The sequence below is a fragment of the Lagopus leucura genome, unplaced genomic scaffold (assembly GCF_019238085.1).
Source record: "Lagopus leucura isolate 7727_CA_CO unplaced genomic scaffold, USGS_WTPT01 Super-Scaffold_100002, whole genome shotgun sequence".
NCBI lineage: Eukaryota > Metazoa > Chordata > Aves > Galliformes > Phasianidae > Lagopus > Lagopus leucura.
This window is the reverse complement of record NW_024962263.1, coordinates 46791321-46863409: the sequence shown is the minus strand read 5'-3', so window position 1 is coordinate 46863409 and position 72089 is coordinate 46791321.

Sequence of the window (72089 nt, the reverse complement as noted above, 5' to 3'; positions counted from 1 at the left end):
GGTAGTCAAAAAGAAGATGAACATTTGAAGGTAGTTGAAGAAATATTTTCTGGCAGATCATCTCATGTGAAAGAAGGAAAGCAAAAGGGAAATATGCCTAACAGAGATTTGCGTCTTGGGGCTTCCTGTTCTGTGCGAGGACTTCTAAGTTGCAGGTCTCCACCCTCTTAGCATCCTTTAAATTGCTCCGTACAGGGGATTTCTCACTGTTATTAGAGTGAAGTGAAGACTCTCCCAAGGAAATGTTTGTGCAAACTCTCTCAAAAACTGACAGGCCAGAAAGCCTCGCTGGCTCCTATGCGTGGTGAGCCTTGAGCAATGCTGAATAGAGCCAAGAGCCGAGAAGGAAGGAAATTGAGCCATGCATGCAGGCAGATGAGAAGAAAACAGAACCGCACACAGGCTGTCTTGGTGTCTGCCTCCTGATGCACTGAAGAGGCAGCATACAGCCAGGAACAATCAGGATGCCCTGCAAAAATCAAGGCAGATCCTTTGATGGAAGAGAATTAGGAAAACTGGTGATCAGAAGGAAACCACTGATCATGACATGATAACCCTAAGACATTTTTTCTACTGAAATGACTGAGAATAAAGGGCAAAGTGCTTATTTAGAAACAAAAGTTACTTCATCTCTATTAGCAGGAAGGGTATGTACAATGTGTCAAGAGCTCCTTAGACTTCTTCACTACCGACTATGAGAAAAATAAAAGCAAGTTTTCCAGGTGGGCAAACTAAATATCGAGAGATTAAAGCTTCTGGCTGACATACCATTATATACCAATCATAACAAAGCATGGATCTGTATACATCAAGTAACTAAGTAACTCCCCTGTCAATTTGCACATCAGTTATTAAGAGCATACTTTGATTATAAAGAGAAGATATGCAGTTCACTCAGCAGAAGACGGTTACAAAGCAGCCATGCCATCCTTCTCCAGTCAGTCCATTGCACCATTGGTCCATCCACATGAGGAATTCCAAAGGCTGGAATAGAAAAGCTTCATTCCTAGCCTGTGAGAGAGATTTTTCAAATTCTGATTATATCCCAGAGTTCTCTCATTATGTAGCTCCCTCGTGAACAAAGCAGTGGGTACACCATTTGTTTCCACTTTTCACATCGTGTAGCCACTGAAGTTTGCACAAAGTGGGCAATGGTGTGAATGTCCCTTTCTGGATCTTTCATGGTTTTCTGTGTGTTCTGTGCTCATTCTCACTGTGTTAGTAGGAAGATACAAGGCAGCAGAGATTTCGGCCAGCTGAGTATCTGTTCGTGTACAGGCATCTCTGCATGTTGCTTTTTCTGCCTCTGATTCCTATAAAGTGTGTTTCCCAGTAGGATTATTTTTTTAGTTGTGTTGTGTTATAAAGCTGATGCACGTTTCCCCTATCCCAGGGTTATTTGCACTGGATTGCAGCTGTAGAGAAAGCTCAAAGGATAGATGTGCAACTAAATAACTCGGACGAGATACAGACCGCTATGAAATACATTATTAAGTAAAATGACATTTGATTTGTAGCTGTGAGACCAACCCCTTTTGACATTCAAGGGAGCACAGCTACGGGCTGCCTTGAAAGCCTGCACACATCGATAGTTTTTCTGTTGCTAGGAGGAAGGGTTTTGAAGTGGGAAGAGAAACAGAGACCCTCTAGTCAACAGAAGGATCCTCATGTAAGGGTCAAGAGGGAGCAGAACTCAGAGTGAGAAAGAAATACAGCTGACCATACTGTGCTATTCTCTATTCACTTTAATACCTACACCTAATGATATGATTTAAAGCTAAACCTCGAGAATGTCAGGAATTTTTTCTCCTGGTGACATCCCATGTAGGAGGGTCTCCTGAGCTCTCTCCTGAAAAGCAGAAAGATGAAAAACTTGCCTTGGAGAAATTTCCTCTGGATCTGAGCTTGCTGGTGTATTGTTTACTCAAATGATTTATGGACTGGAGATTAGTGAAGTCATAGCAACACAGAAATTGCCAAGTGAAAATAAAACCAGCCCTGTGTACTCTTATTGAACATAATCAAGGAAGCAGCTGACAAACTGTTTTTTTTTTTTTTCTCCCCCCGTTATGCAGAGACTTTGTATGAGACAAAGCAGGTTCTTGCCTTTCAAAACTCTTTGAGCAGTGCTTGGCATTCTAATCACCAGTGTGATTAATTTGACTTTACCAAATAATGGAGTATTTTGTGTCCTGCTGTAAACTACACAAAGACTTGTTTCCTTCTGGAGAAATGCATGCGTCCTAGGAGGAGAGGGCTGGAAGGCCTGCAGCACTGCTTGTCAGAGAGAGGTCCAGGTCCTCACCTTCCCCCTCTCATTTCTTGCTTTAGTTTTCTAACTACTTACTTGGCACCATCACTTGACTGTGCTGATATGTCAGTGAAACACATCAAAATGACAGTGATACTTCCCAGTAAGGGAAGACAGAGCAGGTAAGTATACACTGGTTAATCTGGGTGTGGGTGTGGACTCAACCTCTGAATAAGACTTCTTTGCTGTATCTCTGTCTGTTAAGTTTTTTTGGTTGGGTTTTTTTTTTTTTTAATCTATATAGCAGTGAATAAGAGGACTCTCTTATGTTATATTTTATATTTTTGCACAGCAATGTACACAATGGGATGATGTTCATGGTGGCTGGAAGCTGATATGCAGTTAGTTTGCTCTATAAAATCCCATTTTGAAATATGGTCTCAGGAGTGCTGTGACAGAGAAGTGGCACCTTTTCCATTTCTTTTGGCTTATTCATGAGTAGCTTTGTGAGCACACACAAAGCTTTGAGATCACTTAGATTAAGGTAAAATTATTTATTTGTTGTATACACTGACAAATGGGTGGTTTCCTCTTTACATAAATCTGATCCAGTCAGGGTAGGTAAGTGAAGAGGAAAGAAGAGTACCTGTAGACCTGAAAACCAGCAGAATACATAGCTGCATCTACAAAACCTGCCAAACCGTAGCCAAGTCCAAGATCAGGAGAGACATATGTCAACAGCAGTGAGAAGAGCAATTTGTTGAGGTGGCAATTTAGGTGCAGAAAGATCAGTCTAAGAACTAAATTGAAAACGTACATCAATACCTTCCTGGTGTTCCTCTATGTAGTGAGTAAAAAGTGCATCGCCTGAAAAGGAGAGATGAAGGACAACGCTCTGACAAGTTGGGGTCTACAAAGATTTTCTGAAATAAGAAAAGCACTATGGTTCTTTGGGTGACGGCCACAGCTTCAAAGTCAAGGGTCCAATTGAAAGGTTGTGTGGAGGCTGTGAAAGACAAAGAGACAAAGTAAAAGTTTGTGTGAGGATGCAGGTAATGGATAATAAAGATGATGGCTGTCTACCAGAGATGTGGTAGGAAACAAAAGCGAATGTTCAAACAGAACTCTGTGAAGAAAGGCCACCTTGTGTGCCTTAGAATCAGCACTGAAGGCAGCAATCAGAAAACCTTTATTCTGCTTTGTAAGCCTCCATATGTGCTAGCAAGTCCTCTGACGCAAGGCTCCTGTGACAGTGGATTATCCAAGATCTAATCACTCAGTGTTGTCTGGGAGATAGCCCTTTCCTCTGCCAGTGGGTATGAGCTGTGTCAGTGCATCTGTCCCAAACAGGTTACTGGGAGTTCACTCCCATCACGTATCATTTCTACGTCTCACACTCTGGTTGTTTTGGTCAAACTGCCTCTCTGCAGATGGAGCTCTGCCAGCATGACTCAGAGAAGTGACATTACCTTTACCCAGTTCTTACTGTAACAAGAAGGAATAACATCTTTTTTACTCAGTGCTGACACAATGGAATACTGCCAAACCCCTGGAAAGCCTCCAAATCAGCACATTTCTTCTGCCCATTAAAAACTAATACAGTAATACCAGAACAAAGTGCTGTTGACAAAAACATATTTTTCCCACCATCTAAGATCCCACTTTACATGCAAAATAAACATTGAATACAGATTTAATTCACTTTTTACGTCTTCTGATGGTGTGCAATAGGAATAACACCTCTTTGAAAGCAAGCTAGAAAAAGACAGACTTTCAGGCACTGAATAAAGATCTCAGCTTACAATTTTGGCTTCCTCGGCACACAGCGCTAGTTTAGTTCCTAATTTCCTCTCGAGTGACTTAATGGTACAGCACTGCTTAATTATAGCAGTTGCAAGCTCCATCCTCAAAGAAATATCACTGGGACCCAAACATCTGCAAGGTTTTGAGGGAGGAAGATACGACATAAAATACTCATTTTTGTATTATTTTGTGTTTATTAGTCTGTCATACATCACATAGCTACTATGGAACAATGCAGCATTTAAATTATAACCAATGGTAATGAAATATAAGGCATTACACAAACTCTCTGCATCCCAGTCCGAGGCTGCAGCAGGGAGCACTTCCATGTCAGGTGAGTTCTTTAAAAGCAAAACACAGGTGAATCAGAGATCCTGAAGGTGGAATGCATCTCCTGGATCATCTCTGCCTATCGCTCCCTTAGCTGCAGAGCATTGTTCTCGGCTGCATAATTATTGCTGTTTCATCACGTCTTCTTCTGAATGTCCCAGGCGATATGGCTCTTAGCCTTTCCCTGTGGGAGACCTTCATGGCCTATTAGAGCTCACTATTGGGAAGCCGTTCCCCTGATTGTTCAGTGCTACTTTTCCTTTCTGTACTTTTATTCCCTTTCCAACCGGTTATATCCCTTTTATTACCTTTAATATTTCGTCTTCACCCCCCCCTCCCCCCCCCTTCTTTAGCACTGTAAGCGAACATTTGCATGTGATAAAATTACTTGTTCCCCATCCTGACATACAAACGAATTTGGGTTCTCAGAGAAGGTGAGTGAAGGCAGTGCAGGATCAGCACGGATAGCACTCTCACACCTGTTCCAGTGTTTTTGGCCATTTGTGGTACAGCCGTGACACGGTGACCACTGAAGGTGCCACCACAGAGAAGCAAGGTGTGAGTAGCAGTCTACACGCAGCCAGCTGTGGAGCCAGCTGTTCTGTGGTGGTGATGCTGTTCATGGGGAGCAGCAGCAAGCAAACTCCACACCTCCTGTGATGCAAAAAAAGCAGCCTTCTCAACACAGTTGGTTTTGATGAGAGCAGCACAGAGATCTCTAGAAAGGAACAAACATTTGTCCATTCAGTCTTCCCCGTCCCCTTTCCCACACATGATCCTTAAGCAGCCCTGTTTCAGAAGGTGGCTTTGTTTTTCCATGCAGCGGGTATGCCACAGCAGAGAGGTCAGTGAGGGGCTGACAATGCCTGTCAGCCAGCAGGTTGGAATATTTCTTTTGTCTTACCTGGAAAGAAAACACTAACATAGCGCTTACCTCTCAGCAATCACATTTCTTGAGGGAAGGGATCAGAATCTGAATGAGGAATGAGGAAAAGAATTTACACATACACATCCTATTAATTGTCTGCTTAGGCTGTAAGGGCATCAAAATTTGCCTAGGCTAGTTTAAAGAAGTGGGTCCTACAGTCAACAGTGAAAGAGTGCAGTTCACCCCCTTCAAAGAGCAAAAAAGAAATAAATAAATTAGCAAATCCCCATAAACAGCTGAAGACATTCTAACCCCAGTGGGGTTCCTGCCTCACCAGAACTGTCAGCCAGACAGAGGGAGCCTGTTGCTGCCAGTACCACTGCTGCTGGTCTTTTTTGCCTTCCTTCTTCTCTCCGAAGGCTTCCTCTGTAACAGCAACTGTTTGCATGAGACATATTGAATAACTGTCTTCTGAAAAACAGTTTCTATTCCTTTCCACTTCTTAATAAAACCCACTATGGTGAGGCACCTATACTCTGCCCTTTGCATTTTTTGAGGGAAGTCACCTAAACGTTCTCATCGTTCTTCAGAATTGTGCTCCTCCTGCAAGGAATTTAAGATTAATCTGCCTCCACAAGAAAATGTTCTTACGTATCAATTATTAATGAACTCTTTAATAGAATTTCCCTAGCTCCCTCTTGTATGCCTGCTTTGGATGTCCCAGCTGTTTTTCCTGGTGGCTCTGAAAAGATTAGGGTAAAACGTTGTTTTATAGACTTCCGCATGAAATATCGAGTACCATAAGAAAAGTTAAGAGAGATTTTTGGTTGAATCCACTTTATTCACTGAAAAATGCTGTTATGGCTTGTCCAGAGCTGAGATTCATTGCATGAATATAGCTGAATAGGACTGGAATTAAAAAAACAAATTTTGCCCAGGTGTTTCTGAAGGCAGGCAGGCTGGCCTCCATGCCATGTGAGAGACAAGGGGAAGTGGTTTTCAACTGAAAGAAGGAAGATTTTAGATAGGATATAAGGAAGAAGTGCTTTACAATAAGGGCAGTGGATCACTGAAACGGGTTGCCCAGAGAGATGGTGGATGCCCCATCCTTGGAGACATGGTCAGATTGGACGGGGCTATAAGCAACGTGATGTAGCTGTAGGCGTTCCTGTTCATTGCAGGGGAGTTGGTCCTGATGGCATTCATGGTCCCTTCCAAGTCAAACGATTCCCAGCTCAGGGAGGACTCCAAGTTTGGGGCTGAGGCTGGCTCAAGAGGCTGTGCTCACTGCATGTCCTCCTGCAGAGATGGAGGCAGTGTTTTTCTCCTCCATCCAGCAGTTCATTTTTATGAAACTCACAGGAACTTAATATCTTTGAGAGTTCTATGGCTCTCTTCATATCTGTCTGAAACTTGCTAATGGGTTGGAGAATTATTAGGGGAGGACTGACTGACAGACAATGTGATTGTGGAAAGCTCACTTCCTCCTGGAACTCCGCTGAAAGCAATGAGGTGGTGGGAAAGCTTCTGTCACCTCTTCTGATACGGACTGCTTGTGTGTCGTTGGGATCCCTGCCCTATTTAATATACACATTTGGAGTACAGACATTTATTACATGGTTAGATTAGTTGCACATAAATCTGCAGCCTGTTCAGCCTATCTTCCAGCTGTTCAGAAAACATCAGGGATAAAAGGTAGAGTTTTTTGAGACTTGTAAGTCAAATTTGCACCAACTTTCAGCAGAGGTTTTTCATGGATCTCTAAAGTGAGTGTGGCTTCCTGTGTTTCCTACACTGGGCATTTCTGCTGGAGTTGTTCTGAATCATTATTGGTATTAATTATTATAATTATTGCTACTATTGAAATGAGGCATTATTTCCCTCCAGTCTTCTTGCAAAAAAATAATGATCTGTTTGATTTCTGTGCGCCCTTCTTCAGAAAGTGCTGCAAATGGCATTCTAGGGAGTGCCCTGGAATATGGGAAAAAAGGGACTGCATGGACTATTGTCATAATGAAATAGTAGGTGTGAATTTCCAGTTTTTCTTAATACCTGTCTTTCATTTCACTTGGCTCCTAAGGACAAGAATAAATAACTTCCTCATTTTGGTTGGAGATCATCTCATCTGTGTAAAGGTGAATGGTTTGCAGCAATCAGATTTATCAGCTTCTAATTTAGATGCGGAATAACAAAGAAATTTTTTTTCTCCCTCCCAGTTTTGGACACTTCAGTTACTGTGAGGGGACAGTAACGGTTTTAAAGCCCTTCACTACAAGGACATTCATTTTTTTTCAGGTTTAGATTTCATGTCACTTTTGACAAACACGCAGGCATTTCAGTCAGCTCCTGGAAATTCTGTCAAGGCACGATTAAACATTCAGAACAAAAAGCAAGAATTTTTTGTAAGAATCACCTTCTGCCTCTACTTGGCACTGGTGAGACCGTTCCTTGAGTACTGTTCTCAGTTTTTGGCCCCTCATTACAGCAAGGCTCCAGTGTGTATCCAGAGAAGGGCAACAAAGCTGTGAAGGGTCTGGAGCACAAGTCTTATGGGGAGCAGCTGAGGGGGCTGGGATTGTTCAGTTTGGAGGAGGCTCAGGGGGGACCTTACCACTCAGTGAGACAGGCTGTGGTGAGACAGGTGCTGGCCTCTTCTCCCAGGTAACAGCGATAAAACGAGAGGGAATGGCTTCACGTTGTGCCAGGGGAGGCTCAGGTTGGATATTAAGAAAAAATTATTCTCCTCAGAAAGAGCAGTGAGGCAGTGGCACAGGCTGCTCAAAGAGCTGGTGGAGTCACCATCCCTGCAGGTGCTCAAGTACTGTGTGGATGTGGCACTGAGGGACATTTTTGGTGAGCATGGTGGGGATGGGCTGATGGTTGGACTGGATGATCTTAGAGGTCTTAATGATTCTATGATAATGGTTAATACAGACAACAGATCTTGTGTAATTAATGTAATATATAATATACTAATATATATATATGTATGTAGTGATTAAAATACCACATGGTTTTCAGGTGCATTTTTGCTTTTCCAATTGCTGGCACCCCAGCTATGACCATCTGCAAAGTGCTCAGCGCACGTGGCCTGTGCCTTTTATTTTCTCCCACTTGGTCTCTCGCAGCTGACTTTGCTTGGCTTCCAGGTTACATTAAGGCTTTGGGCTCTGCTGCAGTGGGGAGAAGTCTCAGCACAGAATGGAGCTTAGCAAGGGAGGGCTGTGAACAGAGTCAGCCAGAAGCACTGACAGTGAGTCGGGGTGGGCAGTGAGGGAGAGAAGGAGTGATGAACTACTAGTGAAATCCAGGATTAAAAAGGTACCACTGGAAAAAAAAAAGAGCTGAATATGAGATTCTCTGAAATACTCTATGACTTAAAATCAGAACCCCAGTAAAAACTGAAATAAAAAAGTTTTTACTTTCTCTTTTTCATATAAAACTCCCTCTTTGCCTTTCAGACACGGATCAGGTACTGGGTGTTTCCTTTCCTTCTGTTCTTTAAAAGCCACATTTAATCCGTGGTTGTTTTATAGAGAAAATTGTAAGCTAGGGGGGTTTATAAAAAGATCTATGGAATGAAAGGTTTAGTCTTCTGACAGGGAGCTAACAGGAGTGCTGCATACACTCAGCCATCGCAGCCTTTCTCCCACAGTAATTTTTCCTGACCTCGGCTCCAATTTTATGCTCATTACTCAGGCAATCGGCTCGTTGTTTTCACTGGCAGCTTTGCTTGAGTATGAAATTCAAGAGGAAGCTTTGAAACTGCAAAGACATTGCAGAAATCTATAACCGCTGACTTGATTCAAAGTGAAAGCCTGAGCAGCGACACTGCAGTGTGTCTGAAAGCCCGAGACAGCCAAGACCTCTGTAGTCAGATGAGTGCATGGCTGAGCATCCTCAGGTCTGATCCAGCGTCCTACCTAAAATGCTAAGGGAAGCCTGTGACATTAAGAGCTACATGTTGAATGAATTTGCAGCATTAACACAGGCAGTGCACAGGTGAAATCTGCAGTAAATGAGTGCCTTTGCATTTCTGAATGTAAAACAATGTGTTGGGGCATAAGTGATTTGCATCAGCTGGGATGTGTCTGGCATAGAAAATTAATGTAGTGAAGGATTTTTCTCTGGAGTTCAAGAAATCATTAGAGTGAAAAAGGACAGGGCTGGGGCTTCTCCAGAGCTGCTATCCTTGGGTGAACAACCTACACCAACCTTTGAAGACTAACCAGTTTTGAAGGGTTTTCAGGAGCAGCTGTTAACAGAGATACATCTCACTCCCCCAGCTGACACTTCTGTTAGCTCCTTTGGAGAAAAAAAACTACCAAAAAAAGAAGCTGAAGGGAGAGAGCTGGAGTAGCAGCAGGAAGCCCAGAAGAGACCACAGAACATCCTCCAGATGGCACAGGCTGGGGGAAAAGTGCTATGTCAGGGGAAAAGCTGGAGGGAAGGAAGGGAAACTCAAAGAACATTTAGAGGACACTGAAGTATGAGAAGGAGAAGAGAAACCAAGAGCAACCACTATTTCCTTTTCTTTTTTTTTTTTGCTAAATCAAAGATCTCATCACTGAGATGGTTATGCATGAAACTGTGAAGTGTATCCCTGCTATCTGGGCTGTATGGGGAATTTAAATGTTTCTGGAAACCATCTCAGTGTCTTCACACACTGAACCAGGACTAACGAAAAGCACAGACAGATGTGGCATGAGGGTGTGAGCTCTTCACATTTGGCATCTTCACGAAGGTGTCTTTGGGCTGACGACAGCCACAAACACAGGAGTTCCTGTCCCCAGGTAGGGGTCCATCTCCATTGAAACACAGAAGAGTCACTTGGGCTGTGTTGGACTGAATTCCACCGGAATACCGGAGCTTCTCCAGCTTGTTTACTACCTGCTTGTCCCACACACCAACATGTTCCTCAAGAAGATGAAGAACCAACTGCTGGGCATTTGAAATCATTGTAGAACCTGAGACCTAGTAAATCTTGTCTCCTCAAGTGCCCTGGCCCAGCTCCTCCACTGAGGCAGCTTCCCCTTTATCTCCAGTGGCTTTCCATGCAATGCCAACAGCAGCATCACCAGTGGACCCCAGGACAATCAATGCTTCTGATTTTACCACATTTTTATTTTCTCTGGCAAGGCAATCTCCATGAACCACCTTCTTCCATCAGGTCCTCTTCCCCAGGATGGGAAGGGATCTTTCAGAGGCAGCAGCATCTGGTGGAAAGTTGCCATGTGGAACCAGTCACCACTTAGTATCATGCATTTTACCCACACAGGATGACGTATTATTCAAGGACTGACATCTGCAGATGATGATTTAAGAAACAATGCTGTAACAACCTTTAAAAGGGAGATCTTTCTCTCTGTGCCAGAAAGGATGTATGTCTGTATGATACACACCTTCAATTGCCCAGGGTTGTGAGAGGGACCTGCTGGGTCCACCTGCTGTCCAGTCCTTCTGACTTCTTTGGCTCTCTGTTCTTCACAAACTGGACATGGGGAATGATCTGCAGTGCTCACACACGCAGAAAATAGGACTGTGTCAGCTATATATAGAGATACCAGCTGCAGGTAGGTACCTGCTTCTGCAGCTGACATGGATGTGCACATCCTGTATTTTTAACTGTTTTAGAGGGAAAAAAAGATGACAGGAGTTACAAGAAAAGGCCACAAATACTGACTCAGATTTGCTTTTATTTCTTTCTATGTGTGCTGAGCTTATCATCAAGGCAAACAAACCTACAAGTGCTGCTGGTTGCAGTAGCAGGTTAAGTGATTTGAGGTATATCATCTCACAAAACCCATCAGTTACCAGACAGGACAGTGATTTCTTCCTTCAGCTTAGGTCTACTGTTTTTGTTACTGTTCATCACTGAAAGGTACTCCATAACAATATTTTTATAAGCTGCTGGGCAACCAAGAAGTACACAAAAGCTTGCAAATTGTGTTTAAGATGGCCAACAACACTGTCTTGTACAGAAGTCTTACTTAGAAGTTTGTGATGTTTGTTTGTTCTTTCTGTCCTTCCTAGACATCAATTTTCTCCCACAAGCTCTCGATCTTATTTTCTGTAAGCTTTGATGTACTTTTGCAAGCTCCTACCACTGCTTCTTAGACCTTCACTTCTTAACTAAAGCCATTTATTGATATACTACGTCTCTCAGCGAAGTAGAGCATCAATAAATTAAAGATTAGTTCAGTGTGTCAGCTCTCCCTGAGCACGCTGGGAACCACTGGCCACTTTGAATGGCTGCAGAGGCCACACAACACCCTCACACAAGAAAGATAATAACTCTGAAAGATTTAAGATTTTTTTTCCACAGCATCTCCTCCTGCTAAATATTATTTGAAAGTCACCTTTTAAACTAATTTGTAGATTCAACTTAATACTAAGCAAACAGGTGGCAGTAAGTTTACTATAAAGAAAGACATCTAAGCCAATTTTTAGCTCTCTCCTATTGCATTTTGCTTTTCTTCCTCTCTGATCTGATTTTATGCAGGTTATTTAAAGTGATAAACAGTTTTGTCTGGAATTTAAATACATTATGTCCCCCTTAAGCTCCTGTTATACTTCAGACCATGTTTCACTGCACCTTGTTTTTTTGCAATGACATGGACTGAGGTGCAGTACTACCAAACAGGATGTACGCAGTCTTAAGCATCCAGAAGGGTTCTTCTGTTCTTTATTACACTTTTTACCTTGGCACTCATTCATTCATAGAATCATAGAATCACAGAGTCTTTAGAGTTGGAAGGGACCTTTAAAGGCCATCTAGTCCAACTCCCCTGTTATGAACAGGGACACCACAGATAGATCAGATTGCCCAGGGCCTGATCCAGTCTTGCCTTGAAAGTCTCCAGGGATGGAGCTTCAACCACTTTCTGTTCAACCTGTTCCAGTGCCTCATCACCCCTCACTGCAGAAGACTTTTTCCTTACATCCAACCTAAATCTAAACTGTTTACTTATTAGATTTTATGCAGTCAATTTCTAGAATACACTTCAAGCAAGATTTGCAAATGGGAGCCAAAAATTAGTCTTGAAAGCCAATATTGATGCTTTATGTACAAATGTTCTGATGGCAGAGCAGATCCTATAAATTTGACTGAGGAGATGCAGAATACTCTTCATTTCTGTGGACAAAATCTTCAGTCTTTGTGCCCTGTTGAAGGCTTGGCTCCAGTCCTTTCATTCTGAAAATATCATTTGAATGCCTTGAACTCAAAGCATGTTCTTCACCATCAGTGTGCATTTTGCCAAGAATGTATCCACTTCCATGGGCTTCCCTCAATGAAGGAGATAGGCATTGACTGGCAAAATAGAAGCCCTGGTTAGAAGCAAAAATGGTGCCAGTTGGTTCTCTCTCATATTTTGAATCAGTTCCTTTCAGAATATCTTTTTTTTTTTTTCTTCTTTTTTTCCTGTTTTCTGCTTAGTCAGGATTTTACTGTGGCTACTGTGGCATTTGGATATGGCCTCAAAGGACCAGGACTTAGTTAAGTGTCATAAAAGAGTGTTGTGATTACAAAGGGTCTTCACAAGTTGTTCCTTCTTACCATTCACTATTTGTGCTGAGTGAGAGGTCACTGAAGTCTCTTGCTTGGAACGGGGAAACATCTGAGATGGAAGAATAATGAATGATACATAGCAGACAGGCCTTGTAATGAATATTTTGTTGTGCACAGACGCCCACGTTAACATATGAATGTGGCCATTTGTATGAAGAGCAGTCGTTCTCCAAACCTTCAAGGGGAACACAATCCTGTTTGCACAAAGGCTCGTGAATAATGAATATAAACAGGGACATGAAGAGGGCACTTAGATACCATGGTGATAGGTATAGAATAATGGTACATACATAGCCAGATGGCTGTATACAGCCAATTGGAATTGAAATGAATGAATGACTGCCGACAAACCCTCCTTGAGTGCCTACCCCAGGCTGTACAAGAGATACCCGTAAAGTCATCTTATGAAAAAAACTCAAACTATCTAAATATTTTGTGGCAAAATCTTTAGCAGATATATCTCATGCTGGTTTGGAATGGTTTGGAATGGTTTGGAGCTGTACGAGCTGGTGAAACTTTGCACTGTAACAGTTATTATGATCTTTATTGCCTCTAAAATGCAGGCTGACAGTAGTTGGCGTGCCCACAGGATGGATGTCGGAGCTCAGCTGATGCAGTTTTCTTGAGACTCAGTCACAGTGACTGAGGTTGTGGTACCAACACTCACCCTGTGTGCGGAGCCAGAGCCTTCAGCTTCCCCAGGGCTGAGGAGCAGCAGTGAAGAAGAAATGACTGGATTAATTGTTTGCATGGCACTCAGCAATGGGAAGGCTGTACTCCTGCAAATGATTTTTCTGTCATCACTGCACAAGTGCTCAATGCTGTCCTACCTGTTCCAGGAGGTAAAGAGTTATTGTGCACTGAACTCTGTTGGTGGGACTAGACACATTCATCTCAGTGCCAGTAGGGGAGCTTGCCATGTGAAATTACCTCTGATGTAGGTAATCTTCATCTGGTTGAAAATTCCACTTGGAGCTAAATTTCTCAGCTAGAATGAGTGTACTCATGTTAAGAGTGTACTGGAGACTTCAGACTAAGTGTCCAGGGACATGTTCTTGGTGTGCCAAACATCATCCCAAGGAATAAGTGAAATCCTTACAGGTGACCCTGGCACGACGTGCTGTACATCCCTTGTATATGCAAGAAAGCTATCTGGGAACTGATAAAATATTGCCTCCCTGAGCACAGCACACATTAGCTATGGTGTTTAGCTGCGATGCTTCCCAAGAAATACTGCAAAGACAGTCCATTGGCCTGTGCTTCAGCAAAACTGAAGTGCAGGAAAAATGAACAGTAATAGCTACAAGAAATGCTGTCTTCTTTACCACTGATTGCTAATCCTTGGTTACAAAATTGGGATTCAGGCGCTCATAGGAAAGGCTTTGGACACTTATTAAAATGAATGCTCCTGCTAGCTAGTTCAGTGTGAGGTAGTTTATGTTATGGTAGCCAGTTACAGTAGCAGTTACCACTGTAGAGGTCATTGGTGAGCTTCTGTTAAAGTGAAGAGTAAAATGTAAAATGTCAAACAACCATCTCTGACTGACACTTGGGAAACTGCGTTGCTGATGATTAGTATCCCATTTACAATTAAAATCTGGACTCCTTTTCTAATTTTTGTTGATGTGCTGTTGGTCTGTGGACTCCTAATAGACATCCTGGATTTTTAAACAGACTTTACTTTGACTTACAATTACCATAAAATTAACAATTCTAAAAATGCTGCCTTTTAATTTTGCTGCTCATATTCATTTTAATGTACGCTCTAAATCTGCTACCCTGGCATGCCTCTGGTAGTTTACTCTATCAGATGTCTGTATTTGTACTCAGATACAGAGGCAGCTAGTCAATATATCTATGTACGATCAATTCTTGCTTCTGAACAAAGGAAAGCTCCACATAGCTCCACAAACTCCATCTCTCCTCAATTCTCAATAATTCACTCAGCAATGCCATGCTGTAACGTAATCATGGTGGTTTCAAGGCAGACGAAGCCTTAGCTGTGGGTATCTGTGCCGAAGGGCTGCAGTGTCCAGCTGGGTGGCACATGCAGCACTGTGCCATGTGCAGGACACGCTCAGGTATTTCAGAATGTGGTGTGCAGCTCTTTGCTTAAGGCTTAAAATTGCTCACAAACCCAGTTGCCTCATGCGGCACTGAATCGGAAGCAATGAGTTCCTACATTTTTGAGGACCTACCCATATACGATGTTGATTCCAGGCATCTGTTCCTCTTCTAACAACTGCAAGGTTTGCAAAGTGGCTGGAATCTGAGGGAAAATGTGGGGACAAAGTGCTCAGTCTCTGCAAGGGAGATGATAGCTCCTCACAAGACTTGCGTGGGGCAAACCAATAGCAGCAGGATTTGAGTACACATGGCTTGTAGATAAAATACAGAACCCTGGAAAGTTTTAACATGGGACTTCTCCATTTTAAGAAGACAATAACATAAATTTGTTGCTTGCCACCACTTGGGTTTGCACTAAATGGCTCCAGAGGTCCCCATAGCCCATGGTTTCTGTAGACTGCAGAACAGTCAGAAAGCACTGTTCCACTCACCATACATTGGGATTTGTTTGTTGCTGTGTTTTCTCCAGTTGATGTTATGTTACTTTTCCTCCTAACACTGCTCTTGTTTCACACAAATACCCAGAGTTTTCAAGAGAAGTATTACCAATTAGTATGCCCAAGAAAGGTATTCAGTAGTACTAGGTGCTTAAAGTGGTAATTTAACTGGTATCTAATGGGGTGGATGCTCAGATTGGAAACATTTGTTTATTTACAAGACTTTCCCAGTAAACCTATCCTTCTTGCTGCTGCTAATCCCTAGCAGAAGGGATATGGAAAGATTAACAGAAGCTGCCAGTAATTTTGAGGACCAATTCAGTCTCCCGGTACCTTCCTGATCTCTTCATTGCTCTGTTGCAACAAAAGGCCCTTGATAGCCAGAAGGACATTGGTTCCTGAAAGGAATTTCAAAAAGTGCACAAAGTTGGTATCTGCTTACAAGTAACACGAAACAGGAGCATCTGCCAGAGACAGGAGCATGTTGCTGGCTTAGTAAAACAGCAGGGGAACCTGCTGTTGACCAGATTTGTCCATATCGGTGCAGGTGTCTCTGCAGTTAATAAGAATTACTATTTACACTTGTTTTCAGAGACTGGGAGACATGGGGATAATATAGATAGCCCGTAAGTCATAAAGAGCAAGTAGATATGACACATGTTCCCATTAATGTATAGTGTTACTCCTTAGAGTTTGTGATATTGAGACATTATGGAGTATGGTACAAAATGCAGATGGCTCTGACTCTTGTCTGTTTTTGTTTAATTAAAGCTGAATGTATTTCAAGATAGATTTTTTATCCTGAATTAAAGGTGGGGGAAAAGGATGAGCAAGGTTATATGTAAACTGAATGCTGTCAGAATTACTAGGACATGGCAGTATGATTTAAGATATTTGCTCTTTATCCTCAGAAAAAAAAAACAAAAAAACATTGTGAATGTTTAAGAATATGTTGTCATAGAATTTTTAAGGCTGGAAAAGACCAAAGGATCATGTAGTCCCATGGTTAACCCATCACCACCATGCCCACTAGCCCATGTCCCTCCGTGCCATTCAGTGCCACCTCACATTGGCAGAGTGTGTTCTTATGAGTCACTGGACGTGCTAAGCCCATTTTTTAGTTAGTATCAGTGTGTTATTTAATTTCACATCCCATGAGACACAGCAGCACAACAGGGCAAATAGTCCTGAATGGGAAGGAAGGCAGAGGGATGCCAGATTTTTCCACACAATCCTTTCTGGCCAGCGTGGAAGCGGAAACAGGATTTGCACGTATTTGCTTCTTTTTGTGCTAGGGGGAAAAACGACAACAACAAAAAACCATTATGAGGTGTGGACAGTTTCTGTGAAGAAATATGCTCCAGTGGATATTTTCTTTTGGCCCTACTCTCAAAAGTAGAATAGGATCACTTCCACCAAATAACACCTTTCTGTGGAAGGCTGACTGCATTCTAGTTCTAAAACATAAAACATTATTATTATTATTGTTATTATTTTGCAATATCAGATGTGAGCACAACAACACCTTCCTTCTGGGAATCTGTGATCTGTGTAACAGTTTCTTTCAAGAAACATGGTTTCTTACCCTGTGGGTTAAATCCCATTCTACTAACTAGATGCTGGGAGGCTGCTTGGCTGTCTGTGCCCCAGCAGGGAAGAAGCTATTCTAGCACCTATGATAACACGGTAAGAAGCTGTCTTTTTTTTTCTGGACTCTCTGTGAATGGTCACCATGGGATCTGTCACCCAATGGCAGGGTGGCAAGAGGGAAGGGGAAGGAGGAAAAGCAGCACTGGGAAAGGTGAGTCATGCAAGGGCAGCTTAAAGAGAAGGGATTCTGAGCGGGATTATGAATGTGAGGGTTTTTTCACTTAATGGTCCTCTGATTTTAGAAACAGCTTAAAAAAAAAATAATCTGTAGAGCATGTGAGAACGTGTGTGTTTGGGGGTTGGGGGGGGGGGAAGGGGAAGGGTCAAGAGAGAAGCCTTGATTCCTGTTGTATATTTACTACTTCAGAACACTGGAAAGGGATGATATCTTTCATACTTGATGTCTGCTGAAGTACAAAGCAAATCCTCTCTGCATTAAGCAGCGAAGAGCATTCTTGAGAGTAAGGACCCTTAAAGACTCTTGTGTTTTGTTTTGTTTTTTTTTTTTTCCTTCTGGGCAATGAATGACTAGTCCCTTGATGCCACTAACTGTTTATGTAGAAGAGCTAATTTCACTTCTGACAATAAAGTTCTCTTGCCAGCCTGAGTTTCTCATTAAAATTAATATTCTTATTGTATGTCCCCGTCTTTTCCCTTGCTGAGAGAGAAGCTAATAATCTTTCATTCAGGGCCAAATTCCCACCTCTTCCCCATCCCAAAGCAGAAGAAGGGAGAAGGTAATTGCATGTGGAAAGATACATTGGCAGGAACACAGTCCTTTGGAGATGTGCTTCATTTCATGGTAGGGAGAAGTATCTCAGCGTCTGTATGGCTGTCAGGCTGCAGGAGACCTTGGTTCACTTCTGCAATGGAAAAACCTACAAGCTTACATCTCATGGGGGAATACTGTAACTAACAGGGCGGGGGCTGCAGGGGATTGTTCCCAATTTCTCTCCAGTGTAGCATCTCCGTTTTATAAGAGAGAGTTAAGTAGCAAGGGAGAGCAAGTACGGAGGCATGGCAGGGGGATTAGGGCATTCAGCTGAGATGTTGCAATTCCTGCGCTGCTTAACATGAAAACTTGCAAGAGTCATGAGATGAGAAGAGGCATCATTTCCTCTGCTCACTCTGCCTGGTGTGATGCTGGGGCTGCTCAGGGCTGCCCACGAGAGCATCCTTCATTAGGGAGGAAACATGTCCTGAGGAGCATGCTGGCACCCACTGTGAGACATGTGGCACTGCCTCAACATTCCACCTGCATGGCACCTGCCTCTGCACAGGGATGTGCTGTGCAAAATGGGAAGAGCTGGGAACTGCACAGCTTTGTGCTATGTGCATAAAGGCTTTAGCACACCTAAAGGAAAAATCAAGTGAGAAATTCTCTGTAGTTCCAGCCAAGGTGCACGTTGTGCCCAAGCAATTGTTCGCACCTGGGGCTTGCACAAGTAAGCGGGTAATCCTCCCCTTACCCCGATGGGAGATGGTTCTGCCCTCATACAGCTGAATAGCATCACCACGTGCTGTCCTCATGCTGGAGGGGAAGCTGCCTTTGCCTAGGCAGACAAGCTCACACTAGGGGTTTCCTTCCGCGCTGGTAAAATTAAAGATCTGCTTGGGGACAGCAGGATGGATACAAGCCCAGACATAGCAAATCATCCTGTCTGGTGGGACTATAATACATAGGAGCTTCAACTCCTTTTCCTCTTCCGCATCTTCCTGCTGCCTTTTATGCTTGATTTCTGAGAGGGAGGGGAATGAAAGGTTATCGTGTTCAGTGGGTATGTTGGAAGTGTACTTTCAAGTAACACCCAGCCTTTCAAAAAATGTCTAGGAAAGCAGTTCCTAACAACACTGAGGACATCACTAATGCTAAATGTTCCTTTAATTCTAATTTTGAGTTAGTTGGCAGTCTTGCAAATTAAAGATTTATTGCCTAAGAGTGCTCAGATCGCAACCTAACATAGGCTTAGCTGCTTTGTTCCATCCTGTTTGGAGTCATTCCAGAGGCTAAGCCCCTGTATTAGAAACATCACCAATGCAAAGATTGAATGATCGATCAAAGCGATGCAGATTATGAATTCTCCTATGCACCCTTCCATAAAGAGAGTCTAGAGAAGCAGCTGTTTTTTTTTTTTTTTTTTTTTTTTTTGTTTATTTTTGACAGACAGCTTTATGTCAAAGATTCTGTGAAACTGTTTTCTAACAACCTGTGTCGTTTACTCAAGGAGGTAAATTTTGCTAGAATAAATATTTTTCAAGTGAATGAGGAAATGGCATAACTGAGATGAGACAAAGAAATGAAATGTTCTGCACAGTTCGTCAGGATAGATCAAAGATAGCAAAGGGAAAAGGTATTTCTAACTTCAGAAACTCCAGAATAAATAGACTGTTACTGATGCAAAGTCCCTCAAGAAAACAAATAGGATGCACTTTTGCTCTGTTTTGAAATTAATTCTAAGTCCAAGGAATGGAATACATAATGTGTGTAATAATTTCAATGTGAATCCCAGGGATATTAAACATTAAATCTGGGCAGAGATCTCGCATTATAAAAATTACTGAGAGCATGTCATTAACATACATCATTCAGCTACTTACTGTACTTGAAGAGCCTAGGCTTATACAAATACATCAGAGTTGTACTTTGCATTCCAGGGCATGACCAAATAATCAAATTACAGAGAATGAAGTGGTTAGGGCTTGAGATAGCATGGCAAACACTACAACTCTAAGGATCCTCTGTTGTGGAACAGATCTTGCTCTCTGTAGACTGCCTGTGAAATAAAGGAATAAATAGGTGTGACATTGGGGAAGCCTTCTTAAAACTAGGCTGATATCATCCAAAATTTTAAAACAAAGAGCAAACCCAGCAATACAGCAGGAAAGAAAACAAGCCAAAAAAAGTGCTGCTCCTCTTGTTCAATATGCCTCACAGACACTCAGTTTGAAGTGTGTCTGATTATTGATCATGATGATTTCCTCTTCAAAATCCTCTCTCTCTCCTTCTCTCTCCTTACCTTGTTGCCGTAGTTCACTTTTCCTGTGTCTGGGACTTTTTCCCTGCACTAACACATTGCTCTCTAGATTCTGCAACTGGGAAAAAACGTGTTTAAATCTGGATTAACCTCTTGAGAATTAAACTTTTAATTAACTCATGGAAGAAATTTGTAGGAAGCCTGGCAGAAGATTCTATTGAGTCTGCATCTTTGTATTTTGAGTTGTCTGCCAGAAAACATGGACTCATTACCTCCTAAACCCAACTTCTTTACCTTACTGCATCTATAATAAAGGAAGCTGTCTAATTACTTTTAATGTGAGCAGGTAGCCAAAAGTATATTTTATTCCACCTAGGAGGAGAAATTGCTGATGGAGACAATGCATTTAATAAAATTCTGTTTATTTTTCATTCAAGGCCAGGCTGGATGTGGCTTTGGGTGGCCTGATGTTGTGGTTGGCGACCCTACACATAGCAGGGAGGTTGAAACTGGACGATCATTGTGGTCAACCCATGCTACGATTCTATGATTCTGTTTACAGAAATGTACCAAATTCTACTTTCTTGATGCAAGAAGGATGCAGAGATAGGCAATTTTCTTGCTTGAAGATCCTTTGCAGCTTTCTGTCATTTCTGCTGCTGTCATAGCATACATGTCCTTTCAAAAGTGGCTGATGCCTCTGTTTTCATATCAATCTGTGTATTTTCTACCTTCTTTCACTCCCACCCCCATGTTTTTTGTTTTTTGCTTTTTTATATCAAGAAAAGGCCCTCTTCTCTGTGCTGTCTGTTCTCTATTGTTGGTGAACACACATGGTTACCTATCTCTTACATTTATCTTCAAGGCTGATGGCTAGACATATCAGTCTGAAATGGGTTTAACATGATGTATGTCCTTCTCCACAGCTCAATCCACTGAAACTGTCACCCTATTTCAGTCAAAGTCAAGATAAAGTTTATTCAGATTTTAAGAGTAAAATTAAAGTAAGTACTTAAGTCTCCCTGCATTTTTAAACAGTTTTTATTAAGTTAATTTCACATCACCAGGCATTCCCAGTGTCTTCAATAAGTTTGATTTGTTTTCTCCCAGCTGCCAAGAGGAAGGTTATCTCTAAAGAATTTCCTGTATAATCCCTGTATCCTGTAATCCTGGGCCTATACAGTCTTCCAGAAGAAGCCACTCTCACCTTTTCCAGTATAAAGGAATTTTCAGCAGTTGTGTTAGTGGCTTCTAAGCTTGGAAATGTGACAGCTTATTTACCGCAAACTACCGCAAATTTGTTTCATTTGTTTCAGCTAGTCCACATGTTTAAAAGGATCTTCCAATCACCCAATTTGCAGATAACTTTTCCTACTCTTACTAGATATGATAAACTCTTAACTCAGTTATTAGCTCATCTGTTATCTCAGTTGCTCATACCTCTTGTTCACATTACAGAGGTCCTCCTGTTGCAGAATCTGTTTTCCCAGGTTTTGGATGTTTTCACATTCCCCAGACATTCTCTCCATTTGAAATCAATTAAGACATTCCGTTTTGGATCTTCCAAATCCCTAGTCTTTTTTACTTGTCTAGTCTAATAAATATAAAGTTTGAAACAACATCTACAATTCTTTCACATTTCAGTGATTCTATTACACATTCAATTGCCAAAATCCCCCTTCTTATTGTTAGCTGTCCAGCCTGATATAAAACCGGTGTGCTGGTCCTGTGATACGTTCCCAAGTTTTGATTCTTCAGTTTGGTGTCCTTCCATTTCCTGAGCTGAAAGAAGAGTTCTCTAGGAAGTAAAGATGATCTGCCTGTGGCAGCCTTGTATTAATAATAAACTTTTTTTTGACAGTGTTAGATTTCAAGTTTAGTTGACACTGTTCTCACTTTTATTTTACTGGGCCAAGTTTTTCGTTTTTATTATTCTTCAATAACATTGCAGGACAGATTTGTATCCTATTTCCCTGATACAGAACTGTACTTAGGGAATTTGTAGAACTGGTCTTTCACCCTTGCCATCAGAAACTGCTTCCTCCTTTGGTCCATGGCTGCAACAGGAGAATCACAATTTCCTCTGCAAACCCCAGAGACCTCGTAGAGTGTCCTTGGCTGCTATTCACTGACCCTAGTGTTAAAGCTTAAGTCCAGTTGAGCACCTCTGAATTGATCCATTGCCAGTTTATCCTGAAAGCCTTCACTCACATCTGTGCATGGAGGTTCTCTTGCTGTTCGGGTGGGATTTTCTTTTATTTTCCCCTTTCTTTTCTGTTCTGGCTTTGAGCTGCATCTGTATTGACTTATATTTATGGATGATTCTAATCCAGATAAATTGTTTACATGAAGTCTCTTTTTGGTAAATCAGAGCCACAACACTTTCAGGGCATGGCTATTCAAGCATCTCCATCTTCACCAACTTTCATTCAATTCCTGAATTTACATTTAAAAAAGTAAATCTCCAGTGCAGTTTCCCCTAAAAGATATCAGATATTTGCATTATTTGACGTATGAAAACCCAGCCTCTCCAATGGGACTCTGTGTCTTGCCAGTCACGCAGAACTGCAGTAAATGTTTTTTTCTAAGCTCTTGCTTGGCCCAACTGAAAGTCCAGGTGGCTGGCTACCATCATGGGTCTGCAACCAGAGATTTCCTCGTGGAGCTGAAATTTAGCCAGTGTGTTCTTGTTCTACTTCATCCCTTCTAGTGGATTCCCAGCTGGTGTCTCCCTACCCTGAAAGATCTGTGGCAGTATGCTTGCCATTTACTTTTTTGGGCTTATCAGTTCAGACTGGAAGTTTTGCAGCTGGCCTTCAGTCTGTTAAGACATTTTGTAATCATTACCACAACAGAGAGTTCACCTCTGCCTGCAAATCACTTCAGCCATTCCTGGGAAACCTCCAGATGCTGCTGTAATTCCTTTTGTAAAGTTTCCAATTCTTGTTTTAGCGCCTTCTGGTCTTGTTTTAATTTCTCTTGGCTAGCTTTGTTTTCTAGGAGCAGATTGGTTCAAGAATACAACCTAATAATTGCCCTACTTGAAAGGGGTCCCACTGTCAACACCACAGTTTTTATCTTATGATCTGATAGGGTTATTCCAATTACAAGGAGAAACTGATGCATGAGATACTTCTGATACAGTTCTGTTCATTTATAATAATGTATTCATTTGCTTTCTTAGGGAAAGTGTTATCATGCACAGGTTTCTTGCCCACAGCTCTTTCTGCTAGCAACCCTTCCAAAAATTCCCCCTTCAAGCCTTCCCATGGGGCTTGTGAGAATGTCACAGGTCTTCACATTGAAGGAAAAAGCACCTTAAGGAGAAAGTTGCTCCGGTACCATGGAGCAAGAGCTTTGCCATGCCAGAGAGTTACAGGCAGGACAAGTGGGAAATGCTCTAAAAGTGGTGGCCAACAGAAAAAGAAGTAGGCCAGTCTATGGCATGTTCATTGAGGAAGTGCATTTTGCTTTTCATAACTGTTTCAAAATCTCCTGCAAACATTAGTGTGTTCTGAGACACTTCATAAAACAACAGCCATGGAAGAGGCTCTTTTTTTTTGCTAAAGCATAGCCACAACATTGTTGAAAGGACTGTGCATTAGCTCTGCTCAGACTACTGCATCTTTCTCCTTGCACTGTCTCTTCTGCATGGAGCTGTACCTCAACAAATCCTTTTCAAGTAAATTTAAGCTTGGTATCTAGAGTCACATACATGTATACAGTTGCAAAAGAAACAAGGAGTCAAGACTGTTGTCCAAAAGAGTTTATCAGTTAATAGAACAAAACAAATTACAATCAATGTTGAGAAGAAAGAGGGCTTGGGAACTCAAGTGGTGAGAAGATCAGCACAATGCTCCTGTGGGTTTTAAGGCAAGGCACATAGGAAGCAGACGGGAAAAGCTAACTCAAATGGTGTGTAAGGAGGCAGAAAGCAGAGTGGAGGAAGGGGTCACAGGGAGTACTGCAGTCATCAAAGAGGGAAAAATATGGGATCAATGAGGGAAATAGGATGAAAGGAGACAAAGATGAGGTTGTGCAAGGCCCCTAAGGAACAATGAAAACAGCTGATACTGGTGTAACATTTTCTTCTGATTCCTAAATACAGTTAGAGATTGGTGTCTGCCCTGAACAGTGACAGCTGCAGAAGAGTACTGCTAACAGTGTTACCACATTGCTCATCCTTGGGAAAGGCAAGCCCAAAGGGTTGTACTAGTAGGGCATGCATAGAGCTCTAGAGAACTGTGCTGAGATGCAAATTTTAAGAACAAAAGTCTCCTGCAGGAGGGGATCGCTGTGTCAGTCATTGACATGATACCAGTTTGATATGCATCTGCTGGCCTCATCTATGGCAGTTCGTTAGAGGGAGAGACAAAAACTTGATTTAATAGATCCCCATTGATGTAGAGATCTTTGGCTTTGAGTTCCAACTAACAACAAGGCTAAAAAGTGCTAAATGGTCTGGATTGGATGTAAGATAGTTTTATGGGATTAAATGCAGATGAGAAAAAAAAGACATCTGGAGCAGTATTTGGACTGACTGTTAAAGGAAAGTAGGAACCATAAGAGTCTTCACTGGGATTAACAAAACTTTAGGCCAGGAGGAATGGGTGTAATCCTGTCTAGAGATCTTCCTCTTGGGCAAAGCCTTAACATTACACACAGTCATCCTTCAACAGCTGGTTTCTGAGGCTGTGCTGAGTGCTTGGAAAGATGATTTACCCTCCTGCCCTTCTGATGTCTTGTCTTGGAAACACAGCACCACGAGGGACACGTGGAGCCCTGCTATTCACAGTATGACGTCAAAAGTATCCCCCTACAACCAACCTGAACTTTCTTCCTCTGACGCCTCACATCTTTCCCTTTCCCATGGCATCCATCACCCTCTCTACTTTCCACCAGCCTCAGAAGCAGCCTTTGCTCCTTACCCTGTCATACAGAGGCTCTTCTTAAATAATGGCACATCCTCTCTTTTCCTTGCCTGTCCCTACTGCTGAATTCTTCCCCAAGTGTGGAATTTGTAGTGTATGCACAGTGGCTCAGCCAGCTTGTGCCTTTTTTTTTCTTCCAGATGTATTTATTGATATTTGCCCAGTTCAGCCACCATCTAGGCGTCTGGATACAATTCTGGCCACCTCCTTGCGGATTTCCTCATATTACAGCAAAATGAACACAACCTTTTGGTTTTCTTTTGTCTGCTAAACTTTTTACAGTGTAAAGGGAGGTTGGGATGCTGCTCAAGAGGCTTCTAAAATTGTCTTCCTTTCTTCTTGCAGTGTCCATCCCACTTGAATTACTTCACTGTCTGCCATCTTTCACAATCAATATAAATGCCTGTATCTGGGAGCATTGCATTTTTGATCAGACACAGTACTGGCTGAAGGCTGATGGAAGTAGGTATTGGGGCAGTGTCAGAAAACACACTGGGGAAGTGGTGACTATAAGAAAGGATATAAACGAAGAGCAGGATGCAAAACAATTTTTAGTAATATAAGTTGAGGGGGTGGAAATGACACATGTATGTCTATGAATAAAGAGATAAATGGTATTGAAGAGAAGGACAATGTATATGATCTTTATACAGCAAGAGAAAAGAAAGTAGGTAAGTGGTCTGAAAGGATTAGCAATGTGGACAGCAAAGTGGTGGCAAGATTGGGTGCCTGTTTGGAAATGAATTAGCAGCAAGAAAGAAAACTGTTGCATGCCCCATAACGGCACATAAAATATGGAAAGGAAAAAAGGGAGAAATGAAGAAAGAGCAATGCATGTGTATACAGCAGGGATTTAGAGAGGATTTAGAAAGTTTATTAGCAAGCTATCAGAAAATTATACACACATAAAGTTACTTACACAAGAACATTTACAATATAAATGCAATTTTAAGCCGTGGGTTTCATTATCCGTTATCTAGTGGGTAATAGCTCAAGGAATGTAAGTTGGACTTTAATTCCGCCTAGCATAGAAAAGAAGTAAATGACAATTTGCAGTGTTTGGTGAAAAGGAAAAGTGTGATGTTCAGATGCCTGTATGAACTTAAGTTTTATTGGTAGCACTAGTATAAAAAAGGTGCCCTACCTGTTATCTTTTCATAGAAGATCTTGTTGTGTTCAGCCTGAGCACTGTAAAAAATATGAAGTCATTACAGCTTCTGGATATTTTTTTATACTTTGGGGTTTTCATCAAGATTCAAAACCATTTTCAGAGAGTGCATGCCCTAAGACCCTCTCTGTCACTTACAGAATACTGCAAATTGACTCTATCACTTTACCCGCTGCTGTAAATTGGCTCTGAGCACACATAATGTGTCAGGTTTGCCTACTCACTTTCAGTTTTCACCCACCTCTACTGGGCATATCTAGGAGTAATGGGATGAAATTGAGCAAAGGAAAATTTAGACTGAATATCAGGAAAATTTTCCTAACAGTGAGATCTATTAGAATGTAGAACAGTCCCCCAGGAAAAACGATGGAAGCCCCATTGCTAGAATCATTAAAAATAGACTGGAAAAAAACACAGTAAAAATACAGTAGAAAATAATCTCCATTGTCAGGGGATGGACAAGATGATTCCCTAGGTTCTTTCAGGCTCTAATTTCTAGGATTTTAGAAGCTGAGCTCGATCAGTATTAAATTCCCTGAATGCCCAAGATCATCTAATTGAAACAATAGAAAGTTTGCTCATAGGCATGCCAGGGAGAGTGCTCGGTAATGATCAGACTGCATTACTGCTGAGAGTGTATCACTTGATCTGCACTGTACAAAGAAACAAGGAAGGAGACATTTTTGTCACAATTTACCCTTTGCTAGAGCTCTTCTTGCAAGTCAAATATTCTGTCTGGATCCAGCATTGTTGGTGTTACAGAAAGCGATCTTTAAAACAGGTAATAATGGAGTCCAGATTGCAGTTTGTAGCAGTGGAGTTTTATATCAAAAGCTAACTGCACATGTTCAGAATAAAAATTTCCTCCTGCAGTACATGTACTTCTTACCACAACTTCGTGCTCCTTCCATAGCAAACAAATGCGCCGCACTGCCATTTCATTTGTCTGTGGAAGCCTCACTTGATATTGAAGGACAACAGATTAAGTCCACAAGGAAAAGACTCATTCCAAGTACTTCCTCTAGAAGATGAGCTTTCTGTCAAGATTTTCTCTTTCTCATTGGTCTTAATGTTTCAAAATCAATGTAAGCATCTGAACAAATTAAAAAACACATGTATCAAAAATATTTCAGGTACTACTGTCATCCATATCTGAAGTCAGTGCCACTTTTTGACATCCAGCAATACTTGGTTTAGGACACTCAAGAACAAGGAGGGAGAAAAGACCTACCAAACTAACCACCCAAGAGAAGGGGCTGTTGTACAGTCAGCTGAAGAGGTCATGAAACCTGAAAATCTTTTTTTTCCCCGAAGACTGCCACAGTGAATTTCCTCTCATTTCTTGCAATAGTCTCACATTTCCAATGAGATACCTATTGGAGTAGGCACTCCTGTCTTGCCCCATTATGGGGCTGAACAAGAGGAACATTAAGGTCAGTGAGGCAGAGCATCATTCACACCCCTTTCTGCACAGGGCCCTCCTTCCTCCTCACAAATGATCTGGAGAATCCTGCTGGAAGTCCCTCTGCCTGACCACACTGCTGGGCCTCCTCCGGGAAATTTCTTACCATGGTTGCTGAGACCTGCAACTTTCATTTCCAGGCTTGGCCAAGATAAATGCATTGAGGATGTTGGAAATAAAGAAAACAACTGCCCAGCTGACACGGGATGAAGGTCAGGCCGATGGGAAGAGGTCAGCTGGTGGCTCCCTGTCCACTGCATGGTGGTGAGCTGTGGGCTCATCACTGCCAGAGAAATGTAGTGGATGCTCTTCATGCATGCTATCTGCACACATACACACATCATGCAGTGTATAAACTACTCACTAATTAAATCATAGGGGCAATGATGTCCTCCTCCTCCTGTTTTGAGGACTGTAAGGATCTGGTGAGAGCCTAGAGGTACCAGGAGATAATAAGCCTGCCTCGTAATTTCTGACCATCTATCCCTAGCTGATTCAGGTCATTAGAGTTATTTTGCAACATTCTCTTAATAACCTGCAAACGCTCTCCTCCAGTGCTGAAATCATACACAAAAGGCCAAGGTTTAGGGAGATGAAGACAACGCTGATAATGAGTCCCTGATTGATTAAAAGTAAATACATTTTTATTCAGAGAAAAGGGCATTTGTTACCACAAACATTTCACCTTCAGCACAAATAGGAGTTACACTTACATTTACTAAGGGATTATAGCAGCACACTGCAACTAATTACTTCCCAGCAGCTGTTGGCCTCAGGTTAGATGTAAGCTACTTCTGGCAGTATGTGGTGTGGGTGCATGTAAAAGGAGCCCAGTATTTTCATTGTCTTGGTGGAAAACAGTGCAACGGTGAGATGTGAGTGAATATACTATGCATAATGCAATATGAAATAAGAGCTTATTACAAGGAGAAGGCTCAAGGAGATCAAACAACATTAGTCCATCCCACCATTTTATGTTATGAGGAAGATATTAATTATTCTGTTTGTATTTTGTAGATGGCCTCGAGTTACACAATTATCACATAGGAAGGTGCACATTACTTACTGGAGACAGATTCAGACTCCTTGATTATCTTGACTTGCATGAAGTCCATTGTACATTCCTGATGTGACTTATGACCTACGCAAATTATAGGACACTTACAATTAATAGAGTGTTATTTGTCCTTCAGTTATTTACCAGACATTAGGTGTAAGATTTTCCTCTTTTCTTGAATCCCAAATAGTCACACCTTTGGTATTCTTAAGTGATGCTCCGTACTCTCTGCTCTACCATTCAGTGGTATACAATTTTTGCTAAGCCGCTGGCAAGTGATAAGATTACTTTAAAATATCTATTAGGATTCAGAGAAGGAGGTTTCTACAGGTGTAGACAATGAGCAGCCCTGAAATTATTGAGTTATTCATAACTTAGAGCAGTTACAAATTACTGCTATTAACTGAATACTGTAATTACAGCCAGAAGCTAGGTCTTATAGCATAATTTCTGGTGTGGATAGTTTAGTGCATGTCTTGGGGAACTGAAATTTAGAGCATACAGAGAAATGGCTGTTTTGATCCTGTAAAAACATTTGGTGTGCTTTAGTTCACAAAAAATGAAAACTTTCACCTTGAATGAGCAAAAGATTCCTGCTCTGCTTAAAACAGTGAAGGAATGGTGTCTTCTAGCCCAAATGAATGCTCTCTCTGACTGGACTATTTTTCACGATGACACGAGGAAGATCCTCTGTAAAGGTCTTTCATAAAAAAATGTACATTGACAATTGCCCTGTCACATCTAGAAATTGCTGACTGACTCTAGAAAACCCCTTTGAGATAAACCTGGGAGAGACTGGCCTCGTATATTGTACTACAGAGCAAGAAGAGACTCCAGCAATACCTCAGCACAAACCATCCATAGCCGTGTGTTGTCACCATGTAGAAGTACAGACTGACTTCTCCTTTCACCTACACATCTATGCTGAAACCACCAGAGCCCCTTCTGTGCAATGTATTTTGATGTGTCTTCAGTATAGAAAGTGCTTAACAAAAATAACAGTACTTTAATTGCAAACAAATACCAAACCAGATATTCAGGTTGCTGAATTTCTTCCTATGATTCTGCATGGTGGATGTCAGCACACCAAGCATTGCAAAGTGTCTTCCATGGCTGTGCAGAGTGGCTGGGCATGAAATTGAGGTTCATTTTAGTCCTTCCTAGGTGCAGAAAAATGACTACAGCCCCTGGCTGGGGGTAATTGTCATACTCCATTGCTCCCTGTACCTTGAGAAGAAAGCTTTCTGGAAGATATTTAAACTTGAGATATTCCTTACACACAGTCAGTGAGAGGCAAACAGCCCTACAACCAGTCCAAGCAGAATGCAACAGAGTGATTTAGATTTCATGCCATGTATTTTTGACCTTTCTGTTGGAAGAATAACACTGAGCTTGTTTAAGAGTAAAAGATTGATGTATGTCTTGTTCTGCAAGCAATGTTATAAAAATTGTACCTTCTTACTCAGCAGATCTGCTCCTGTTGTGTACTGAGAATCACTGCTGCCTGCGTTCAAAACTAAAAAGTTTACGATTTTTAGCCCAGAAAAACCAACCTGCTTCAAGACAAGTGAGCTGGTTCCTCTTTATTGTATTATTAATAAAACTCTGTTCTCCTTACCCGTTACCAGACCAGTCAGTGCACATGCTGATTGTTAACAAGTGTTCCTGGATCTCTCCCTTTATTACCTTTAGTGTTGGCATGAGTGGAATTTCTCCTTGTACAAGAGACCAGTGGTATTTGCTCAACAATAATTCTTGCATATTTTGCTGGCAGAGATTTCATTAACTGTGAATGATGCATTATAAGGAAAGAATCTTGCTTTGCCTTCAGAGCACAGTGGAGTTTGAGTGGAAAAGAAATGATGGGTTAACAGCAGAAATAGGTGAAAAGCAAACTTCCACTACAGGAAAATGGAGTTTAAATGGAAAAGAAGTAAACAAAGAACTAAAGATTTGGCTCTGAGAAAGTCTATTCACAAGAACCATCTCTTAAGCCTTTACTGAATGGACTATAAAATACAGATTTCTTAATGGAGATCATCTTTTACAAAAGGGCAAACATGCAAGGTAAACTCTCAGCACTGAGTGTGTACAGTTTTTACTGTAAGAACAGCTTGTTTGCTTAGGTATGGATTATCTTTCCAAAGCAAGAAAAACATGTTAAGATGCCACATATTAATAGTGGTGTAAAAAGCGCTTTATCATATTGGTGAATCTGCTCCTTCAGGAACACTAAGGAGTAAAACAATAGGGATATGAGTATGAGTATGAGACAGACTCAGAGATACTTAATCAGGCTTTGCACGGAGTCCCTGCACCAACATCATGCCACCCGTGCCATGACATAGAATTGCTTTGTATCTGCACCTGAACTTGCTGCCTGAGGGAGTCTGAGTACCTGAGTGGAGTTAGCAAGCAAAGGGAATCACACTGGTTCTGTCCTTTGCTATCATACGGTTGGACCCCTTGGACCCCTATATCCTTATTCCTTTTAGCAGTACTGAGCCTATACTGAAAAGAAAACAAAGTCAAAAGAAGGTAAAATAAGAAGTGTGTTTCTGGTTGTCTTTTAGAAGAATTTGTGTCTCTCCAACCACAAGGATGTGCACAAAGGTGTTGTATTATAATGGATCAGTTGCCTATTGAGAGAAAATAGGAAAGTAAATTTTTTAACACTCCTTTGGCCTAGCAAAACAAGTAGATAGATTCACAGCTTCTCACCTTTCTCCTTCACACAATGTCCCATGAAGAATCAATGGTGACAGTGAGTGAAGGGATGCAGAAACCAGGATACTTCTCATGCCAGCCTGGAGAAGGTGTCCTGCTGAAATTGGAAGCACACTAAAGTACAAATAACAGTATATGCCTGCATACCTTATACCATACACTGCATAACAGTATATGCCTGCAGTTTCTTGAGGTCTTCTATGGTTTACTGAGGTTGAGGTAAAGAGAGGCTTTCTTTTAATGAAAACATAAAACATCTGATTTGATTATAAATATTACATCTGTTTTCGTGATCTCTGTTAATGATAACTCTTCCAATGCCACTGATCAATAAAGTCCTTTTTCAGTTACCCTCCCACCAAGAGGACTTCCAATTTATTGTCTGTCGTGATCAATTAGAATGAAGAATACTACTCTGTGTGATGGTATGCTGCCTACTAGAGACACAGACAGCAATTCAAGTCCTATTACCAGACAGGTGCTGAACTTGGTACTTTAAGGAAATGCTATGCACCAGAATTGACAGATTCCTTGGAGAATCTGGGTAAAATATTTTATGGGCTCTTGAGTTTTGAAAAGGAAGCTCAGAGACCTGCTGCTAGAATCAACAAGGATGAACCAAGGTATTCTCACTCGCTCAAGCTTGTACAAGGGCCTGTCAAAAAAAAACCAAAAACATTTACCTGTCATCTTGTCCTCCAACCTTGACCACTTGACCCCCGAGCACTTCTACATAATACTGAGGCACAGGTAAGAAATTTGGAGGAGTGAAACTCATGGAGGGGATGACTGACACTGCTACTTGTTTACACTGCTTATAGGGTGAAATTACTTAGGCGCTGCACCTCTCAAGATACACTTATCTCTGCCTGAAGTGTGCCTTAAAGAGCACAGGGGCCTCAGTGGGACCCCTGCCATTGCACACCGTGAAATTTATCTGGATGTGATCCCTACAGCTGCAAATTCACCTTCCTTCTCTATTACACATTCTATTAGCCTGCTTTCCTTCCCCTTTAGCACACACCAGCGCTGCTCTTTATTTTAGCGTTATTAATTTTTGACATGAAGTCGCTCTAAACATGGTAAATACAGAAAGTAATTGGTATGTTAAACAGAGGAAGCATAATGAGTCTCATGTACAGACGCGACTCGCTCCCACTGCAGAGCCAGACTGAAACAGAATACACAATAGCTCTGCCAATTTCCCAGGAACTTCTTTACCAAGTCCCCGTGGTTCATAGGCAGTGCCTCGACCTCTCCTGTACTTATGATACATCCAGCCACAGTTTAATGGCTGAAATGACTTTGAAGCTCTCCCAGCGGAACCAATTTCCACCCTATGTGAATACAAGCTCCAGCCTTTCAGCAGAGCTTAGCTTGGTGATAAGTTAACATGTGAGGCCAGTCTGAGAATAAATTTTGACTGTTGCCCTGATGGTAGGGCTTTCACATTGTGACTCATGGCTACGAGGGCTTTTTGGGAGAGACGCGCTCTCCAGACTAATACAGGCTGATGGGATATTTTGTCCGTGAGGAGAGATGTCACTTGCAGCTAGTGAGGCTGCTACTGTCTTGTCAGCACTGATGGCAAATTTTCGCTAGGAGGAGCAGGTAGGGAAGTCACAGCCCATCTCAGCTCAGGCTTGCACTGATAGTAGGCTGATTGTGAATTACAGGAGGTGAGTTTCAAAGGTACAGCCCTGCACAGAGTAGAAAACCTTCTCTAAATTCACCTAGAAGCTAGTGGGAGAGTGAGATTTATTAGTGAGTGTGAGAAGAAAAGCTTTTATACAAGCCCCAAAATAATACCAGCCTAGCTTGGCTCTTTCTCTTCATTTTAACCTTTTAAAGATTGTAGATTTCCAGTTTTCCAGTGGGAATAATATACACTAAATACAGTTACTCAAGTTCTCGTGTTACAGTTTCAAATCCAATCAATTTTGTCCAGAATCCAGGCTGCAAGATCAGATCAAAATTATTGCACAATCAGGAATAACAACACATTTATGCTGCATGAAATGCCATTTTCCTGTCAGCTGTAACCTGTTCTTTAAATTGTAATTCACAAATAAAAGACAGACACACTCAGCAGTGGTATGGGATCGTAATACTTGACCAAGAACGGCACTGACAAACATCAGCAAAATGCCCACAGACGGCATAATCGAGAGCCTGGCCTGTCTGCTGTCGTACCAACGGTACTGCATAAATAATTAATTGTACTTGCCATAACATACGGCACCAGGTAGCTCTTTTCTTTTTGTTTTCTATGACAAGCCTTGATCTTTTCTTATGTTAGCTGCTATAAGAGAAGAAACTGGAAGAAAGAGAGTGGACCCTTACTACTTGTCATATCCAACTCATTTTCTCGGGTTATTCTTGAAGAGGAGCTGTTGACAGGATATAAAATATCTCAGTGATGCCTGGCAGAAGTATCTGACCACCTTAATCTCAGTTTTGTGCATGAGCCAAAAGAACCCACAGATACAGTCCTTGCTAGGGACACTTAAAATCAGGCACTACAACTACAATGCTCCATAAAATAGGTACTAGGAAACAAGAAGGATAGATTTAATGGCACAACAGTTTCTTTCTATTTGATTTTATGACCTTGGTTTCAGAAGAATCCTGAGAACAGTCTAGAGAGAAATTTTTCCCTTCCTTTTTCTCTTTTATACCTTTGTGATTTAATTTAAGAATGACATTTCTTTCTGGACAAGAGGCTCACAGTACAAGGCTGACAGCTGAGACCTGAAACACATGCTCTGCAATTCAGCAAGTGCATAAATAAAAGCACTAGTGTCTTCTCTGAGGAAGTGTCTGAGGTAAGCTTCAAATACGAAATGAAATACTGAATTCAGCTAAGGTACCTACACGCAGTTTTAGTGAAGCAGCCAGCAAATACCTGTCCGCTCTTCTTTGGTTCCTATTTTAGGGGTTACAGTATTATTACTGTTTCAATTCAACATATGTTTTCTGAAGGAAGATGGAAGCCTTGCCCCTTGTAACTCACACAGCTCTTTTAAGGAGACCATAAAGCTCACAAAAGAAATGAGTTAGAAAATCCAGCATACCTACTGCAAGAGTAACTCCCAGAACCTCCATGAACAGCATGCCTTAACGATGCAGAAGCTGGACAATAGCACATGATCTCATAAGAGATATGGTTTCAGCCTGGGTCTGATAAACTTCAGTACATAAACTCACACCTGCACTTTCCAAGTGCAGACACCTGGCTTTGCTTTAGAGAAAGTCAAAAGCCTGCGTGCTCTCTTTCAACAGCTTTTGTATATGCAAGGGTTGGAATTCATACCTGCAAACCACATTCCCTAACTGCTCCTACTAAGTAATATCCTAATGCCTGCAATCTCTCTTCTGGTTACGCTACCTTTCAGTGTTTTGCCAAATCTTACATGCATTCAGTTTAGAAAAATCAAAGCAGTGTGATTTGGTTGCAGGGAAAGAAGGAACAAACCTTGAATCTGAAACTCAGCTCCCGGAAGAATTATCACACTTTCTCCTCCCATCAAATAACAGTTATATCTGTGTATCAGATTACTGAGCATTAATTAAGCTTCACTGCGGAAGCATTTTCCAGCTCTCATCCTCAAGCAGAATTCTTAATGAAGGACCTGTTCTGGGCTCAGACAACACTGTACCTTTCAGACCTTTCCCTGAGCTCACCTGGATGCTTATGCCAGTCCAAATGCCTGAGTTCTATGGAGACAGTTTGATTGATTTCTGACGTTCACACTGTTCAGTGGAAACTCTTCAAAATGGGACATTTGGTTTGTTGGTTTAGAAATAGAAAGAATTAAGATCTGAAGGTGAGGATTAGAGTATAGGTTTAGAATCACCATAAATTTGTAAGGCAAAATGGTACCAGCAATGGTGGCTCATCTTCGTCATCTACAACTCAGCTCGCGGGTAGCAGCTATTCAGTCTACAGTGCAGCAGGCAAAAGTAACAGGAAAAAATTCCCACTGATGGAGATGTGCAAACATGTCACGAGGAACCTCTGAACTTTTCTGAAGTGGCTTACCTCCTTTTTAGATGTCATCAAAAGCAACTAAAACAAAGCTTTCAGAGCCTCCATGAACAGCTTGAATCACCGAGCCCGTGGTAATGGCCTGCCACAGAAGCTCTAATCGAGCATGTGTGTGGATTTTCTTTTCACACGATGACAGTTCCCAAGTGGAAGGCTACTTCAGTTCTGATAAAACTTTCCTTCTATTGTCTGAGTTTTGTTTGTTTTCTGGCAAACCCCAGTGCTGCCTGTGCTTTCTGTACAGGCACACATTTCTCGTTCTTGTGCGGGGAGGCCAACCGAAGCCTTTGGAGGCTTCTCAGCAGTATTGCCTGCAGCAAATACCACAGCTCAATAGCAATTTAATATTGTAATCAGGGAGCAAACTGTGCAGTTTTGGCACATTGTGATAATTATTAACTACATGTATTAGTGTTGTGATTCTAGTAACTAATATTTACAAAAGGTTCCCTGTGTGGAGAAGACCTTGCCTAGACACAAGCAGCTGAACTATTCCTGAGTGATTGTCAGTGGGCCTTTAAGCCGGTTCTCATGTTCACTGTTTAAAGATAAAACATCAATACTTAGAAATTGTACTTCAAAAGACCTATTTCATGAATAATAAATTCTCAGGGTGTAAAACCATACCAAGCACCAGAATATTTTGTGAATTGATGGGGAAGTTTTCCAGTGGAAAAAAAAAAAAAAATAGAAAATCATGGAAGACTGAAAAAGCACATCTCAAACTCAGTAACAACATAAGGGAGGTTCAATTCAGACATTAAATCATTCTTGATCTTAATATTTTGCTATGTTCCATGATGTGCATCTTTTTCCTGCTTTCCCACTGCTATTAGCATTAATGCTGTAATGAACCTGAGTTCAGAATTCAACAGAAAGGACAGATGTAAGCAAAATGTTCTCTCAGTTTGAAACCTCTGATTGACAAATGAAACTTCTCCATGAACTTATGTCTAGACTGACTCAAGCAAACTTGCATTTGCCTTTATGCCATGCAGCTAGTTGGTTTAGCAGTTCTTCACCTGGCAGAGCAGAGTGGTAAGGATTGAAGGTATTTGAGTGCATTAGTATTGAACACTGATGATCCATGCAGTATTCTTGACTAACTTGGAACCCAATACAGAAAGCATTTCTATTCAGAGTACATAACCGTATTTCCTTCAGAATGCAATTATGTGCTTTACCAAACATGGAGACGCAAATAAATATGTACATGTTTCTAGTCTGTGTGCTGTACACACAACTGACACACACGTAAGCACAAGAGAAAAAAAACCCAAAACCTTTCTTTTCTAAAAGGATCACAACTGAGAGAAAGATTTTCTTATGCCACTTAACCTCTGTGCAGTTTCTTCCTTTCGAGCTCACACATTTCACACAATTTTTCTGCCAGCAGTTAAAGCATTTTTAAATTATATATGGTTTTTGCTTGTATGCCAAACTTTTAGTCTAAAAGACTAGTCTTCCCTACATAGAAGTCATGATTTGACATGGTTTATTTTGCTTGCAGTCACATTAGATAGATAATGTCATAAAGATGACCGAAATTACCACATGTAAACAACGCATTGCCGTTCTTTTGCCAATTCTTTCAACAAATCAACAAGCAAAATGTATACTTAGCCTCAGTTAAACATCAATTTGGATTTCTTAATAGGATCAGTATTCAGTGTTCTATCTGTGTGGAAGACAAAGGTGGATCTTTCCTTGTGTTTGCAATACACTCACTAAATATGAGATGACTGATGGGTGCTGGAAAGGAGTCAAAGTTAACAGTGAGGTGGTATGGGATAACATGGTCAGTAGTGATCACAAAGTACTATGATATAATAAAAAATGAGAGAGAGAAGGACAGGAAAAAGGAGTCAGAGAAGCTAAAGGAAAACAAAATTTCAAGAAATAGGTACAGGAGCAGTGTCTGAAGATGTTCACGGGTTAAGGAGGGTAGAGCTGGCTATGAAGAGGTCAGTGAAGACAGCAAGGCACTGGAGACAGTTTAAGGAAAGTTTTCTGGGGAGAGAAGGGAGGAGGGAAACACCAGAGTAGGACTCATCCAATGAGTATAGAGACATAGTAGTAGCAGATGCAGTCAGATATAAGAATATATAGTATAAAGAATAAATATTAGTATCTATATACAGTATTAAAGATCTTTGTAATGTTCCCTGTGTTGTGTCCATATCAAAGGCCAATTCAAATTACAAACGGCCATTAAGAAGCAGTAGTTACATGTTTTACATTTATTTTTATATTTTACATTTAAACATGAGCAATATACTGAATGATAATCAGCTTGTGTATGCCCTATATTTGTGTAAACACAACTCATCTGTCCAACTTATAAAACATAATATTCCTTTGAATTGTTTCCCAACTTAAAGTTTTACCTGTATATTTCCATGAATGTATTTTAAGGCTAATAAATCAGCCACTCTATATTCCATTATTCTCAAATGCCACTGCTAAGGCTTGTAGACGTAATGTTAGCTTTTATAAATTCCTTTAATTAAAGTAATTATTCCAAAGATAAGATCTGAAAAATATATTAATATTTTACATAAATATTTGTGCTTATTTTCAGAATTAATAGCAACAGGAGTTTGGCTACAGATAGAGTTCTTTACAGGTTACAAGTGCTATAATAAAGAAGGGGAAAAGGTAAGTGTACGCGTATCTTCAAGTATGTGCTTAGCCTTTCTAACCCGCTGTGAAAGCAGCAAGTTAAGGGTACTAAGTACAAATCTAAAGGTAAGCACGTGCTTGGCTGCCTTGCTGATCTGACACTACAGACAGTAGGAGGATGAGGTGCGCATTTCTGAAAAAGCAGCCTGCACTCTTCACATTATTTCAAGGATAAAGAATAACTTGATCACAAGCAACTTGGGACAAAGGACTCAGCTATTCAGTAAATTTGCTTTGGCAGCCAAATCAGCTTATAACTCTTTTTTTTAATTTTTTTTTTTTAAAGTAGAGACTTAATTCTAGTGAACGAGTTTGAAGCATGGCAGTAGTACTGTTGTGATTGCAGGAATGATAAATTCTGGCTAGGAACAAATGGCCTCTGACATGGAAGAAGTTATTAAGTTAGCTTTGTGGCAAAAGACGTGGAGTTGTACCCTACAACCCTTTCAAAAGTATTTTGGGGTTAGATACATAAAAAAGTTCAGGTGACTAAGTCTGGACTTCTGATTCTAAAATTCCTGGATAATTCTGCAGGTGCTAAATACATTGATATAAAAATCTACTTTATAGTGGATTTCTAAAGCTCAGTTTCTCTGCATAGCCAGAAACACTTTAAAGTCTTTGTCAGTGTTTAACTTCTGTGTCAGTCTAGTCTCTTTTGAGATCTGCAGCTGAAGGAAATTCTCAGTCTGTAAGTGGAATACACCTGTAGATACCTGAAATAAAGATTAGAGGGAAAAGGAGAAAGGAGAAAGGAGGAATTAACTCTTTCCATCTAATAAATGATTAAACATAATAAGTGATTAAAAAACTTATGCAGCACTCAGTAGAACTGAGTAAAGTACGGGATAGGTAGCATAAGCTGTTGCCACTATTTCCTTTGTACACACTGTAGTATAATATCCTATTTATCAAGAAAATTGTCTAAATCCTGTACTATGCCATACTGGGCCATGTTACTAGTAAAGAAAAAAAAAAACAAACAACAAACTAAGAAACATTCAGGAGTTCATAAAATACTGAGAAATTGAGAGTTCTTGAGATCTTGAAGGTTTACCTGAGCAAACCACCTAAATATCTCCAATTCTCAATAAATGTTTAGAAAGCAAACCTCAGTATCATTGCCTATCAAAAGAAATTACTTACCCTAGGAAAATAGATGACTAGGACTTTGCAAAGCTGGGATAGACTCTGTTGTGAAACTGCACGCAGCATGCCTGTTAATATTTATAGAAGAGCACAGTTAAGCAAACATAAATCCCCACAACTTTTGATGATAAAATATCGAACTTGCTAAATATGCACACGCCTACACAGATAGATAGCATTTTCAGCTGTGGGAAAGGGTTGGAGGTGGTGTCTCTGTATAAACAGCTCTCAGACCAGCTCCCCTCCACTGCTGCTGCCTCAGGCTCTGGCTTTTTTTGCCTGCTAAGGCCAGCTGCCTCCTCGCTTAGACCTTCCTCTGTGACCCAGGCTGCCTCAGGGATGGAGAGGGACCACCTCAGCCAGGGCCAGCCGAGCTCTCCCAGCCACACACGTGCATCTAGTTTATCTGCCCGATGGGCCCACAGAGCAAGCACAGCTGCTCTTCTCTTCTCATTTCTTATCTTTCCCTCACTTCCCCAGCAACAGTGACCTGCATCACCTTGCCTGAGTGCATCGACTTTGCTACCGCCGGGATGTGGTGCAGGCTGCTGTAATCAGGTGTTCTGCCCGGATCATGATGTTTTTGAGTTTATCGCTGCTTACCCTGCCGGTGGCTCCTGGGACTATCGATACCATAACATCTGGAGGCGAGGTGCTGTGCCTCCTCAAGTCTGGGCTTTCATGGGGTTATGCTTGAACAACGGCGTGCAGGCTGGGGCTGCCACAATAGCATTATAGATCCCTGATTTTAGTTGCAGCTATGTCTAACTCTTCTGGAAGTGTGCAATTGAAGCGGATACTGACAGCCTTTAAACTGCCCATTAATACTCCAGACATCCTGGGGAAAGGAGCTGTAGGTCTCAGTCAGTGCCTTGTTGCTGTTTCTGTAGGGCTGCTGTGGGGCTGCCCTTGTCTAAATGCTTTGCAATGAATCCTCCTGTAGAATTCACCTCTCCCAAAGACTGAATTCTCCAGTGTCATTAGCTGAGGATTTTTAATCGCACCTCCTAAGTAGGAGAGCATGGGATTAATTTAGCATGAGAAGGGGCTGAGAAACATTTTGTGGGTCACAACGGACAGTGACACAAGGACCACAGAAGACCATGGGAGGCAAACACTTTGCAGTTTTAGGAAGACTCCTGGAGTGGACCAGAAAGGACTCACTGAAGATGGCCCAAGGTCTCCTAGGATGTAAGTTATGAGGATCCTGTGAGAATCTCTCCAGTTGCTAGAACTCCAATTTGTATGTATGTGACCAGCTCTTGGAAGAAATGTTTAACATTTCCTCCCTGATCTGAAAAACGCTTATTTGTTAAAGTAAGAAGTGTTCACAAAGGAAGAACTTGATCAAATTATCGTTATGGAAATTGCTTTTTGGAAGGAAAGTTTTGACAACTATTCTGTATGAATGAACTGGCAATAAGTTAGGGCTACTGAAGTTTTATGAAAACTGCATTAAATAAACATAGGATTAAAATATTCAGCTCCATTCATATCCATGTTATGTTGTTCTTAGTTTAGTGATTTATGGTTATTTTTTGAGACCTTGACTGTGAAAGGACATTATCCAATAATCTCCCACAGAAAGCCTTTCCTAAATAGTTCTAAATGTGACACAGGAACACCACAAGGCACTTTCCATCACTCTTTCATTCCCAGTTAAGGTCCTTTTTCAAAGCATACTAGAGTTTTTCAAAGGAGATCTCACTAGAATTATCATGAGGAATACTGCAGTCTCCTTCCCAGTCTCACAGAGAAACAACAAAATCATGTTGAACAGGGTGGGCTGTCAAACCACATTTTGGTCTTACAGAATATCTAGGTTTCCAGTTACAAAACTTCTGCCAGTGTGCTGGGAAGGGACGAAACACTCCTTGGTGTGTACAGAAATTCTCTGCAAAGTAAAAGCTGGAGCTGGGGGTGTGGGGGGTTGATGATTTCTGAACCTAAACTGAGCTCGATGCCATACCAGTTCTCTTGGGTAAGACTGTGGCTGTATCCCTGCCTGGTGGAAAATTTCCCTTCCTAAATCAGGTTGGAGGACCTAGAAGGCTGCTTCACTGCTCCTCTCACGGGAACAATGCTCTTCAAGTCTCAGTAGGTGACAAAGGTAGGAAAATTGCCTGACATCTTTCCGTACATACAGGACCCTTTTTTTCAATTGTTGGAACTCAGCCACTAACTAAGAGCAATTTATTTTCTCTATATCATGGAAAAGAAGAAAAAATCTCATTCTATTTCATAAATAATACGTTGCAAGAAGGCTTATCTCTGAACTCGGGATGTTTCACAGCCACGATGCAGATGTGCGCTAATAGGTTCTGACTCTAATTCAGGAAAGGCACTAGTTAATTTTGATTTCTCAACACTCTCTTTGGTTCTGTTGTCATAATTAGAAAGTCAACATTTATCCACATCTATCATGAGACCTAGGAAAACTATTAGTTGCAAACAGCTGATTTGTTGAATTTAGCTCTCCTTCCTGATTGTGGTTGATCAACGACCACATTTTAATTTCTGTTAATTCTATTCACTGTATAAATTCTTACTCGACTTGTTCATGTGAATATATATTTCAGGCTACATATTGCTTACAGACTGGATGGTGTATCAGTTTTTGTAATTTACTATTCGGTTTGTACATGAAGTCCCAGTCTATTGTTTCTGGTCTCTAGGTGAATAGTTTTCAAAAATATAAAGTGATTTCAGGATGACTTCTGCATACAGTTTGGAAGCTTGTTGGAAACAAAATTCACAGGAGGATTTATTTCACTGTCTTTTTTAATATAAATTTATGAACAAAACTTTCTCCTATTGAAATCTACAGACATATTCACAGTGAAATATGAAAGAATCCCATAGAGTTCAGTGTGGATTAAATAGGTGAAATAACTGTCCAATTAAATATGTAGAGGTTTTTACTTAATTTTTGTCTTCTCTGAATTCTCAAAATTGATCAAGAACAATTTTTTCTTTCCCTGTCCCCCCATTATACACCCATCTGTCAATATTTCTCTGGTCTTAGACACATCTTAATATTTTTTTCTATTCTTCCCAAATGCAGCGTGGAGGAATGCTAAGCTTCTAAAAAAAAATACAACAAACCACAGTGTAGTGTTATTTGAGAAACTCTGTATGGCCAGATGAATGTGAAAAGAAGCCCTATATTTTTTCCCAGAGCGTTTAAAAGCCTTTCAAAGACAGGGGCGCATAGTTCTAACAAGAAATTCTCCAGCAGACTGGGCTGAAGACCATTAACCCGAGGTCACTGCTGACTGCAACCTGCAACTGAAATTGCTCTGCCTGCCCTGACTGCATGGGCATCGGCTACATTTCACAGCAAATGCTGTTGAATGTAAGTATTTGTACAAATGTCAGCGTGGGCTGGGTACTGGTATTAAGTGCATTAATTCTAAGCTGTGAGATGACCCTCCATCAGGTTGTTCCCCGCAGAAGGGGATGGCTCCTCATTGCCATCCAGAAGGTTGGGAAATATTTGGGGAAAATGCTGTTTGGAGACAAGCTGTTTAGAAACCTGCGTATCGCAGCACTCACCCCAACACATGCACAAGTGTCCGAGTATAGGAATATACAGAAAAGCTATATTTTGTATAGCTTTTTGTTCTGCCTGCTGGTGTGCTTTCTTCGAGGAAAGGGCCTGGGCAACAATGACCATCACGGTGCAGGGGTTAGGGCGCTAAACGACCAGCAAAAGCTGCTGAGGACCCAGGGCTTTGCCTCGGGCCTGCAACCTGGCGGATCATTAACGGCAGCAACTGCCGGTCCCGGGAGCCGCGAAAACGTTAAGAAAATAATTACAGCCGGTGCTCCACACCTGGCTCCTCACAACGCCCCTCGTGCCGGGCCGCGGGGGGCACCGGCGGCGCGGGGCTCCACCCCGGCACTCTCGCAGGCCTGCACGGCTGCGGCCTGGCGGGCCGGGTGGTTGGGGAGACCGGCGGGGCCGGGCTGGGGCCGGGGTCGGGGCTGGGGCCAGGGCCGGGCCGCGGGGCGGCCTGACGCCGGGAGCCGAGAGCCGTTGCCATGGCGACGTCAGCAGAGCCGAGCCGCGGCCCTGCGAGCGATCCTATCGATTAAACAAGCTTTTTATAAAGAATTATTTCTGAAAATTTTTTAGGTTTTTTAAATTTTTATTTATTTATTTATTTGTTTGTTTGTTTTTTAGGGCGTGGGGGGCTGCGAGGGCAGGCAAGCCTGTCGAGCTTCCGATGCTCGCAGGCAGGCGATGGGGATTGCGTGGAGACTGAGTCGACTTGTTTTCTTCATGTGTAGGGATGGCAATGGGGCACACGTTCTGTATCATTCTCGGGTCTTAACACTGGGATTTGTTGGGTGGCGGGCGAGGGCCTCCCAGCTGCAGGAACAGCTCGTATCGTAGCCATAATCCCCAGCCTGACCTCTGCAGGAGGATGCTGTGACCCCCATATGATATAACAGGGCATCCCTTGCTCCCCAGCCCTCTGACCTTTATGTGCGTATATGTGTGCAGCCTTGTGGCCCTCCTGCCTCCCCCAGCTCAGGAAGCAGCACAAGGCAGTGCAGCAGTCTGTCGGCGGATCTGCTGCTGGAAGAATTCATGCATCTTGCATCTTGAAGATGCATTATTAATGCCTGGACAAATCACATCAGGTGGAGCTCAGCAAGTCCCTGGCACTGCAAAAAGGAACAAAGGCTGGTTCTACAAGGGAGAGAAGGATGAGACAAATTATAACAGCTGGGAGTTTCTTGTCAGTAAGATGGCATAAAAACAGAAATGCTAAAATTGTTTGCACATACGGCAAGCTTATATTTTTATTGGAAAGGAAATTGCACATTGCACTGTGAAGAAGATACTTTAATTGTATCATAATACACATCACATTGTTGGGCATCTTTGAATTTCATGGCAAACTGGGCCAGCTTGCTGGCATCTAAATTACTTCCAAGTGCATTTTTATTTAGTATCTGGAAAAGACTATAAAGGATTTGTGAGCTGAGGGCCTGCTTCTGGTCCTTGAAGTCAATGGCAGAACTCCCATTTGCTTCAGCAGTAGCAGGATCAGGCTGGAGTTTGTAGCTGTCTTCCAAAGGAAAGAAGGCAGTGCTGCCTGCAACAGTATGTGGGAATGCATGGACCCCAGCCACGCGGGCAGAGAGCGATAGTTCTTCTAAATCTTGATAAGAGGATCTATTTTGCACAGCCCAGGCTTTAATGCCAGCTAATATTTTCTTCCCATGGTATAACTAGTTAGCCAAAATCACAGCCTTGCTGGCTGTATTGCATTAGGAAGGAAAAAGGATAGTGAGAACCCAGAATTTCTTTGGAGTGATCCTGCTTGTTTCTTTAGAGGATGTATGCAAAGTGCAGTTGTAGCAAGGGCATTAAGTCAGGAAGAACTATCTTTTGGTTTCACCACCTGACAATTCAATGTTGCTTATTACTCTAGCAGGTGGCTTTCTCTATGTCTTCAGTTTTTTCACTGTCTTTCACTCCCTCACACATACATCTGCAAGTATACAAACCTGCAGCTGTTCTACTCACAGGAAACTGCACCCAGGAAAACTGTTGAGTCTGACATCCACACTTGTTCCTTCTGCTCCTGCCTTTCCAAGTGTCTCTGAATACACACAGGACATTTTTGTGTAGCTGACACTTTTGGACATCTTTCCCCAGCATGCTACTTTTTTCTCTTCCCCTACCAAAACGCTCTGGGGTTTCTATCAAAATTATTTGTTCACATTGAAAAATAATAAGAAAAGTGATCAAAGTCCTTAAAAAGAATCTGATGTTATTATTTTATCTCTAAAACTGTATGAAATACACTTCTACTAAGTTACTGAAAATAAATCTAGCCTTCAGTATGAAGTGGAGAGAGGAGATTATTTGGTAGAGATCCATGTGAGATTGGAGAAGGTTATTGAGATATCTCCAGTCATCACTGCAGAGATAATCACTCCTTGAAGCAAGAGATAAAGCCCTCCATGAGATAGGACCAGTGAGGAGGGAGGAAAAAGGGAAAGGACAGAACAAGCAGTTTTCACTGTAGCAAGAAAAAAAAATCTAATTGCTGAATCAGGCTCTTGATTTAGTATATTGGCAAGCTGATAGTAATAATTTGAGTTTGTCAGAAATAAGAGTTCCTCTGTCAGCCTTTCATGGGGCTATACAACAGGTGGACATTTAAAGTGGTTAAAAGCATCTGGAGCTGTCTTCATCTGAAGTCTGCACGGCATTGGCTCTGGTACTTGAGGCCCAGGTAGAGTTATAGCACTCTCAGCAATACCTCTATTTCCTTCAGTAAAAGTCTTGTTTGATTAGACCCAAAGTGCATCTTTTGCTCATTGCCTACATTCTGAAAAGAGGATTTATTTTATTAAATCACAGACTAATGATTTCTTGCACATTAAAAAGGGGCATTTTTCCAAAGCTACTTCTGTGTAGTCTGGGTGTTAAATAAGAATATTCTCAGCATCCTAAAGGAGATAGCGTTCTATTTAAACATGTTACCTGCTGATCTACTAGAGAAGCAGGCCAGCAGTTTTTTGTTTGGTTGGTTGGTTTGTGTATGCATGTGTGTGTGGTTGTTTCCTGGCTCCTGGGTAATGTTATCCATATTTTTCTGTTTGGAGAATCACTTTTCCCTACGCACTCACCAACCAACATGAAACCACCTAATTATATTTTCATAATCATGATTAAAAACCATCTAAATTATCCTGCTTGATGTACTCAAAGAGTTTGTTGATTGCTTTTTGATGTGTATTAGAGCTTTTTGCAGAGCCACATCAAATGGTTTGCTCCACAATGAAATAAAAAAAAAACTTGTAATATACATATGCACATCTTTAAAAAAACATATATAATTTATATTCTGCTAATTAAGCTACATCAAAACCAAGTCTATCACCATGAAATAATTGTGTAAAAGCTACTCACCTATTACAAGAACATTAATTTCCACTTTACTTTTTTTTTTCCAAAATATCGATTTTATCTTATACAAGGCAATTCAGCATTTCAAAGCCTCATAGTCTCAAAGTGTTTTTTTCCACATCCACGGAGACCTTAAACCTTGAATACAAAATCAAGTTTTAGAATAGAAAATTCATGTAAATAATATTTTCATGTAGAATATGCTCCTTCTGCATAATGGATCACAAGCATTTTAATTTTGTCTTTGTGTTACTTTCATATCTCTAAATATACCACACCAAATCTTGACACAAGTTCTGCCTGCTGCAGAGTTGGAGAAGGATGGGGAGAAGGCAGTTTGCAGAATTCAACTCTGGTCCTGGGTGTGAGTCTGATTAATGGCATGTTTAGCCAGAAGATCAGCACAATGCAGAGATGTTGTTTTGATGAAGGCCCAGTTAGTCCTGAAGACTGTGTTGAGACAACATCATGCAGAAGGTCAGAATGGTGTGGGTGCTGGAATTCCTCAAAGTAATGAAGGACTTCATTAGTTCAGCCCAAGAACACGGTGGAGTTAAGGTTTGCTTCATGGCTGTCCGGTGCTGATCACAAAGTCAGCACTCATTAAATAATAAAAATAAAATACTCTAGGAAAACAATTAAGTAATTCAAACTCTGCCTACTTGATATCAAACCTGTTGCCATATCAAATATTCATGCCCAATAAATCTGTAGGTTTGTCTCATGAATGGAGTGCAAGTGCCAACACCCATGCTTTGCTGCAGCTTGATGATCAGCACTCTGAAGCAGGAGTGCAGATATGCATGCACAGAGGCAGGTCAAGTTTGCATGAGTGCCCCCACCAGTGTAGCCTCCCTTTGCTGTGTTGGGAGGGGTGGCATGGAGTAGGGGCTGTTTCTCTTCTCCTAGAAACCTGTAATGTGCTGCCACTTAATTTGTAGTATCAGTGACAGCTATGGAGTATTCAAGTACAGCTCCATTCATCCATGTGTTTCCAGTTTGACTTTCAGTAAATGTTTAATGATCCTTTTAAATTACTGGACCAAACAGTATTTGACAAGGATGCACCTTGTCTAATACTAGCACTTAGGAGTGTGTTTTTTAGATAGCACTTAGCATCCACAATGTTGTCATGATATTTGTGAATGTATTCTCAGGTTGATCTTAATGACCCCATTACAAAGGTCTTCTCATGCCTTCTTGTGTTATAGCCTTGCTTTCCTCGACTTTCCTGATAAAGGGCTGACAGAGTTCACCTGGGACCAGCCTTACATTCAGCATCAAGATAAGCTCTAAATGGACATTGTCTTTACTGGCATGGCTGTACTTACCGTTGAAGAAGTAGCTTTTTCCTTATAATAACAAGCTGAAATGATCCTTTGGCTTCTCTGGCTGCACATGCCCTAACTTGTGGCATGTGTGTACCATGACCCTGTGCACTGTGTGCTTTGTGCACTGTTCAGCCTCTGCACAGGGGAATGGTTTGAAGCCTGGTGTGGCCCTACTCTAGCTGCTGCTCCAGGGCTTTGTGTCCATTGGAGACAGGTCTTGCTGTGGGAGAGGCTGTGCCCTACAGAGATGGCATGAGCCTAGGAGTCAGTGCACAGCCCATACAGAAGACACACAGCTCTGTAAGTAAGACATGGAAGAATATTGCTGTTCAAGTGATTTGGCCAAGTACTTGATAAGTATACAATTAAGTAAACTAGTGTGGCACAGCAGGGCTGTGACTTCCTCTTTACCAGGCATCCAAAAGTACTTTGTGTAGTTCTGAAGACAGGAAATGAAATATCCCTTTAATGTTATGTTCACATCTTCTTTCTCTTAACTACCATCCCTGCAACACATCAGGATATGAAAATAGTCTGGCTTCTCGATCCCTTTGCAGTAATGAACAAACAAGGGAATCAGGCAGCATGTTGAGGGGCCCTGGAGATGCTCTCAGAACATGCCCAACAGAGCCTAACTAGACTGGGTTCCTTGCCAAAATCTAAAGGCTTCACTTTCTTTCATAAGACTTCTGGAAAAGCAACCACCACCATTTCCATCTTGCATCAGCCAAGGGGTTAGCAAGTAGGAAATCCACATTCAGCTGCTGTCCTCGTTGGAAAGAATTCTAACACGCTTCCAGTCATTAGACTATAGGTTTTTCTGGGAACGCTTTGCCATTCCTCGTGAAACTACACCACTGTGCAGAAAAGTAGTTTGAATTCACTGAGAGAAGGAGAAAGGGAGAGTGAAAGCATGACTCCCCAGGCTAATGATTAGGCAGCTTTTACAGAAGTAGGAAGGGGCAGGCTCCAGCCATTCCTCATATTTTATGCTTTAGCTCATGCCTGTTTCATACCATGTCCTCATTCTTTCAGTTAAACTGGTGCATTTTGGTATTTTGAACAAGAAATTATAGTCTGGTACCTACCTACCATGCATGCTCCTGGTGTTCTGCCTATATAATGATTTTATTCTGTGTATGCCAATGAAGGAAGCTGAGGTATCTCATCTGTTTCCATTTAGAAGGGATCAGATCTATGGGACTGATCCAGTCACAAGGAAAACTCCTCTTTTTGTCAAATTTCCCTGCCTGCCCTTTTGCACTGTCATCTTTTATTAAGATCACATTAGCGCTTCTGGAAAAGCTTTGTTTTGTTGGGATCTCTCAAAGAGAATGAGTCAGACCATCTGATTTTATTTTGCTAAGTTCATTTTCGATTTGCTGGGTTTGGTTCAGATTTGAACACATCTTGTCCAATTTATCTTTTATACAATACAGACACTGGCACAGACACTAATCTGGGTTATGCTAGTGTAAATCTGGGGACATGCCAATGGAGTGCTGCCAAGGCCATATTAAAATTTCACTTTCAGTGTGGCTAGAACTGCTAGCTTCTCAGGAAGCAGCCTGCCGTGATGGGATGAGCCAGTGTGCCACTTCTCAAAAGCTCTGCAATTCTCTCCTGGTTGGAGAATATCCGAGGTAACACAATACAACCAAAGTCAGGCTGGGCCAAAAGGCTACTTTTTGTAGCCTCAGGCTGACTGGATCACTAGTTCACATAAGCCTTGACTGATGGGGATAAGCTGATGGGATTTAATCAATAAAGAGGGAAAAATGAAATAAACTTTGTACAGATGGTAAGAAGCATGACTAGACAATGTATTTATTACCTGACTTTTCCCCAGAATTATACAGTAAAACAAAGAAGAAATGAGCAGCATCTAACCTGTCCCAACCATATTTACTCAAAATTAGCACACACTGCACACCCCAGCTCAGGAACAGGCAAGTGGATACTCTCAACAGCTTTTCCCAGAAAACAAAAGATCTGTATAATTTCCCAATTTTAGCATGTGCCATAAATATGAAAAATGTAAATGACGTTTATCTGGCCACCGAGACAATTTGACATATCAGTATTCTACCATATTTTCTGATTTTGTTCCATGCAATGTAACTGAAAAAAAATGCATCTAAGTGCAGTTTAGCTTTCCTCAAGACAAAGAAAAAACAATTTGTACTTTATATCCAGTGACTAGAACTTTTTGTACTTCTTTGGCCTGAGGGTTGCAGGCCGCCTGTCTGTTAACAGAAGCCACAGCAGATGATACAAACCCTTTAATATGTAAGTCATGCTAAATTGATGATAAACACAGCACAGAAAAATTGTCCCTGCTTCTCTGGAAGCAATCATGACGGGCCAGGATTGGTGGAAAGGCAGTCTTCTGCAAACTTTGATACCTCTGTAATTATTGATTTATGGGACTCTCCTGTCTTCGATCAATTATCTTTCTACCCATTTGCATGTTTACTAGGTTATTAAATATTGCCAATGTTCTAATGTGCAAGTTCTGTGGGTTACAGTTCTCTTCGTATTATTTTGTTGTGGCATCTTGTATGCACTTAAGAGTCCTCAGAAACCTCTGCTAATAGAAATAGTAAAGTGTCAGCTTGCAGTCTTTGTGGACCTAAACTGCCTTTTGAAGTTCACACTACTGAATATATGAAGTACACTTGCCATCGTATCCTGATTATTTATATTAAGGTTTGATTTTTTCAAATATTTTGCAAATGTTTAATCCTTTCAACAAATAAAACTCCCCATTAAAACACACAGCACGCTTTACTGCCAAGAGTAATAGTCTGGGACAAAGCCAACGCTGTGGATGAACAGGGTCTGCCAGGCCTCCAGGCTTTCTGTAGCCCTACTGGGATTGCCTTTGCGAGGGCCCCAAGTGTAGCTCTCTGCAAGTCAAGCCCTGCAGCTCTGGCACATGAAGACTTTCCCAAATGGGAGATCCAAATTCTGGTTTACACTTTATCCTTTCCTTAGTGCAAGCTGTAAGCTTTTGTGACAGCACAAGACAAAGCTTTTCAAAAGAGAGTAAGGCAACTTGAAATCCTCTTAAGAGTCATTGGACTTGAGATCTTGAAGGATGTATGAGCACTAGTGGGTGTTTGGGAAGGGGTCTTTTCCCACTCAAAACCGTGGTGGGTGCAGAAAGACCCTGGACTAAAATGCTTTATGTGCTTATACTCACGCAGCAAAGCAAAACTTAACCCAGGTAAGCTAAATTTGTCCGCTGAAGGCTTTCAGTTGCTGTTGCTGAACTGCTACTAACTATCTAGCCTTGTAGTATCTTTCTACTGTCCTCTCTGTGACTTAGGACTATATTATCTTTAGGGAAATTACCACTTTTGGCTCCAGAATATTGGCTCAGGTATGGGTTTTCAGGAGGTCTGGGGGTGTTTTAGTGCTCTCTCCTGCTTTGTGAGCCCTGCAGGGCAGTATCCTGCCCCAGGTAAACTGACTGAGATTAATCCATGTGGAGATGAGAATCGCTCTATCCATGCAGCATCTGCAGTGAGAGGAAATCTTGTCTGCCCTGTAGCCCCCTTCACTCCTCAAAAGTCCCTGAGAAATCTCTATGTCTTAATTCTTTTCTTCATCTGTTTCTGCTTGCACTGGCTGCTGCTGAAGTTGGTCAAGATTTAGGTCTGGATACCAAAGGCCTGATGGCCATGAAGAGTTTCTATTCAACAACACTCTGGATATTTGACATTGCTCTTTTGGTCCCTTCTGGTGAGGTGTTGGGCAATTTGCTTCCAAGGGGAGAATGTTCCCTCACATCTCCCAAATAATTCCAAATGAACTGTGTGAGAGAGAGAGAACTTAAAAGTTTATCATTCATCCACCTGGCTCCTGCACCCCAACAGGTGCAGCACAGCCTCTCTGAAAAGGGCGTCTCATAGGTAAATAGTCAAAAAGATTTCTAAAGCTAGCTGATGGCTCTGAAATAGAAACAAGATAATATTTCCTTTCTCATTCTCTGTGGTCTGTGGGGAGGGAATAGAGACAGCCACCAGTCATTTAGCAAGAGCAATTCAATTTTTAAGAAATGGTAAGAAACGCTAAAAAGCACTCTATGACTTAGGGTCATTTAAGCAGATAGTGCTGAAGCAAAACCCGTGATTAAGAGCAGCAATTATTTTCATATACATTGTTACATATTTTTCAAATTCATTGAATCTGGAAAATAACGCATCTATTGCATTCATTTTCGATTAATTTTCCTTCAAGTACGCCCTACTAATGTTCTAAAGAGTATGAAACATAATTGCTAGCATGACTACCTTATCTGCAGCCAAACAAGCAGTTTTTATTAGACCTCATTTTATAAATGGAATGTGGCTTGCAAGTTTGAATTCAATCTTTCTGCACTCAGCACTAAGCCATATATTGGAGAGGTGAAGCATTTAAATGTTGCCAAGATACCTTTGGAACCAGAAGGGCAAGAGAAAGTTCACTTCTGTAAAGTGAAGGCTTAAATTCTGGAGAGTAGAGCCAAATCTGTGGAGAAAATCCTAAAATTGCAAATACTGTGGATTTAGATTGATCCTAATAATGGATTTTATTATTTAGATGTAATAAAAATTCAAATGATGTGAAAAATAGTAAAACCTCTAGTTTAAAGAGAGAGATTGAAGTGTTTTTAGACTGTACTATATGAATGCCAATAGAAGACAATAGTTTTGATAGCTTTTCATCTAACATTTTCAGAAAGACATTAAGAGTATATCACACTTCACTGCCAGCTGAAAACACATAATGCCATTCACAAATTATGTATTTAAGTTTTGGGAACATGAGACATTTTTTATAATGCTAATACTGAAACTCTGCGTCCAGAAATATTATATAGAAAGTTTGACCTTATCCTAATCTCTTTGATATTCCTGTTGACATCAAAAGCAAGAATTATATGCAAAGAGTTTAGCACTTCCATCTGCAGATTCCTGTCAAATTTGCTGTGTTTTCACTCAGTAAATCACTGCAGTTAAGTTATTGCCCTTTCCATTCACTGCTGTCTGTTGGACATCCTCAGAAGGAATTTGGGAATGCTAATCCTGGCTTTTAACACAGCCAGTTTTTTTCAAAATAGCCTTTTCTCTTTTTTGTCATCATGGCTCATTATTGACCTATTCACCCATGAGGGTACTCTAAGCAACCAAGCTATTGAGGCTAGTGAAGATGATGTGCACTTCTTCAGTTCTAGAGCTACTCTGAAGCTCAGAGCTGCTGTCTTACTCTTACTTCATAAAATTGCCAGAAGGGAAATACCTTCACTGTCAGAATGGCTATGAGAGTGGGTGAATTAGGATTAATTGACATTCTAAATGATTTTTCTGAATCGGTTGTAATAGAGATGGCATTATAACATGGCTGTATCCCCACAATGCCACCCTAGCATAGGAAAGATGGAAAAGAGTAACAGTGGGACACAGATGACTTCATGTAAATAGGTGATTGGTAGAAGAGAGATAACAAACAAGAAGAATCTGAAAATCACTGTGTTTAAGAGCTAATCCCAAAAGCAATGACTCTATGGGATGGGATGCTTTAATAAACATGAAGTTACCTCTGCACAAAAAAACAGAGCCTGCTGCAGAGATCTGTGAGCTATCAAAAACCTGCATAAGCAACTCCATGTGACACAGTGCAGTGTTGTGGGGAGCTACCTGCTCTGACTAGAGTCTGGGATATCTTGCATGGACACTGCACTGAATCTGAGTCATATAAAGATCTGTCTTGTACAGAGTCAGCTTAGGAGTCCAAGCACGTTGCTCCAATGTACTTCTAGTGCTACTGTGGGCAATATCTGCTGGAGAGTGAGAGCCAGGCGATTTCAATTCTGTTCCAAGCTCTGGTGACTGTCTACAATGTGACATTTAACACATTTTTTTTTCAGTTCTTTGTTTTCATATCTAAAATTGGGATAAAAGAATAATCATATCCCTCTGTAAAATGTATCTGAAGTTTAAAAAAAACAACCTGTGTGAGCTGGTATTTGAATCATTCTTTGATTATTAATTAATTCTTGATAAAGATTCCAATCAAGGATTTTAATTAATAGAATAAATAAATAATCTAATTGTGAGGGTAGAAATAAATCAGTTTTACCAAGACTTCATAGTCTATCCATTTTTAGGAGGAGATACTAAACTGGGTGCTAGTCTTTTTCAGAGGGAGTGCTTAACTCTACAGTAGAATTTATCTTTAGAAGGGATGAACAGACCTCACAAATGAGGTATTAATATTTTCTTCATTGCAGCAAGGCCACATGCAGCTGCATTTTCAAAACGCAGGTGTTGTGCACTTCAGACAGTGGGTGCTCAGGCAGATCTCTGCATGCTGCTCCGGCTAGGAGTTTTCAACAGTTATCTTAAATGCTGATCCCTTCTAAAAATATGACCATATAATTACATGCTCAGATACTAAGAATTGTGGCAATGGTGACTGGAGGCATGAATACTGGTTCCCTGCTGGACACTTGGAAATTAGCAGTCCTTTCCTTTACTTCTCAATGGGATTGCCACAAACATCGGCTTGTCGTTACAGATGGCTTCCTCATTCTCTGCCTAGCAGCAATAGAAAAATGATGCACCCAATTACTAGTGCCACTGAAAAAAAAGTGCACAGTTCATTAGTTTGAATGGGCGTGCAGTTCTGACCTAGCGTGTCATTTACATATTATAATGAGCCATTCACATATACTAATTATGTGCCTGAGCCTAGCCTTGGCACTTCTAAAAGAAGCTGGATGACACTCTGTAGATGCTGCATAGCCTTGGCTGTGCTCTGAATGCTGGCTTCTGCTTCGAGCACTGGATTGGCCTAACTGGATCTGAATGTGGTAGCAGAGGTCTACATTTTTCTCTGTGGGACAGCTGCTGAGTCAGGAGCAACCTGCAGCAACTGCAAGTAAAGGCCTTTTGGGGCAAAGTATGTGAGTGGGCAAAGGAAATTTCTACGGATGAATCGTTAAAAGCAACCCTGTGTGTTGTGCAGAAGATGCCACTAAAAATGGCTGGAGATTAGCAAAACTTTCCTAAACATAACAGCAACATCTAGAACATTCAGCAACAAGATAAGCAATAAGAAAAAAAAGGCAAAGTGCCAAAACCTTGGCAAGTTGATTAAAGACTTTGAAAGTGACATCAATAAGAACTAAACAAATTGAATTTTTCTCTCACCCTATGTTTCCAAAAATATTTTGTGCTTGATGTGCCTTGGAGTTCAGCTTCATTTACATTTGCTGCAGAAGGGACACAGCTCCTCCATGCCTTCCACCACAAAGAAGAGAGCTGGGTGCTCTGCCTGCTCCCCATGTCATGAAGGAGGGCAAGGGAAGGGATCCTCTTGCCTCCAGCATTCTGGAGCACCTTGGCTGCCTTCTCCCAGGATGAAGGTGTTGCATTCAGTCACTTGATATTCTATTTCTTTATGGCTGCCTCTTTTCTTTTTCAGACTGTCCCAGTTGGAGGTGTTCCTGAGGAAGTCATTTACCTATTGGATTTCATCCACCATATCACATAGTGTTGTTGCTATTAGGAAATAGAGTTCAGCAAGTGAGCACTTCAGGGCAGATGCCTTCACCTCAACAGAAATGTTGTTGTTGTTTCCTTCCCTTACATGCTGACAGTGATTTGCCAGGGGATTGGAGTCAGGCAGTCACCTGCCATTCTCATGCTTTGGAGAACTGTTCCTTTCTTCTGCATGCTGAAGACATTGGGCATGGTAACAGATTTTTCTTCTGCCTCATGCTTATAGTTCTCTTGCATTGCTAATCTTTGCAATTGTTACACTCCTCTAGGTAAGAAGTGTGGAGGGTTAACTGTGGAGGGTGCCTGGCTGTGTATACAGATCTGAAATAACCTCTGAAACATCCACCTTGTCCTTTTAGCCACACTTTCCTCTCCTGTGTAGTATGTGGGCAATGAGGAGCTGACTGCAAGTGGTGCTTCTTGTTTGTCCACTGCTGCAACTGCAGGATATCACCTTCCCAGCAGCTTGCACCCCTGCTTAGCCTCCCTCTTGGACAAAGGGGAAAGCCCTGACAGGAAAGCACTGACAGTCCTTGCTGCTCAGAAATGAGTGCGTCAGGAACTTATTAATCATGACATTGGCAGTAAAATCACAGGGTATGAAAAATAGCACATCCTTTGTGCCTTCTGGCTCTGGAGCCACCAGGAGTAAGAGTCTCCTGGGGCGTCTCCTGCAAGTGTTAGACTTTATTGGAGAAGAAGGCAGAGAGAAAAGGGTACAATCTCACATGAGTCTTCTGACTTCAAGGGTCTAGGCTGCAAGAAAAAAAAGACACCAAGTGTTGTGGATTTGACTGTAAAACAGGGCATCATTGCATGTATTTGTCCATAGGAAGAATAAGACAGGAAAGTGAGGGTTAAGCCTCATTGAAGCATTCATTTCTTTCTGTTGAGTCTGTTTTTTCTAATTCCTGCTGATCCCTACCTCCATTTTGTTACACACAAGCACCCAGTAAAACACGCTCCCTGGGTGTTTTCATACTTAACTCCACATTTGCCCATCATGAGATTTCACTGCCCGCTACCAGGGATGATGGCTGTTATTAAGTGACTCTGCACAGGTTTCACTGCAGCCCAAGTATCCTGTTTTTTCAAACAAACTTCTATCAAGTAGAAGTGATTAGCCAAATTAATGTGAAGTTAATGTCCCAAAGCAGCACAATTTGTTCTCAGAACTTCACGCGACATTTAGCTAACAGCTTAAAGAAAGGGTTCTATTTGATAAAGCGATCAGAAAGAGTCACAGCAATGAGCTCAGCTGTGCAGGGCTTGGTATATTTTTTTCGCAGCCATAAATTAAAGAATAAGTATCAAATAATGTATTTAGCCAGGCAAGCATATGCAAAAAAAAAAAAAAAGAGATTTGGAAAGTTTCTCGCTGTTTGCATGGTGCATCTTGGGAACAGTAGCTTGGAAGGCTGCCAGCAGAGTAGTGCTCGGCATGGAGGAAAAGGGGAGGCTTGGAAAGGCCAAAATTCCTAACTTGAGGTGGAAGTTCTCATAACAAATGAATCTTTGGTGTGTTAACATGACAGCCTTTAATGAAATAGCTCACTGCCGATCCTTGCTCAATAGCCTTTCACTGATGGAAACTTGTGTCCATATCATGTCTGGAGTAATAAAAGAAAGCAGTCTTTTATAGAATGATGGAAGGTAGCTGTTTCTGAAAAGACAGACCTCTCTGAAGAGCCTACCCTAAAGGAGGCTAAATGCTTGTTAGTGATCTTTCCCACAGAGTAAATCCTGAGGGACACAAGACAGGAATAGCAGTCCTTTTGCAGGTGCCCTGCCTGAGATATCAGGGGAGGCATGCACAACACCTGCTTAGAAACAACCTGACTGGAGTTGAACTACAGCAATTAGTCCCTCATTTGAATGAGTAACAGAGTCAGTCACATCTTTTTTTTTTAAATCTTGTGATTTTATCCTTTGAAGTGCTGCTAGTTCTCCACTAACAGCAGGATCAGTGAGGAATCGGCTCACAGCAGTACCCAAGTGTACTAAGCACCTCACAGGATCTATATATCCTATAGATCCTCCCAGATGGTCTAAATGGATTCCTGCTGGTAGTTTTCAGGGTCTACTTAGGCTGCTGGCAGGACCTTCCTAAAGAGAGCATTCTGCATCCATGACTGGGACTCCTGTGACATGGCCAACAGACTTACTGGACTGCCATGGTTCAAAATGGTCATCCCAGACAGATGGCTAGTGGATGATTTTAGATAAACATACACAAATCTCTCATTTTAAGCATGTGTGTTATTTGCAAAGAATTTCCATACCCTTAGAACCCAGGCTCCACACTTGCTCCACGTTCCTAGGACTCATCCCATAGCTGTGAATTGCTCTACATTCAACTCAACTAATAAAGATAAAGTACAAAAATGCTTTCACTATGATGAATGTTCAGAGGATGAATATCTGTCTGTCGAACAGAGCAATTCTGCTCGCACTTCGATATTAAAGAAATCCTACAAATTAACATTCCATCAGCTACAAATCCGGCAACTTTGTGGGAAGCTTTTAAGAACACATTCTGTGGTCAGATGATTGCATATTGGGCTAGAACCAAAAGTGATTAAATGTTGAAATTAGAAGCCAATAAAATAAGCTGGGATCCCTAGAAAATCAGTGCACAGCTTATTGTAAATTTGATTATGAATTTTTTAGGCACTGAGTAGACAAAATTACTGTTAATCACATGTAAATTGAGATACTGGAACTAATCCACTGAAATTAGTGGGATTTCTGCCATTGATTTCCACAAGAGTAGGATCAGTTCTGCTCCGATCAAGGAAGGGGAGGTAGAAAATTAATGTCTTGAAGAAGAAAGACTTAGGCCAGGTCTCGCTATCAAAGTGATGGATAGCTCAATAAGTAACTGACTCTTGGCTCTTTTGCTTTCCTCCAAAAACACACTGTTAACTGAAATTCTCTGCCAAGCTCAAGTGTTACTTCTGTTAAAAAAAAAAAAAAAAAAAAAGTTGAATTTTGTTACCATGATGTATTAATATCAAAAGTCAAAATGGGAAACTCACTTACCAGATATGTGATGATGAAATGCTTGGTAACTGGCACAAGAAGTAGAAATCTAGTCTCTAATGGTGTGTTGTTAGAAGGATTGCTTTGGCTGAAAGTACTGCTTTGAGATGCTCCGGTCTTTTCTGCCTTCCACAGTTGGGTGGCACAGGTAACCTGCAGTGACTTTGCATCCTGGAATCAAGTAATTTTCCTTACTGCAGATATACATTTCTTAAGAAAGGCTAATACATTTGAGGGATATAGGGGCAGACCATCAGAATTAAAAATAAAAATCAGCTCAATTTCAAAATGAAACAGCTGCAAGCTAAAGAAAGGATTTTGGCTGTGTGGAGTTGAGCCTCAGCGTGTATGTACTTACTGCAGCATTTGGGAATAAGTAGGCGCAGTTTATGCATCAATTATTGATGGTGCTGTAACCCTCTCCATGGCAGGCCAGAAAGCATGAATGGCCTTTGCACTTTTAAGGTACAACCCTCCAATATTGATTGCTATTTTCTGTGCTATTTAACCTTGTGGATAAATCATTATCAGCTCACGCTTATGGAGGCAAAGATTCCCTAATTCTCCTTTTCCCCTTTCCTGGACTTAGTATACCGACCAAGAGCAGAATAAGAAGGGAAGTTAATAATGGCTTTAAGCTGCCTTTGCACCATATTCTCAGGCTACTGGAGTTCTCTGGCAAATCTGCATCTTGAGGATTCTCTCGAACAATGACAGCCATAGGCCATGGCTTACCAGCTATACTGCTCCTTCTGTTTTCTCCTGTTGCATATGCCAAAGCCTGGTGGAAATGTCTTTGCACTGCCTGAGAAATTTCTTACATAAGGTAAATTCCCGAGAGGCCCTTTATGCATGATTTACAGCATCATTATGCTATCACACAGCCATAAAACCCATAAAGTCCCAAGCACTGAAAGCAAGACTCACACATGCTTGTGCTTCTCACTAACTACTCCTGTACCTCTCAAATACACGCAGCACCCACAACCTCTCCCCACCTCCACCACCCAGTGTGATGCCTTGGCATGTTGCCGTGAGGTGCCAACTGGTTGTGCTTTACACAGCACAGCCCCAAGTGAGAGGGGGGCTGGAAAACCTCACAGATGGGTGATGGATGGGTGGCAGGGGCCTCTGGTTGTGTCCAAGCTGCATAGCTCTTCCCCCGTGGTCTGATGTCTGAAAGTTTGCTCCTGGCATCAGGTAAGCCACTGAACGGTTTCAGCTGTCAAAAAGGAAGAAACTTGAAAGTGTAGGCAAATGTGAATTAAATGTGCATGCTCAAGTACTGTGTTATGACAAGCACATTTCCATCTATTATTTCCAGCTATCCAACAAGAAATCATTTTGATATCAGTGGCTAATTCTATATACTCACTCATTTGAATATAATGACTTTGGTTTCTTCTAAAGACTTAAAATTCCTCTGGGCAAATTGGATTTTTATTTTGCTTTAATCTTTGAGAACTGAAAAATTTAGTGGCCATGGTTGATTTCCCATTTTGATGGGTACATTGCTCTCTTAGCTATCTCTCAGGCGGAGTATATCACCTGAAGTGTGAAGTTCTATAAGCACAAATTATGCTTGATACTGAGACGCCTTCTTTTTTTCCCCTAATTAGTAAAGTTAATGTGATTTAAATGGCAGTTCTGCTGAGGTACTTGTATTTATTTCACTTTGAATTCATGAACATCCTGAAAATATTTTCAAAACATTAAATGAAGCTATATGTTTCCTGTGGTAAAGCCAAAAATGTAAAAAAGAAAAAAGAAAAAAAAAAAGCACTAATTGTTATTTGAACATATTATTCACAAATATTTTGAAAGTGCTTGCTTTGCTTTATTCACAGGGTTTGATTTTCTAGGACAGGTTACTGCTCATACATGGCAGAAAACTGCAAGTCTCCACTACCAAGACCCAAGAAAAACATAAATCTCTTTATGAGAAACCTGTTATCCTAAGACAGTCTTTTCCAGTCTGGTGTATTTGCAGACTCCTGAGGGTCCCAACACTACTACTGTGGGGAGTACAGAAGGTAAGCAAAAACTGCATGTCCACTGCCAGTAGATTCTCATTTGCTGTGCAGAGATCCGTGTCTCCAGCGATAAATCCTTAAGGGTCCACAAATTGAAAAATGTTGAAAACCACTGCCCTAGGAATTGTGCTCCTACCTTGGAGCTATCTTTGCTAATTGGGCAGAGCTGACAAGCAGGTCCAATATGGTGTAGAGAGATCCCTAGATTATTAACAACATGACGGCATCTGGAAGTTTTGAAGAGGAATAGAGGCACAACACTAATCAAGGACTTATTCAGCCTCTTCTATAGCCCATCTGTTGAAGATTTAGCATATTATATATAATGCCCTCAGCAACTGACTTTGATGCATGTTCAACTGTGAAACATCTTTTGTAAGTAACATAAAGGAATTATTTTTATTACATGCTAGGTCCTTATGATGAAATCTTTGCAAAAATCACCAAAATAAATGATCTGTGTTTTCAATATCCATGAAATATTGATATCAGATGGTATTACTCTGCTATCCAAAGCCCACTAGGTCACTGAGATTTTTTTCTGGATTTCACTAGATTTTAATCATGTCCAAACTTTGCATAAGACAAAGGAGACATGCTTAGGTACTCAGACTATAGGTGGAAAATAGGAAGTGATGTGGTGCAAACGAAACTGCAGTTCTATCTGTTATGAAGTGATTTATTGTAAGCATTAGAATACAATTTATTGCAAAGAATTGAAACAGTTTCTATTTTGTTCTTAATAGTTATTTGGTGCAGCACAAGCAAAGGGTAAAAGATGTGTCCTGGCCAAGCTCCAGTTGGGGAAATTGCATTTTCCCTGACCCTGAATTCACCCTACAGTGCCAAAAAAAAAAAAAAAAAAAAAAAAAAAAAAAAAAAAACCACAAAACACAAACCAATAATAATAATTAGAAACAAACAAACAAACAAACAAAAAACCCTCCACCCTAAACCATTCTCTGTTGTTGTAATTATTAATCTGATACATCTCATGGCTTCCTTTAGTTTGGGGAAAAACAGGTTATTGTTTGCAGGGCTTCTTTATTGGGTCAGTGTACTTTCAATCTCTAGAATGAGAAGCATGCTATAAATACAAAACAACTGTTTTGGGGAAGCCTTTATATGATTCTGAACTAGTCTACATCTTATTAAGTGATATTAGAGTAATCCAATCTCCTTCTCTGCAAATTTGTTTTCAGTGTTTGACTTGGAGAGCAAAGAATCCCTTCCCCTGTCCTCCTCCAAAAAAAACTTCCATCTAATTCATGGAGGCCTCGTCTGTATTAAGAGCGTGTGCAGATCAGTCAGGATTTCAGTGTTTGGCCCATATGGCTGTCATGGCTTTCTGGCATTGGCTTCTCAAGGACAGTTGCCAGAGCAGCTGCCAAAACGCCACTGTTCAAAAAGCAGGAGAACATCTCCTTTCTGGAGACAAAGGTCTTCAAGACCTCGCAGAACATTTTGCTGTTCTGGGATCTGCTCGAGCATGTAATGTGCTGAGCTCTGTGAGCTGGAAATGCTTGTTTGAGGTGATGTTTCAGTAAGCAGTTTGCCTCTTGTAGCGGGTCAGAAGACCTTTGCCTTGATCTAGTGACAGGAAGGCTGAGTTGTTGTCATCTCTCATGTCTTTCCCTTGATGTCAGTAAGTGCTGCTATTATGATGCCGGGAGTGTGAGAAGCAGGTGCCGTGTGGACACAAGCCCACACTGCAAGGGCATGTGGGGCTGGGGAGGAGCACACAGCCCCTGCGTCGTACCAGGCACTCTCTGAGACAAAGTCAAAGTCACGTTCATGGAGCTCTGTTTCCTCCCTGGCTGTGCAATCAGACAGCTTCTTGATATGGATAAGTGGGAATAAATGATACAACCATTGCTTAATTTTTGTATGTGTGTGTTTTTAGTATTTGCAGTAAGAGTAGGGCGGCACTGCACTGCAAGAAGTCACTGGGATGCTGTTCTTTTTAAGGTGGGCTATACCGAGTACTTACTTTCATTTAGAGATAATAGACTCTAAAATTGCCCAGTTTTGATTTACAGACATAAATTCGTAATAAAAGTCTCTAATGACTTTAAACATTTGGCGTTGATAATTAAATTGTAAAGGGGGCCATAAACGGATAGGAAGAAGAGAATATGTTCCTGTTAATATTTATTATACACATTACCGACTTGCCTTAAAAATTTGAAGATGGAGGATCTTTTGCAGGAGGCAAGGAACAATGCCACAGTGAGCAATACGCCCTGCCCTGAAGAGCCTGCCATTCTGAGAGATAAACAAAGCATGTCAAGAGATAAAGACTTTACCCAAGATCGCTCCATCAGTACTTACCAAGTATCCTGCTTCCAGGTCCTTGACCCTGCACATTGCACAGCAGTTGTTGCACAGGTCACAAAGGACTGGAATTACAAGAAGTCAAGTTCTCATGATATTATAAAAAAAAAAAAAGAGCGTTTTTTCCTTGACAACCACCTCAGTAATAGATGAGAGGTATATTGGTCCTGCTAGTCAATGCTTTGTGTCTCAGAAAAGAGCAAAGAAGATTGACAAAGTCAGGATCTTCTAAGAGGATTTTGTAACTTCACTTTTGTTTTCACTGTAAAATGGCAATTGCCTACATGAGTGTCCAGAAACCATCAAGCAGTGCTCTCTCAAGAGATGCAGTTAATCTTAGAATCCTGAAATATGTAAATAATACAATAATAATAACAATAAATGTTCGATCCTTGTATGTATTTAATATAAAACTTAAAAAATACATGGTGTGTACATGAAGTCTTCCTCTGTAGCTGTAAGTTAAAATCTTTCTTTTTAAATTAGAACTGAGACCTTACTGTTATCACTTGGCCCTGGTATAGTTGGCTTTCAGAAATTATCACATAACTGTCAGATTCAGTAGGAAAAGCAGATACCAATAATTGAGATGAGGAGTGTTGAAGTAAAATTTCAGCTTTTACTGGACATAGTCGGTTCCTATAATGCAAGTTTCCTTACTTCATGACAATCGTTATTGTTATGTAATAACACCTAATTAAAAAGTATTTCTCATTTCTAGGTTGCTGTTTTTCTAATATTATCCTCCAGCAACAGCATCTTCTTATGCATTTTTCTGGCTTATCTGTTACTTCCCTGTTAAAGTTTTTGCAGACGTGACATTACTGAGTTATTATCTTCGGAGAAGAAAGTCTGCATCCCCCAGGTACAAAACCACAACATTTAGAACTTGTACAATATTATCTAAAAAGACAAACTCAGTTTCTTCCTCAGCAGACTTACTTGCTTGCCAAAATGGGAAAACAAAAGTTTTTGCTGAAAAGGAAGGAAACAAGAGCTAGGCTTGTTTTAAAACGTCCTGGTCTGAGTGACAAGTTAGCTTGTTTACCAGTCAAGAAATATCTCAGGTATTCATTCACTGAAGAATAAAGCAAGCAAGCAAGCAAACAAACAAACAAACCCATATGTTTTTTGTCTGACTTTGCTTGACCTTGATGATTCATAAACGAATATTAGTCCCAGAGTTCAAGAACATTGCAATAGAGACGTACTGACAGTGCTGACATTTCTGAGAGAAACTTGCAAAGATCGGTATCATGGATTTTGATGAGAAGTGTTTTCTAAAGAGATTGTATTGGCTTATAAACGTTCTCTCCATGGGCAGGGGCAAATCAAAAACAGAAATTGCTTGCAACATGCCTTAACGCTCAGCAAGTTTTTGAAAGGGTGGATTCATGTATCTTCTCATCTGAAATAAAGCAAAAAATCACTGTAATTGATTTTTACCCTGGCATACAAACATTTTATATTTTTGTTTTGCATTGCCCCAGATGCTGGAATGGTAAATGGAAAAAGATAAATTAAGTCATTCACTCTCAGTAACTTCAAATGAGACTGATACAGTGCTTATGATAACCAGCTAAGCCTTACACAAAGTACTCTTGCTTACTTCCATAGGACTGATGACAAAACCAGACAATTTGATCCTGTTCACTAATTAAATTAACATGCAGTTCCCATGGATACTACTAATTAAATAACATGGTGTACAATATCCCATAATAAAGTACTGGATTGCTGGAATTGTCTTCAATGTGTAAATATGTGTTAATATTTGAACAGTTTTCATGCTGCTGCAGGTATCAGAATACCATAATGACTGGCACAGATTGAATGTGTGGAAACTGATGGCTGACAAAACTAAATAGGAGATGCTTGGGGAAACAGTATTTGAAACTTAGAAAGAATCAAGCACCTTTTGCACTGGGATACACTTTTAAACTCCAAAGTCCAGTTATTTCTTTGCTTATGGTCCAGATTGCTTCTTACAAAATCTGAAGAAAGAAAGATATGAAGACAAATCTACCCTCGTGTTCTGGTTCAAAATAGTATGTAGATTGTTACAAGAATTTACAACTGTCCTCTTTTACTCTGTTTTGATGTGGTTCGGTGGGTGCCTTTGGTTCATGTGAGTAAGATTTCTTTGGGAGGATACTAAATAAGGAACTCTCCACTTGTTTTGTGCTAGATGTGCTCGAAATTCAGGTGAAGCCTTAAAGATACGAATAACTGACCAGTGTTTTGAATAACTTTGAAACACACACATAGTAATGATGCTTAACCCAGAGGATCACGTTGAATCTCACTTGAGATAAAATCCTGCAAGTGCATATAGTGTAAATGAAGAAGCTTCAGTAATAACCTCTCTGGCTATATCTGAGAGGGCAAAGCTCTTTTTTTGGACTACAGAGCTGCAAGACCAATCTCTTTCAATCTCTTCTTGCTAACTGTGCCATGCTTTAACATTAGAAATCCCATAAAACCCATGACTGATGGAAATTCATGAACTTTGGCATTGCCTTGAGTACTGTGTGCACTTCTGGGCGCCACAATTTAAGAAGGACATAAAAATATTACCAAGCATCCAAAGGAGGGCTATGAAGATGGTGATGGGTCTGTAGGGCAAGGTGTGTGAGGTGCGGCTGAGGTCCCTGGATTTGCTCAGCGCGGAGCAGAGGAGCTGAGGGGAGGCCTGATGGCGGCTGCAGCTCCTCGCAGGGAGCGGAGGGGCAGCGCTGAGCTCTGTTGTGGGACAGCGACAGGGCCCGAGGGAACGGCATGGAGTTGTCAGGGGAGGGCAGCTGGGGGCTGGGGACAGGTGCTGCGCCACAGGGAGGTGGGCATGGAACGGGCTGCACAGGGCTGTGGGCATGGCACTGAGCTGCTGGAGTTCAAGGAGCTTTTGAACAGCGCTATCAGATACAGGGTTTGTATTCTGGGAGAGTCCAGGAGTTGGACTCAATAATCCTTGCGGGTTCCAACTCAGGATATTGTATGATTCTGTTATTCTCTGATTTATGAAGCAGCAGTTAGTATGAAACAATATTACTTACACCTCCATCTCTCAGACATAATTTTAGACGCTGCTGTTTTCATGTTCACTAGAAAACATAGCACAGAAAAGAATTTTAAAACAAAATAATACAGAGGAACAGTCTTTTTCTTTCTTTTTTTCCTTTATGTGTTTCACCAATTAGTTCATTTGACCCTGAATCTACAGGAATTCTGGATATTTTCAGCAATATTGATGAACTGTTTCACAAAATTACATAAAATACCATCTCCATAGTGGAAAGGTGGCTTGCATGTAACAATTAATACCTTAAACCCTGCTTCAGAGAGGAGGAAAAAAAGCCACAGCAAAAAGACATGTTCAGATGCAGAGTGGCTACAGAGTGCACTTTCTGTGCTGCAGAATCACATCCTGCCCCTTTGTGACAGCTGGCATGTGTGAGAGGGTGTATGTACAGCCCACTGGCATGTAACTGTCTAGAAACTAGCTGATAATGCAGGATGCGTTGTAAGCTACCATTGCTCTGAGCAGCAATAACTAGCTGTCTGGCTTAGGGAATTGTAGGGCACCAATCACTGCAGAATCTAAGTGCCAATAATGCTTAACATTTATTTTACACTTTACAGAGTTAAAGTGCTGTATGAGCATTAGCTAATTAATTATTGCATTTCCCTTGTGAGGTGGGTTGGTTGGTAAGTATTAGTCCCATGTTACAGATAAGAAAACTGAGATGCAGTGTTTTCCCCTTTTATTTTCCTGCTGCATTCTGTAAAACCCCAGACACCCTCCATAGGAGTTTGCTGCAAGTTACTTGCCCAAAGCCACTACTTAAGTTGCGGGCCTAGGCAGTATTACAAATTGGGCTTCTGTTTCTTTGTCTCCTTCTCATTCCTCCACTCATCATCCACAGCCTGTCTCTGAATATTAAGGAGACAGTTATGTGGCAGCAATCACGTGAAAACAGCAAACAAACCAGACCCAAACCCAGAGCTTTGTTCAGAGATCCAGGCCATGGTACATTGCTACCTCTACTACAGGTTTGTCATCAAAAAAAAAACAAGGTCAATGTGCAGTGAGTTTTGAATAAGCATCCAGAGGCAACTGGAGAGCCTGGTAAGAAACAGTAGCTGTGCTTCTTGGCTGACTTGCTGCTCAGGAAGCTCAGAGCCACAATGGTACTGGGATGCTGGAAAACTAACTAATTCTGAAAGTTTTCCAGAGTGTCGTATCTTTCAGAACATAAAACACTGCTAAGTAGCCCTAAAGGCCAAACACTAACTTTATTGCTCAAAACCAGATGTTAGCAGTGGTGGGGAATAGCTATCATTTGCTAGCACTTGGAGATGTGGCCTCTTGTTGTGTCTGCACTGCATTTTTAAGCCAAGAATGTTCTCAGGTGTCTGAAAACATGACATCATTGGCATAAGTCGAAAAGTTTTGGTGTTTACAAAGCCACCAAATCTCTTCATCAGTAAAATTTGTGTCTTTCAGAAGCCACTGCCTTCTCCTTTCAGTCTACTGGTGTATTCAGTTTAATTTTCTGAGCTCATAGCTCTGAGTTCTGGATGTTCTTTATGAAGTAAAAGCCTTCAATCTAAACCCTGCAAGAAGGACTGGGTTGTCTTCTATATATTATTGCAATTACAGCCGAGAGCAATAAGGTGAGACTCATACAGAGAGTACTCACTAAATTATTTTCTAAAAACAAAAGAATCTGAAACGTGAGAGCTGTAAGTTGTCTTTAGCTGGTTTACCTCCAATACTGTTATATCACTGACGAAAATGGTCCAAATGTCAAGTCTACCTGATGAAGCATGTATTGGTATTCTAATGAAAATAGTCCAAAATACTGAGTGATAAAAACATGCTCAAGGATTCAGATATTTGGAATTACTTGATTCTGTGAGTGGTATTTCCATGAATAATTTCTTACTGGTAAGACTTTGACCTTGGAGTTGGACTAGGTCTAGTTGGACTAGATGATCTACCTTAGTCATCTTTTCCAATGTTAATGATTCTGATTCTGTGACTTCTGATCTGAGTTGTTTCTGAAGATAAAATAATCAGACCATAGAATGTAAATAGAGAATCGCTCTATTTGGAATTGTACATGTACATGGAATTGGAAAAGGGGCTGTCTCAAGTATTTCATGATTTTAAGTTAGCTCCTCAAATAATTTGAGGAGTACTGGGTTGTTATTTGATAGACACCTCTTGGTAAGCTCAAGATAGATTTGCCTTTGCAGTTTTTTGCACTGGAAGCATAATCTAGCTTTTTTTCATTCTTAACTAAGAATCTGATCTAATCACATGCCTCTGACAGATGATACCTAAAGAAAGCTCCAGGATTCACAACACCCGGCAATTTCAAAATGCATTCCATAAAGCTAATTGCAATTCTTCATGTAAGTAGAACTAATTATGTGTATGCACTTGACCTTTAAACACCAGTTTTGTTTTCTCTAGGAGACTTTTATATTTTTAATTTTTTCACCTCTCTGTTTATTGTTCTTAATCAAATTGTGCCCTCAAGTGATTAAGAATTCAAATTAAGTTTTCAAGCTTTTCTGTAAGTATTTGATAGTGAGAAGAGGGTTAACATAAACACTTTCATGGCAGTATTTTAAAATTTTAATGAGTAGTTTGATTGATTTAAACATTTCTGCAAAGCGCTTACAATTCAAATGTTGCTGTATTATGCTAGAAGAAAAGGTCCAATTATGGGAATTTTCCTATAAAATTCTTACAGAAAGTGCATTAGCAAGGTGTCTTCTTTAATTAGGTAAGGTGTAAGTAAAAAAAATATGCAATGAAAAGTACATTTGATTGAAAAAAATCACTTTAAATATGATAATACATAATCAGTATAATAAGCAAGATTATAAAAAAATCATATTTAACTTTTGTTCTGGCAGCAGCCTTTGAAAAACCACTTCTGGTAGCCCTCTCTGACATTCAATGAGCATTGGCAGCCTTGGCAAACTGTCAGGAAGGAGGATGCAGAAAATACCTCATTCAAATGTCTGAATCACTGCACATTGGCTCCACCAATCTTTACGTCCTACCCTTGGGTTCTCCTGCACCGTCCATCACTGCAGTGCTGTGGATTGGGATGGAGCCTGCAGCTGATGAATACTGCATTTCTTACTCTCATTTTATCTCACTTATCAAGATGGGAATGTGAACACTGCACACTGAATCTCATCTTGCCTCTGAACATCAACATAACCATGAAGCAGTGAAAAGTTGGAGAGGCTTGGATGGATGGTTCTGGGCTGCTCTCCCTCCTGACCTGCTGCCTCTACTGGAAAGCTGACACCACTTGCTGTGGGCAAGTTGTAATATGGTTTGTTTAACAGGGTAAATCATGCTTTCCTCACTAGAAGTAAGATGTGGTGGAGACACGTTGTCATGGTTACTTAGCCATTTCCCCAGAGTCACAACACCAGTGTCCCGGAGGGGACATAATTCTATTTTATGCATATGCATGAGGCTAGCAGGTGCTTTGGCATTTTAATTATATATTTTTAAAATGGCTAACTGTAAAATCGTGACAAAAACACAAGAATAAAAACGATAAGAAATGGACTTGGAATGCAGGCAATGGAATTGTCAGGGAAAGGAAAAATGATACTCCAGGTTTCCGAAGGTTGCTGCCAGAATTTAAAGTAAATGAAAATGTTTCCTAATTATGTAGGAAAATCAAGGAGACACTGAAAATGACAATCTCTAGGTAGGAGGTTATGTGAAAGAAACTTTAAATGAATTCATTCTTACATGAAATTCTCTAGAAAGAAATTCTGTGCAAAGAAATGGAAAAAAGGTTGGGAAAAACAGAAACAAAAATTAATAAAATATTAATAATTCTTAAATAATTCACCCCCGCCCCCCCCCCCCCCACCAACAGTATAACATGACGCTACAAAAACTCTTGCAAATTAATGGTATAATTAGATGAATGCTTTCATGCCAGCTCAAAACATGTTGTAAGTTATTGCACTTCATTTAGCTGCTGTCCCCTCATGTCAGCAATTACAAATCAGCACCTTTTATCGCAAGCATTAATTACTGTCCTTCAATTAAAAAGAAACAAGCAACCAGCTATATATTTTTAGTACAGTAAAAAGTAAAACAGCTTTTAATCAAAATAACTTCTAAGGACAAGGTTTCCCAAAGTCATCTTCAGATTTATCAGATGATGTCTAATTTACTGTACCATTCAAGTATTTCACAAGTCTGTGCATGTTTTTACACATTGACAATATTTAGGTATTTGTTAATTTGTCAAATAATATGGTAAAATCACCAAATCTGGAAAACCTCTGAATACTGATACCTATCAGACTGAATGAAAAACCCTTCATGACTAGTTCACCTTATATGTGTGTATCTCTTGCCATTGAAATAAAAAAATCACTTTGCTGAGTTTGGTCATGTAAGGGATGTTTTGGACTTAATAAAAAAATTGTGGATTATTTGTGAAAAAATGTAAAGATTTCAAATTTGAATTTTTATTTTATTTGGCAGCAAAGAAAATGATGCTCTTCTCTGTTTGTTTGTTTTTTTTTTGTGTGTGTGATTGACTTCAATTCAAATCAGTCCTTATTTTGTTTTGATGATATCCACCTGGGAGTTACTGCATATGAGATGGCCTTTATTCTGTTATATGGATATATGGACAGGCATAATGTTCCTCTCTATCTTCTGCTTCTCCTCTTTCCAAAATATTTTTCCCATTCATATTTTACTGAAATTTATACATTTCCTTATTTTGTTTTATTTTGTTTTATTTTATTTTATTTTATTTTTATTTTATTTTTATTTTTTGCAGAAAACTGCCTTCTTGAATGTTTTGTCACATCTTCTTAATTACTCCAGGTCTATGCTCTCATGCACCATTTTGTAAAGAATATCATACTAGGTTGTGCTTTCGTGGGCATTTGGCTCAGCCTCAGTGCCCTTTTGTATTCTAAAGTTTTTTTTAACTCAGGTCAACTCCTGGGATTTGCAAACAGATTAAAGAAAGGGGCAGCATGTTGAAGGAAGAAGGAGGAGCTGCTTACCAAAGCAATAATACCAAGAAAAAATTTTGTGTAACTGCAGGCTTTGACAGAGCAATGATAACGTGTCTTGTGAAACACTTCATTTTTGAAGAGAAGTCAAATACATTCAGGCCTGTCTTTTCGCAACATCTGTCTTTTCTGTGTCATGCTTGCTAGCTAACTGCTTGCACTGCTGTTGTGCACTTGTACCATGAAATGTATGTGTTCAGTAATGCCTGAAGACCAAAGGACAATCACTGAGTTGTACTGCACTGCTTTTCTGATGGAACAGAAACTTCCTAAAAGGCCCCAGCCTGGAGTATGCATAAGTTTAGCCAATACGCTTGGAGAGATGCATACTGGTAATTCCCTTGTTGCAGTTCCGGGTTTTAATTAGAGTTGCATACTGCAAACTCTAGTTAAAAGTAGCTCTAACCAAACTCTTATCTAAAAGTTTTAGCAGAAATTTCTAAAAACTGAATATTCCAGTTGCAGTTGCTAAGATAATAATTTGCCAGAGGAGTTAAAGGATACCTGTGTGACTATGGCCATGATTTCTTTTACTTCTAGACCAGGTACTGTCCCTTCCTCTGTCCAGCCTGCCCAGAACTGAAGCTTCTGTCCTTAGGGCTCTGCCAGCAAATCTGCTTTTCCAGTTCTCTGACTTGCCTCAGCCCAAATAAGCCACATTAGCTAATAACATTTAAATAGGTCTTCTCTAACATAGCATACTATTACTGAATCAGCTAGGGAAAGGCTGTACAGTCCTAATACAGGTCAAAAGGGTCTTCCATGCTCTGGAAGGGCCTCTGCTCCAGCACTGTGCAGCTGGGTTGCTCAAGGGCAGTAGTCCACTGAACTTGCACAGGCTTGGGGGCAGGGAACATGTTTGTTGATTCTACGTATAGTCCCTTGAGAATGAACAACATCCTGTTTCAGTAGAATGCTAATGCATGCATTTGCACACCCCTAATATGAATGGGATGGAAACAGGGAAACCCCAGTCCCTCTGGAGCCCACAGTGGAATTTTTTCTTGATTTCTACAGAGAAAAATTTCATGCCATGTTCATTAATACTTTGCTCAATGGGCCTTGGGTCCCCAGATGCTCAAAGGTAAGTACAAGAGTGAGCATCTGAGCACTTTTTGTTACAAGGAGAAATGTGGGTCTGTCTGGTATCTACACTCCAACTTGGACTAAATGGCCAGTGTGCCAAATACAAAACATAGAAGGAGAGGAAATCAAAACTACTGTCTTGCATCTGCACATCCAAATTCACCACATGGTTTTATAAAACCTCAGTTGCTACCATATTTAGGCATCTCACAAACTTATCATCATAACTACTCCAAGGAGTGAGGCTATGCTACTATCCCTACAGTACTGTTGTTTCAGTGGAGACAAATGGTTGCTCAGTGACACACAAATAGTTTACCATCAGGCCTTCCAATCCCATGGCTCAGGCTAACACTCCCATACTTGAGACTATGCCTCTCTCACCAAGTGTTTAACAAAAAGCTTATTGTCTTGTGTACATTGTAGTTTTACTGCGTGAATACAGACCTGACTACAGTA